The sequence below is a fragment of the Diabrotica undecimpunctata genome, chromosome 9 (genome assembly GCF_040954645.1).
Source record: "Diabrotica undecimpunctata isolate CICGRU chromosome 9, icDiaUnde3, whole genome shotgun sequence".
Taxonomy (NCBI): domain Eukaryota; kingdom Metazoa; phylum Arthropoda; class Insecta; order Coleoptera; family Chrysomelidae; genus Diabrotica; species Diabrotica undecimpunctata.
Genome location: NC_092811.1, coordinates 126,153,988 through 126,208,561, shown reverse-complemented (window position 1 = coordinate 126,208,561; position 54,574 = coordinate 126,153,988). Strand labels below are relative to the sequence as shown.

Sequence of the window (54,574 nt, the reverse complement as noted above, 5' to 3'; positions counted from 1 at the left end):
GCTGGACAACAGGAACGAAAGGGGTGAGATGTTGTACAACTACTTAAACAACGAAAATTTATTTTGTCTCAACACTTTCTTTAAAAAATCATAACATAAATGGACATGAATCAGCCCAGACGAGAAAACTAAGAAAGAAATGGACTACATACTCTCCAACAACAACAAAAACATATGCACCGACAGTACTTATAACTAAAATCATAACCAACCGCCAACACAAGCTCGATTTCTATCAACCTAGCGAGCAGGCTGGATTCAGAAAATATTTTAGTACCATAGACCACTTGTACACCGTACGAACACTGATAGAAAAATGCACCGAGTATAATGTTCCAATTCATATGACGTTCTTCGATTTCCATAAAGCATTCGATTTCATCGAATTATGAGCAGTGCTCGAATCTCTAGAAAATGCACGTATAGATTCAAGATACACTAACATAATTAAAAAAATATATGAAAATGTCACCATACAGATAAAGCTGGACGAAAGCACAAAAACTAATCCTCTAAGACTACAACGGGGAGTAAGTCAAGGAGACACCATCTCTCCCAAACTATTTACCCTTGCTCTAGAATACATTTTTAAGAAACTGGAATGGAACAACAAGGGTATCAACGTCGACGTATCATACTTAAACCACTTGAGATTCTAAGATGACATAGTTTTAATAGCCGATAATAGAATAGAATAGAATAGAATATTCTTTATTAATCCCATCAGATCACATTGTGATATAGGACAAGTCATATAGTACATAAAGCATGATCAACAAATTATATAGGACAATTACATAAAACAAAATCAATAAAATACAGATTAATATAAAACAAAAAAGATATGCGATATAGAGCGTCTCTGAACCCGTCGGTCCTCATTCCCTGTAGTCTTTTATTAAGTCAAAATAATAATTTAGGTACAAACAAAGAAGTCGGAAACTGGCGACCGTACGATGCGAAGAGACCAAGAGGAAGACCTCAAATGCGCTGGAGCGATGATATCAAAAGAGTCGCAGGACCAATGTGGAAACGCCTAGCACACAACAGGGATGAATGGCGAGAAATGGGAGAGGCCTTTATTCGACAATTCGGATAGAAAAAAGGGCTAAAAAAAAAAAAAAAAAAAAAATAATTTAGGTTGTAAACGCATAATTGGATCAAACATGCTTTTAATTTATTTTTGAATTTTTGAATATTATTTTCATTTCTTATATTAAGTGGCAAACAATTGTAAAATTTAGATCCTGCAAAATCAGGGCTAGTTTCCAAGGGAGTTGTGGAGTGTTTACACACGCTTATCAACCTCCCGTGTCTTGTCGGGTAATTATGAAAGTCAGAGTTGAGGGTAAAATTTTGAAATTTAGTTTTGACGTGAATAATACACTTATAAATATATAAAGCATGAAAAGTCAACAGTCTGTGTTCAATAAAATATTTTCGACATAATTGTCTATTATCAATATTGAATATCAATCTAAGAATTCTCTTTTGAGTTATAAAAACTCTAGAAGAGTTTCTAGAGTTTCCCCATAAGACAACATTATAGGCCATATATGAATAAACCAATGCATAATACACACTTATCAATTGATTGGTGTTAAATAGGGTTTTCAACTGAAGGATCGCATAGTAACCCTTATTCATTGTTTTGCAGACTTTAGTGACATTTTCATCCCATGTCATATTACTTTCTAGAATGCTACCAAGAAATAGTGTTGTATCACTAAAGGGTATTTCCTCAGAACTAACTGTGATTTTACAACCATGGGATGGCTTACAACGCGAGTAGAACTGCATACAAATAGTTTTCTTTGCATTTACCATTAAAGAGTTCCTTTTACACCAGGTTGTAAATTCCTGTGCTACTAAGTTCATTTTTGAAATGAGTTCGACTTCAGTTGACTCGTCAACTACAATTGTTGAATCATCTGCATAAAGAACTGTATGGTCTGCAGTTAAAGAATTTATCAAATCATTGACATATAAAAGAAATATTAAGGGTCCCAATACGGAGCCTTGCGGTACACCTTGATCAAGATTAAAAACAGATGACTTCTTATTATCGACTTTTACTAGGAATTTACGATGTTGTAAGTATGACCTTAACCAGTTCAAGAAATGACCCCGAAAACCAAGGGCTTCTAATTTATGCAGTATAATTTCAATGTCAATAGAGTCAAAAGCCTTAGTTAAGTCAAAAAAGAGTGCACCCACATACCTTTTTCGATCCAAAGCAGCGTGGATATAATTGAATAATGAAATAGAAGCACTCTCTGTAGATTTATTAGGAAGAAACCCATGCTGGCATTTATTTAAGATATCATATTTATTCAGAAAATTTAACATTTTACTGTAAATACACTTTTTGATAATCTTAGAGAGTACACTTGTTACGGTGATTGACCTGTAATTATCAACCAAAACATGGATCTCCCTTTTTGAAAATTGGACTAACTACTCCCGTTTTAAGGTCACTTGGAAACTTGCCATCCTTGACACATAGGTTGATGATGTGAGACAGAACAGGAGATATATATGAAGAAATGTATTTAATTAGTTTAGTGGGGATTTGATCAATACCTACTGAGCTGGTGTAGTTTAAGGAAGATATAGCATTCTCAATATCAAATGGTGAGACCTCAGAAAAAAAGAATGTGTTGTTAATTGTCATAGTTGTGAAATCGTTAAAGGTATAGTTATTGAAATGTTTTAATAATGTATGTTTGACTGATGTACAAAAATACTCACCAAATTTGTTTGCTATGTGTTCTGGATGTATCAATAATTTATTATTGTCAGTAATGCTCCACTCAAAATTGTTTTTATTTTTACCAGTTTGACGATTCACAGTTTTCCATATCTCCTTCCTTCTTTTATTATTATTTTGATTATGTAGATAACTTTGATATAAGGCTTTCTTTATATCCTTTACCTTAGGGATAAAGTTGGCCTTTTGTATTTTATAGTTTTAGATTAAATCTGGATTACTACTAACATTTGCTAGCCAAAATAAATCCTTCAGCTTTTTACTAAGCTGAAGAATTTCAGTATTGATCCATTTTCTGTTGGTATTAGAAGTTATGCGTTTTGATATTAAAGGACATGTTGTATCAATATGATAGGAGACAGTGTTCAAAAAAGCTCTATATGCATCATCTACATCATTTGAATATGTATAAACATTTTCGAAATTCTCAGAATCAAGACTCAATAAAAGATTAGACAAACAATTCTTTGATAAGTTTCTATAAGTAGCTATCTGGGATGTAGCAGTATTGTTACTCTCAGATATGTTTAAACTAAAATGAAGTCCTAGATGATCACCTAAATTGTAGTTCACGACAGCCTCATTGTATAATTGAGGAATATTGGTAAGAAAATAATCTAGTTTCGATCGTGAAATTACACCGTTTTTGTTTGTAAATATTCTAGTTGGTTCAGTATTTTTACAGTTAAGTCCAAAACTAATAATGAAATCCATCAATACAGATTTTTTCCTTGACTCTTTAAGATAATCGATGTTAAGATCACCACAAAGAATAACACAATCATATTTAACGTAACAAATATTAAATACATGATATAATTTATGTATAAAAATATCAATATCCCCATTAGGGGAGCGATACACATTGAGTAAACAAAATTTTTTTGAGTCCAAAATATCCAAGAACTAAATGGTATGTTACAACAATTAAATGCAGTTTCAGGAGCGGTAGGCTTAAAAATGAACTACAACAAAACAAAAATACTGAGCCGAGACCAGACAAATATAACAATACAAAATCATACCATAGAAAATGATAAAACATTACGTATATTTACGTAATCTAGCATATATCTTTCGGCAAACTAGCATATATCTTTAAAAACACCTCCATTCCTGTAAACTTAAAGAAAAAGGTGTATAACACATGCATACTACCAGTTTGTACCTACGGCTTGGAGACAGTAGCCCTTATCAAAAAATCTGCTAAAAAATTAGAAACAACGCAAAGAGCAATGGAAAGAATCATGCTTGGAACATCACTGAGAGACAAGATTAGAAACACCGAGATAAGACGTAGAACGAAGATTAGGGATATCAGATACCTGCAGAGCCTTCACCCTTAAAACCAACACAATCAATCAACTCAACTCAATCGATATGAACCATCCCCTCAGCCTTCACATACAAGACAACCGAACTAGACAACATAACCCATACAAATACTTTATAGAACACATCCCACCAAACATTTCCCAACAAAACATCTCAACAATATTTTAAAATCAAACCAACTTCATCCCAACAACATATCCCACTTAAAAGTCTATTCATCAGACGAATCAGCACTCTTTAACACATTCCAACACCTAAATATCCAAGAATTCAAGACAGATCGGTGATAAAATAATTACTATTGGCCCCAGATGTTTCAATAACAATCCAGAAAAGTCACCGAACTAAACATCCATCTCCTCATGACAAACGTTAACAAAAGTTTAACATAATGACGGTATTAGTATTGTTTTATTTCTTTAATCTTTTTGAAGTACCAGAAACTGAATTCACTACGAATTTTGACCATGAGGAACGGCAGGTGGAATGCATATTTTAGATTCCCTTGCCGAGTAATTCATCAAGCTAATATACAAAACAAATTTTTGCTTCATGGTATTATCAGTAAATTAACAGGTAGAGACAGGGAAGTTATATCTGTATATGGATGAGAAAATTGGGATGAAATAAAAAACGCATTAATTCAAAATTTTGGAGACTAGAGAGGCGAAAATTCGCTTACAAGGGAGCTAGTAAATTTAAGACAAGGCTCAACAGAATTTATTATGCATTTTTATGAAAAGATCATGGGACTTTTAAGCTGTATTAATAGTTACCTAGAATTACATACCGTAAATGATTAAAAGGAGCAAACAAGAATTTAAGCTTCTTAGCAGGCCTACGAGAACAAATGGGCTCTGTTATCAGAGCAATGAAACGAAGAAGTTTAGCCACGGCAATACAATACTTACAGGAAGAAAATAATGTTCGATACCTTCAAAAAAATCAAATAAGTCAACCTTCAACATCAGGAAGAAGAGAAAATTATCAAGAACGCCGACCTCAAAGACAGCAGATGCCTGTACGTATCCAGAAACCATTGTATAAACAGCCAAATTTTGCGCCTCCTCAATGGCAGCAACCAATGAGACAATTCTATCCGCAGAATCAGTTTCAGCAACCACATCGGCAACAAAACTTCAACCAATTGAGACAAAATTCAAACCCTCCAGCATTTAGGACCCAGAACCAGTCAAATGTATGGGCATCCTAACCCAGACAGTCAAAACAGCCTAGACCAACACATATGAGCGGAATAACAGAAACCACAACCAAAGGCTGTCAAATTTCGCGCGTAACTGAGATTCAAAATCGCCGATTGTTTCAAGCGTTATTAAAAAATTCTAATGAACATTTTTGTTCAAAATTATCTTAGCTACATTTTTTATTTAAAACATTTTTTTCTATGGCGTACAGATTCTTGGTATAAGTACCGATTTTTTTACGTTTCCCCTATCTACGAGGGGGGTTTTAGACAACAGCTTTAGGGTAAAAGTTGTAAACTTTTTTGCATATTTCTTGGCGTCCTAAAAATGACATTATTGGCAAAATTCAACTTGTTCGTAGGATTTTAAGAGGTTCAGTGGCATTTTCGTCTCTGACAATTGGAGATAATTTGTTTTTGTGAACAAAACCTTTAGTTTTATCTATTAGCCTTCTATCAATTCACGCATCTCTTTAAAATCAAGGTGCCGCCTGAAAAGTTGCAAATTTTAAGTAAGATAGTGGAAAGACAATTTAAAATTCAGATTTTTCGACTAATCTTTGCAAATAAAAACCATTCAAATCTCAAATGTACCTCATTAAGTTAAGCTCGTGCAATTCAAGGCTAAGGTTATTTAATAGTTAGTTTTTTACTAAAATGCGGAATTGATTTTCAATTTCTGTGATCAAACAGGCGTAAAATATATATAAATGATAAAGTCGGTGCATACGATTGAGTTATTATTTGAGAAGCAGCAAACAATAAGTTTTTATATCATGGTAAGTTAAACATAATTCGATTTGATACATTTCATTGTCAACTCTTTCAAAAACGTTGAAAATCTTTTAAAAATTCTTCTTTGAAAACAATTTCAAATATAGTTCTGAAGCTATTTTATTGTAACATTTTAATGTAATTTACTATTTTGATAGGGAATAAGCCACAATTTTACTTTAAAATAAATTTATTAGACGTTACCGTTTTTACTTCGGAAATCATTCTCAAAATACAAAACATTATTAAATTAAACAAATTTTGTTTTTGTTGCTTGATAAAAAATTATTCTAATAATTTAATTTTATCTGACTGATCCATATTGACAATTCAGACATAATATTATACATTTTAAAGCACTTTAAAAAAGGGCTTCCTTTGTACTGTCTTTTCATACTTGCCCAATATTTCTTCTGCTGCACTCTTTAAATATATTTTTTAATTTATTGATAACAGCATCAACCACTTTGGGTTATTAGCTGCTTCTTCTTTATGTGCCGTCTTCTACCGAAGGTTGGCGACCATCAAACGATAGGTTTCTCTGTTTTGTGCCGCATGTATTATGTTCGCAGCTTCTGGTATTTGAAACCATTCTCTCAAGTTTCTCAGCCAGGATTTCTTCTTTCTGCCCAAACCTCTTCTACCTTCAATCTTGCCTTTCACGATAAGCTGTAGCAGACTGTACTTATCATTACGGAACACATGGCCCAGGTATGACGCTTTCCTCCTTTTAACAGTTGTTAACAATTCCACCTCTTTACCCATTCGTCTTAATACCTTAATGTCTTATTAATTATTAGATGCACTATAGCTATAACATAGATACTTAAATCTAAACAGTATTTTTGATTAATTATTAGGTTCACAATTAGGTAAGAATGTCATATTTTACAATTTGTACATAGTTGTACATAGGGTTTACAAAACATTTATAGTTACAGGTTTTTTAAAAGAATAATATCTTTCAAGTAGGTAATTAAACATATTTGTAAATTTACAATGTCCTCCTGCGTTTATATTATTAGGTAGTGAGTGTTTTTGTCTTTCACTAATATATTTAGGACACTCTATTAAGATATGTGTTACATTAATGTCACAGTTATATAAGTCACAAATAGGGCGATTTGATTTGGAGATTAGGTAGCTAGTCTGAGTTAGTCTGCTATGATGACCTATACGTAAGCGAATTAGGTTAATAAACAGCTTGCGATTTAAATTTATCTTGCACCAAGATTCAGTTGATGATTCAGTTGATGATTCAGTTTATGATGTGTGGAGTTGATTGTGAAAGATTCCATTCGTTCTTGCATTCAGTTGTCACTTTTTCTTTAAGGAACGATTTGTAGTCAAAAACAGACACTAAGTTCACTACACGGAAGAAACACTGTGTATTGCTTCCCAATGTGTGATGGAACCCATATAAAGCGTAGCAAACGTAATTTTTTTATCAAATTACCTATGGGATTACTTGTATATAACTGTCCTATCGTACGTAATGCACTTAGAGAGTCGGTAATTTTTTTTTAATGGCATAGGCAAGTGCCATACAGCCAGTCATAACATGAAAATTTTCTACCCAGAAAGAATAAAAAGATAGCATAAATTTCAAACTTAAGTAGCATTACAAATAATTTAAAGCATTAAAATTATTATTAAGGATAGGATAGAGATAAAACATGGACACTCGTTTCTCGTCTAGGGACCCATCAAGGTTTTAAGACAAACTAGATTGGGCCACGGATAAAAGGTAATAACAAACGGGGTAAAACAGAGGTTAGGATTCTAATTGCAGTTAAATATTAAGCTTACTTTTGCAAATAAATTCCATCAAACATTCATTTACAACTCTTATATTTAGAGATAGCAGATAGCACATATTGTACGGAGGAAAAATTTTGATGTTGACTAAATTTTTTATTAGATCTTCAGTTTGTTTTGTGTATTTTTTACATTCGAAGAAAATGTGATCTAGATCACCTTCTTTTTGACAGTCTGGACATAAATTTGAATTTACGAGTTTTAGTTTGGACAGATGACTAGGATAGCAGGCGTGTCCAAATTATATTCTAATTATGGATGTTATATACCTTCGTGGAACAGAATAATTTTTAAAACAAAATAATCACTTGGGATTAAAGGCTGTATAGAAGCATATTGCGAGGAAGACTGCGTACTATATATATGCCAAGATTGTTTCCATTTACTATTGATATTATTTTTAATTATTGTTAATGCGTCTTGTCTACAGATTTGGTGATCAGCTTGCGTTCCGGTATCAATGGCCTTCTTAGCTAATAGGTCAACATGTTCGTTGTATTTAAGAAGAGTCGGTAATTATGACTTTTATTTTTTGGGTACGCATATATATGAGGGCTCGCAGAAATGAGTATAGTTCTCCAGAGTAAATACTGCAACTGGAAGATAATTTAAACTGTAATACAATGTTCGGAGTTATAACTACTAATCCCACACCATCAGTAGTTATGGATGAATCTCTATAGATATGACAATGATCTGGGAAAGAAGCAAGTATGTTGTAAAATGATTGCATAATTGTTGCATGGGGGGTCTTAAGCTTATTGTATTTATAAAGAGTTAGATCTCTTAGATATCTTAGATTTCTTACAATATCATTTCAAATAAATATTTCAAAACCAAAATAAGCCAAATCGATTCAATCGTTCTCGATTTATAATAAAAAAAGTTATAAAAACATAAAATGACTTTTATGTTAAACATCATTTTATGATATTTTATATCTCTTCTTCTTCCTCTTTATAAACAATTCTGCTTGTTCATTGGGGGATTAATACCTGTATGAAAGGTTGTCACTCCATCTTTTGCGGATACTTCTTCTGCCGATTGGTAATTTATCTCTTATTATTTTGATGATACGGGTCTCCACCATTCTGCCTTTGTGGTCATTCCATTTTTTTTTCTATTTTGTGTCCGTTTATTTATGCACTGTACGTTACATTTTCTTCTAATGTCTTCACTTTTCTTTCGATCTCTCAGCGTATTTCCTGTAATTCTTCTCGGTACTCTCATCCCTGCCGTTTTCAGTATCCTTTGCGTTGTCGCTGGGTCGGGTCTTGTTTCTGAGGCATATGTCATTATTGGTCACACTGGCTTTATAAATTCTTGATTTTATGTCAGTGTTAATATGCCTGTTTCGCCATAGAGTGTTATTAAGGCATCCTGCCAGTATATTTGCTTTTTTACTTGATCTCTCACTTCTTTGTCCAGGTCTCCGTAGCTAGACAGTGTAATTCACAGTTATTTTATTTCCATTACTTGTTCAATAATATATATATATATATATATATATATATATATATATATATATATATATATATATATATATATATATATATATATATATATATATATATATATATATATATATATATATATATATATATATATATATATATATCACCAGTATTTAGGCGCCACGCCCTTCCGGTAGGGATCTATGGAGGAGTATCACCGAGCCGCAAGCTATTATCTCTTGCCGTACTGCTCCACCATAGGCCGATCAGACACCAGCATATTCTAGTCTAAGCCGCAGATTCATCTAGAATTTTAAACTGCTGCGTTAGTCTTTTTTATTTTTCTTTACACCAAGCTGGGGCTCGAACCTACATCCACTGAACCATTCGATAGTGAAGCGAATGAGAATCGGCCGCCTAGCCCGCTTGGCTATCTGACCGACAGTCAGATTTTTGGCTTGGATAGTATCTATTGTGTCTGCGTCAATTTCCATTTCTCTCCTAATGTCTACGTTCCTCACCCTATCAAGTCTAGTACACCGGCAACATCGTCTCCAATAGTCCATTTCCATTTTCTAAGGCAACACGTTAATTTCAGCAAGAGCAAAACTATACATCTTCTTCTTATAGTGCCTATTCGTTACGGATATTGGACACTAACATGGCTATTTTGACTTTGTTGACTGCTGCCCTGAAAAGTCCGGTAGTGGTTAAGGTAAACCATTTTCGCAGGTTATGCAGCCAGGATATTCTTCGTTCTGGAACTCTTTTCTCATGCACTTTACCTTGAAGTATGGTCCGAAGTAGGTCATATCGTTGTTCATTGCGCATTATATGGCCCAGGTATTCTAGTTTGCGACGTTTTATGGTAACGACTAGATCGCGCTCTTTCTAGAACTATGTCTGTCCAGGAAATCCTCAACATGCGTCTATAGCACCACATCTCAAATACTTCGAGTCTCTTCAGTGATGCTTCGGTTAAGGTCCATGACTCCACGCCGTATAAAAGAACGGAGAATACGTAGCATTTTAGTAAACGAACGTTTATTTCCAATTTTATATCGTGGCTGTTAAAGATTTTTTTCATTTTGACCAAAGCTGATCTTGCCTTCTCGATCCTTATCTTAATTTCCGTCGATTGGTCCCACTGTTCATTTAAGTTTGCACCCAGATAACAAAAGTTGGTGATTTGTGTTATAGGTTGTTGTATAACTAGTAATTGACCAGGTGGTATCCTATTTTTGCTTATAACCATGTATTTGGTTTTCTTGATGTTAAAATCAAGCCCAAACCTGCTACTTACTTCTGTCACCTTGGAGACAAGTGTCTGCAGACCTTCAAGACTATCTGCAAAAACGACAGTATCATCAGCGTATCTTATGTTGTTCAATCGTTCTCCGTTTATAAGTATTCCCTCGTCTATGTCCGTTAGCGCTAGGTTTATAATGTGCTCTGAATATGTATTAACCAATAATGGGGACAATATACATCCCTGTCGCACACCTCTTTTTATCTTTATGATCGTCATGTTTTATTAAAAAGTATAGATAATCTATACTTATTGCAAGCACGTTTTTACACGATGGCCTCTAAACAAAGATGTAACTTGTCAATTCGCCAGGTTCTTCTAAATGTGCCTATCTTCTAGAGATGTTGGCGACACACATTGACCCATCTTATTCTATTCACAGCAGCTCGAAATAAATCAGTTGACGGTAGACCAGTCCACTTCCTAAGAAGTTAGAAGATAGCCAGCCATATTGATACTTAAAGATAAGTTGCAGAGAATCTTCCTAAGGTTGTTAAAAGAGCTTCTGGCTTTCAGTTTTTATTTCGTAGCTATGATCCCAAGTATCCTTAATATTGCAGCCCAAAAAGCATATTTTTTCCACTCTTTCTAAGGGTGTATCGCCTATTGTAATTTGGGCGTTTATGTTGGTGTTCTTACTAATGATCATTATTTTTGTCTTCTTGTAATTCGCCAGCAGAGAGTCGTATTTTTACGGGTAAAAGTTGAAAACGTATAGAAAAAATACCACTACCTCCTCAACCTTACCTTAATTTGCATTAATATGCTATAATCAACACATCACAGAAACGGCACCGCAATAATAGTTGCCCCACGTATTAATTCGGCAGTAAAATCTTTCACTCCCCATTCAGATAGAATAATGCTTTTACAAATTCAAGCAACACCGGTGAATATTAACATATTACAGGTATACGCGCCAACGGCAGATAAAGATGAGGTAACCAGCGAAGAATTCTATGAACAACTGGGAAGCCTGATGAAAATGACAAAAAAACATGAAGTAACAATAGTGATGGGAGATTTTAACGCAAAGGTTGGCAGAGGCAAGGTGAATGAGATCGTGGGTAACTTCGGCCTAGGAGAGAGAAACGATAGAGGTGATAGACTTATATGCTTCTGCCAGGAATATAACCTGCTATTAAGTAATACACTCTTCAAGCTCCCCAAACGTCGACTTTACACATGGAAATCCCCCGCTGACTCACCTGACAACATCATAAGGAATCAGATAGATTATATAGCAGTACCAACAAGATATAAAAACATGATAAAATCATCAAAAACGTACCCAGGTGCCGATGTTCCTACGGACCACAATCTGTTGGTATGCAGAATGGTCATGAGAGTAAAACGGCTCGAGAAAAGATCTAATTTAAACACAATTGACATTAAGAAACTCACTAACCCAAAAACCGAAATAAAAGTACGAGAACAACTAGGAAAGAAAATAAACGACATTAACGAGAACACGTCGGACATAATAGAGAGATGGGATAAATCGAGGGAAGCAATCCAAACAACATGCGCGACTCTATTAAAGCGTGACAGACGAAAGAAGAACGAATGGATGTCTGATGAGATAATGGATATGATGGATGAAAGACGTAAATTCAAGAATAAAAATGAAGAAAAATACCAGCAGATCCACAAAATCATAAGAACGAAAATTCGAGAAGCCAAAGAAAAATGGTTTTCCAACGAATGCAGGGAAATAGAACAATACGAACGAAAATACGACAGTTACAATATGCACAAAAAAATAAAATCAATGACAAACAAGAGGAAATTCAATAAGTCACCCAACAGCATAAAAGATGGCGATGGAAATCTTATCTCGGAGCCATCAGCGATCTTAGAAACATGGAAATCATACATAGAAAAATTATTTGCATCTGACAGGACTGATGATCACCTATATGGAGAAGGAGAAACAGGACCTTCAATCCTTAAATCGGAGATAGAAGATGCCATTGCAGCACTAAAAAACAATAAGTCAGCAGGTCCGGACAATGTACCCTGCGAAATATTAAAGATCCTATGTAAATCAGACAAACAGTTCCTTGATAATCTAGTTGAACTTTTTAACAACATATATAATAGCGGTAAAATCCCGGAGAACTGGCTGCAGTCAACATTTATTACAATCCCGAAGAAACCAAAGGCCCAGATCTGTGATGACTACCGGCTTATAAGCTTGATTAATCATGTCACTAAAGCGTTCACTAAGATCATTCATAGAAGAATATATGATAAATGTGAGTCAAATATTGATAGATCGCAGTTTGGCTTTCGGAAAGCACTTGGAACTAGAGAAGCAATTTTCGCTCTCCAGGTGCTTATACAGCGGTGTAGAGACGTTGATAAGGACGTGTATTTGTGCTTTGTGGATTTTAGAAAAGCATTTGACAATGTCAATCATGAACAATTGATAGATATTCTGCGAAAGACAGGTATTGACGACAAGGACATTCGAATTGTGGCAAACCTATACTGGGGTCAAACAGCAAGAGCAAAAATTGGCAACGAACTCACTAAAAGTGTGCAGATCAAAAGAGGTGTCCGTCAGGGTTGTATATTATCCCCACTCCTATTCAATATTTATTCCGAAGAAATATTTAATAAATGTATGGAAAATGCAAATGAGGGCATAAAAATAAACGGCGAGTTAACAAACAATATAAGATATGCCGACGACACGGTGATCCTTGCCAGTACCATAGACGAATTACAGCAGGTAATGGAAAGAGTTTATTCAGTTAGTGAGGAATACGGCCTGAGCCTCAACTTCAAGAAGACAAAGTGGATGCTGATAAGCAGGAAGCAACAGCCTGCTCGACAGTTACGGATAAGTAACATGCTAATTGACCATGTAGAATCTTATGTGTACCTTGGCACCAACGTAAATGCAAAATGGGAACAGGCCACAGAAATTAAGGCGAGAATAGAACGAGCTAGAGCAGCATTTAGCAATATGAAAAAGCTCCTCATAAGCAGGGATTTGTCTCTTCCCCTAAAACTACGTCTAGTTAAATGCTACATTTTTCCGATCTTACTGTATGGTGTGGAGGCCTGGACGCTGACGGAGACGCTCACGAGAAAACTAGAAGCATTCGAAATGTGGGTGTACCGACGCATTCTTCGTATATCCTGGACCGAACATGTCACCAACACAGAGGTAATCCAAAGAATCGGAAAGGAGAAAGAAATCGTGAATACAATTAAACAAAGAAAGCTTGAATATCTAGGCCACATATTGAGACACGATAAGTACCGTCTACTGCAATTGATTGTCCAGGGAAAAATAGACAGTAAGCGAGGGCCAGGCAGGAGAAGACACTCGTGGCTCCAAAATCTGAGAAAGTGGTTCGGGCTCACATCGGTCGAACTATTCAGAAGCGCCGCAAATAAGATCAGAATTGCCATGTTAATAGCCAACGTTCGCAACGGACAGGGCACTTGAAGAAGAAGAAGAAGATGCTATAAGAAAATAGCTTCAGGACAATGCAGTAAGTAGACGTACCGAAAGGAAAAAACAGTTTCCATCACGGGAAACAGATCTGAAAAGTTCGTCAGAACATATACTATTTCTTTAGAAATATAAAAATACTTGTAAATAAAATAAATAACAATAGCATTAAATTAAACAAAATTCCTTAAAATAAAGAACAGTCCGTATATCACGTTTAAAAATAATTAAATAGGACATTCAGAAAATTCTATGATTCGTTCTAATTTTTACGTGACATTCACCTAATTATTAATGATTGCGACTACCATATCGCATCATAATCATTATGTAACATTATTAGCTAATAATAATAATACATGTCGGTCATTTTACTTCAAAATCGGTACAACTTTCTCCGCGAAATCGCACATCTTCTGGTCATTGGTGTGTTGTTGATAGTATGCTGACAATCTACCAAACAGTGCACAAAGAAGTATACATTTGTGGAAGTCTGTAAATAATGGGCAAAGGCGGATTTTCATCGGAATGGGTATGTCGATTTGATATTTCTTGTGAAAGGTGCAGCAATTATATAATTATAATATATTTGTCCTTTTTCTACACGGAAATAATTAGATTTATAATTTTCGCCATTATAATTTCTTATTTTTATACATTAAATTTTATAAATTAAATACAAGGTGTTTCAAGTGGATAGCATATTAGAATTGATCACACAATGGGATTTAAAATCTGAATTTGCACTTCTGAACAATTACAGCAAACCTACTTATCAAATTGTTACGACTACGTGAAATCTTGCTGCATTTACTTGTTAGTTACAATAATTTAGGTAAAGTTTTATTGCGTTTATCGTGGATTTTAGATTGTTGTACACTTTCACCCCATCTTTATATCGTATTCTATTACATCCTGCTTTACTTGTTTCACTTACTTTAACTCACGACTGTAAATGGTTATTTTATTTTTACAACTCATTGTTTTGTTATGAATAAAATACTTGCTACTAATTTGACTCCTTACTCAGTTTTCTAGCTTAAAGTCTAGTTATATATCGTCGTCTGTATGCAATAGTGACACAACACAAAAACTGGTAGTTTTTCAAAACGGGGGTTTAAAGTGTATGTGCCAATAATTTTGTCTTATTTGTTTCATTACACCGATTGCGATTTTTGAAAAAAAAAAAAATTTTTTTGGTTTATTTGGGAGAACCTTATTTTGAATTGTGCCACTATTGCACATGAACAATAAAAACGTCTTTACTCGTTTCTGCGCGACTCACAGAAGCAGCTGGCATTTCCCCTTCTTAACCGGTAACGCCATGACATTCCCCCTTTTTCTCCTTTCCTTCTCCTAGGTATTTTATTATTCGTGTTATCTCATGATACAACCCAATTTTAACCAGTGCTATTTACGTACAGTGAAGTACAGAATATAACCTATCCAATGAATTATTAAAACAAAAAATTAAAATTTCTGACATTCTTCCTTTTTCCATATACCGTTCATATCGGTAGAAGTTCATTTGGGTACTTATTTTTTTGTTATTGTCCTTAAAAATGTTTAAGAGCTTATGTATTTCTTCATCTATGTACGAATATACGTACCGATTTCTCGACAATTGTTACCTTATAATTTCTTTTTATTTATGGTAACGGTTCTCTTGACATCATGTTTCTTATCGATATACAGGGTATTTCAAAAAAAAGGTAACCCCGTCTCTAGGGTAGGTAAAAAACTGAAAAATAATTGAGGTTTGCTTAGTAAAAAATTTTTGTAACGCCATCCGTTTTCAAGATACAGGGCGTTGAAGAAAAAAAAAATTACGCATTTTTTACGATTTTGCCGAAACTACTGGCAACATTGTAATGAAATTTTATACGAATATGTTTTGGAAGCTGATTCATTCCATGAATTTGTTTTTATATCTGATTCTCATAGAGGGCGCTAGTTACACGGATCGTACTAAGTATTAGTCAATATAACTTTTTTAAAAGTATAATTATTAAACAAAATTTCAAGTAAACTTATTCAATTTTACACGAAAAAGGTACTCTTCGTAAAACTCGATACTGTGTACCTTTTTCAGAATATTTTGATTTGAAAATTATGAAGTAATAATTGATGCTGGTATAAAATAGTTAGTAATTAAACAAAACTCACAAGAAGAAAATTCAATTAATGACTAAGAACATAAAATAAAATTCAATTATAGTAAGTGTTCAAAATGACCTCCGTTTTCGCGAATACACAAGTCTATTCTTTTTTCTAAAGATTCCATTGACCTTCTAAACGGTAGGGGATCAGCTATGATGTCATTAAATTGACGTTGAATTCTTTCTTCCAATTCTTGGCGTGAATTTACCTCTGTAGCATAGACTTTTTCCGTAATATACGATCAAACTGCGTAGTCCATAGGGTTAAAATCGCATGACCGAGGAGGCCAATGGATCGGAGCTTCTGCAACTCTACCAATCCATCGATTCGGAAAATGATTACTCAACCAATTACGACTCCTTCTATCAAAGTGTGGTAGAGCTCCATCGTGCATAAACAATAAAGATCTTCGCTCATTTAGCGTTAAATCTTCTAATATCTCGAATAAGGAATTGTTTAAAAAATCAAGATACATATCACCATTTAAATTTCCAGGTAGAATATGATAACCTATTAATTTGTTACCTAAAGTTGCTGCCCAAACATTAACTTTAAATGAGTGTTGGTAATGTGATACCCTTTTGACTCGTGGATTTTCATCACACCAGTAGTGTGCATTATGGGAGTTAAACATACCTTGTCGCGTAAAGGTGGCCTTGTCCGTAAAAAGAATGCATTTTAAAAAATTTGGATTGTGGGCTGTCCTCCTTTGTTGCAATGTTTCACAAAAATCCATTCTAACCGGTAGATCATCTGGCAAGAGCTCTTTATTTGTCTGTAATGATAAGGATGTAATTGCTGTTCTTTCAGTATGCGCCAAGTACTTGAAGAAGAAGTATTTGTTTGTCTTGCTATATTCCTTACGCTAACTGTTGGATCTTGATCAAGTATATTTAAAATATTATTTTCTTTATTAATTGTTCTTGTTGTTCTTGGTCTACCAGAATTTATTTTATTTGGTCTCACATTCCCAGTTTCTCGACAACGTCGTTCAACGGCTCTAAATGTTTTTTTACTTGATAAGTTTCTTCTAGGAAACTTTTCTGCATAACGTGTCACAGCTGCACTAGAACATCCTAAACATTCGCCCAAGGTTAATAGCATGTCAGTGTATTCAACATTTGAGTACATTTTGATTTAATTTTACAAATAACAAGGTTTAAAAACTCTAGTTATTGTTGATTTATCGTCATAACAATCAATAAATGTCAGATTTCCATGGCACATGGAGAAAATAGAGGTATACCTATTAGAACTTTATCATTACTACCAGCATCAATTATTACTTCATAATTTTCAAATCAAAATATTCCGAATACGGTACACAGTATCGAGTTTTACCAAGAATACCTTTTTCGTGTAAAATTGAATGATGTTTAAGTTTACTTGAAATTTTGATTAATAATTATACTCTTAAAAAAGTTATATTGACTAATACTTAGTACGATCCGTGTAACTAGCGCCCTCTATGAGAATCAGATATAAAAACAAATTCATGGGATGTATCAGCTTCCAAAACATATTCGTATAAAATTTCTTATTTCTGTATCTTGAAAACGGATGACGTTACAAAAATTTTTTACTAAGCAAACCCCAATTATTTTTCAGTTTTTTACCTACCCTAGAGACGGGGTTACCTTTTTTTGAAACACCCTGTATTTACTTATAATGTCGTTTTCTTTGACCATTGATTCTGTTTAATCTGTCTATAATTCGTTATTGCTTTTTGGTGTTTATTTCGTACCCAAAAGTTTTTATTTATTTTATCTAGTTTTTTTAATAAGTTTTCACTGTTCCAGTGTGTACTGTTCTACTGTTGTATGACCAACTCGGAGTACTATATTTATTATTCACAAATTTTCTGATTTCTCTATTAATAAAGCCTTAAAACAGCTTTATTGTTGCAAGTAATTATTTTTCCAGAATATACCGAAGGCAACCAACATCAAGCCCGAATCCCACCATGTAACAAGAGAAAAACGAAGTCAAATACTAGGGAGTACCGACGAGAAAAAGTTTAGAGGATGTACCATCTGGTTCACTGGTTTATCAGGAGCGGGTAAGACCAGCATTTCTTTTGCACTTGAAGAGCGACTAGTTTCCAGTGGAGTACCGTCTTACAGCTTGGATGGGGACAATATTAGATATGGTCTAAATAGAAACTTGGGATTTTCTGAGGAGGATAGGAAGGAAAATATAAGACGAGTTGCAGAGGTAAATAAGTATATTATTTCAGATAATAAGTTCGGGAGTTTTTGGGCCTTCTTCTTCCTTTAAGCTATATTTATTTTTAATTTTTATATTTACAATTTTTTTAGGTAGCAAGATTGTTCGCTGACGCAGGCCATATCTGCCTCTGCAGTTTCATTTCCCCTCAAACAGCCGACAGAAACATCGCTAGGCAAATTCATGAAAATAACAATTTACCATTTTTTGAGGTATTCGTCGATACACCACTGGAAATTTGCGAACAAAGAGATGTGAAAGGTCTTTATAAAAAGGCTCGGGCAGGCAAAATCAAAGGATTTACTGGCATTGATCAGACTTATGAAAAACCGGAAAATCCTGAATTGGTTCTGAAGACGGTCAATACGTCAGTTGAAACAGCTGTAGATACTGTGTGGGAGCTGTTACAAAAACATGTAAGTTTGTATGATAAATTAATTCTTTTCAAATGATAAGGATAACAAGCACAATGCTGCTCCTCCTAATTATATTTTGCGTAGTGTTTACTCGATACATTTTTTGGTTAAGCGATGTACACCGTCATAAAAACAAATTAGAACTGAAGTTGGACCGCTAGTTGCATAGCCAGTCGGAGCGTGAGTGGAGACGAATATCTAACTAGTAGTCCTACTAAGTGGGACCGCAAGTCTTAATGCCAAGCTTTAAGCAGGGCATTCACGTTCCGATATTTAGTCCGACTTGTGGTCCAACCTCCGAAGTTGGATCTGATATCGGACCGTGAGTGGGCTTGGTGGATTGTTAAAAATCTAGTTTTACAAGTCGGAACATTTAGAAGGACGATTCGAAGGTCCAACTTCCGACTGGCGCGGAGTGGCAGCGTCAATGGAGGAGTCGGAAGTCGGATCAAAACTTTCCTCAGTCAGCGCTTGATCTTGTATAAATATAATAATAAATAAATAGTAAAATGTAAAGTAGTTCGTTTCAGAACGAATCCTTGAAAAAATTGAAGCTTTGGTATGAAAATATGGATTAATGTCAAAAGTATCAGTTTAAATCCTGACCTCGCATTTATTATTATTTTCTCGAGATAAACCAGATTAAAAAAACATTAAAATTGACCCAGTACTTCCTTCAATTCAATGGGAGATATCGTAAAATTTTCAGAAGAATTCAATTTGAAGTTCCGATTTCCGAGTTCATTCTCCCCAACATTTTTCATATTTAGAATTCTTTGAAACTCTCACTTTTTAAATCGTTATTTATAATAAAAAATAAACTGTTTTTAATTTTTATAATAGTAATTCTCAAGTATAAGTATTGAATGGTATATTCGGACAGTTTTTTATTATTTAATAAAAAAAAAAATGGTTACCACGGTCACAAATGGTCCTAGATCAATTTTTTTTAAATATGCGAAAAATTGCAAGCTAAACAAGTATCGAAATCGCAACATTTCATATTTATTTCTAAAGATATTAACGAAAACTTTTTAAACAAATTAGGTCATTATTTAAACTTAATTTTAGGGGGTTCTAATTTTAAAAATGGTATTTCAATTTACATATCTTGAAAATATAGACAAAAAAGAACAAAATGAGATTTTAAAAACTAATCTAAGGTAACGAAAACAATCTCATTTTTCGTTATCAAATAAACAACGTTCTAATAAACAATTCGAATAAATTTAAAAAAATATTTTTCAACAAAAATGTATGTGTAAGTTAAGGGCGTTAAAGACTATTTTATGTAACTTTTGTTATTATTCATGCCTATTTTTTTATGTAGAGAATCTAACAATTAGTGAACAATGGCAAACGTGTAAAAATTACATTAAAGACGCAGCAAATAACATTCTAGGGCCGCAAAGACCACCACCACGCAATGAGTGGATCGATGCTGAGTGCGAGGACATTACAAGAAGAAAGAACAATGCATATAAACTGATGCAGCAAAGAAGAACCCGAGAAAAAGAACAAAAATATAAAGATCTCAGAAGAGAAGAGAAGTACATCCATCGGAGAAAAAAGCGAACTTATGAAAATAGAATATTGGAAGAACTTGAGGCATTAAAAAAGGGAAATCAAAGAAGAAAATTCTATAAAAATCTAAATAATGCAAGAAAAGAATTTAAACCAAGGATCGGACTATGTAAGGGATAAGGAGGGGCATATACTCAATACAAAAGAAAAAGTATTGAAAAGGTGGCTGGAACACTATAAAGAACTGCTTACTATCGAAGTAGAAGATCCAAATCAACCACCCCCAGGAGCAAACAACAATACACCATTGGAGCCTCCATCAATTCAGGAAATACGGGATGCAATAAAACACCTAAAAAATAATAAATCTCCAGGAAGTGATGGTATACCCGCGGAACTTATTAAATGTGGAGGTGCTACTATGACTAATCATATATATAAAATTATACTGAGAGCCTGGAATGAGGAATAAATCCCAGAAGAGTGGTGTATTGGGATCGTTTGCCCGCTACACAAAAAGGGCGATGAATTAAGAAACTATAGGGGAATAACCCTCCTTAATACAGCATACAAAATATTTTCGAGTATTTTATATGGTCACCTACGTGAATATTCAGAGGAGCTTCTTGGCGAATATCAAAGTGGTTTTAGGCCTGGTCGATCAACAACAGACCAGATCTTTGTGCTAAGGCAAATACTGGAAAAAACCAATGAATTCAATATCGACACATACCATCTTTTCGTAGATTTTAAATCGGCCTATGATAGTGTCCTAAGAAATAAATTGTATGAAGCCATGGATGAATTCCACATCTCCGAAAAACTGATAAGATTGGTTAAGGCTACAATGCGTAAAGTTGTTTGCAAAGTCGAAATACAGGGCGAACAATCACAGGCATATGAAACGCATGTTGGGCTGCGACAGGGAGATGCGCTGGCGTGTCTCCTTTTCAACATAGCTTTGGAAAAGGCGGTCAGGGATGCCCAAATAGACAGCAGCGAAATCAACAAAATGTTGATCTAGTTGCCCGCACAACACGCAAGCTAGAAGAAATGTATACCACCTTGTCAAACGCCTCAAAAAATATGGGCCTGCAAGTAAATGAAAATAAAACTAAGATAATGGCATCAACACCCAACAATAGAGCCAGAAACATCGGCCACCAATTCACGGTTGATAATTCTACCTTTGAAGTGGTGGACAAATTCACATAGGCTTCCTGATCACGAAGGAGAACGTCATGACGGAAGAAATCAAGCGAAGAGTAATCCTAGCAAACAAATGCTATTTTGGACTGAGTAGACATATGAGAAGCAGAAACTTAAGCCAAAAAACAAAAATAACCATATACAAAATCCTTATACAACCAGTGTTGACATATGGGTCGGAGACATGGACCATTTCCAAGGCAGATGAAAATCTCCTGCTTATATTTGAACGAAGGATCCTGAGAAGAATATTTGGTGGTATCTGTGAAAATGGTGTTTGGAGAAGAAGGTACAACTACGAGATATATCACAGATATAAACATATATTTGGTGGTAAAGACGTAGTATCCTTTATAAAAATAGGAAGACTAAGATGGGCAGGACATCTGGCAAGATCACAGCAGAACAACCCTCCTAGAAGAATCCTTATGTCACAACCTGTGGGAAGTAGAAATAGGGGTAGACCAAAACTCAGATGGAGGGATGGTGTAGATGAGGATGGTAGACAAATAGGCACAGCAAACTGGCAACAGTTCGCAATGGATAGAACTGACTGGCGTAATGGACTTGGGAAGGTCGAGGCTCTTTTATAGGGCTGTAGCACCAATGATGATGATGATTTTTTTATGTTTATTGCTCCAACAAGTTTTTGTAATAACCTTTAAGGAGTTAAATCCAATAAGTATTAACCACATTTTTGTTATAACCTTGGTCAAAATTTTAACTTTTACGTTTGCTTTAATTACAGTAGTTATACTTATATTAGGATAGCACTCATGATGGAATAGTTATTCCGTAAACGTTCTGTGATGTAGCCCGATAGGGTTTTTATAATAATATATCTTTTATAAAGGAAATATATATATATATATATATATATTTATATATATATATATATATATATATATATATATATATATCAATTTTTACACATTTTGGTTGTACTATACTTACAATTCCTTTACAGGGCACCTTACCTAAACTGGTAACCGACTCTCATCTACACTGCAACGGAAACGAAAATATATCAACAAACCAAAATGTCACTGTTCCAGAACTATTCGTACCTAAGCATAAGCTACAAGAAACTTTGGCTGAAGCAAAAAACTTACCTCGATTGGACATAGGAGTAGTAGATCTGCAATGGTTGCAGGTTCTAAGCGAAGGTTGGGCTTATCCGCTTAAAGGTTTTATGAAAGAGGATGAACTTTTGCAAGTTAGTATCAGTTTATTAACATAATGACCCATATATTAATGCAACTGATTGGTTTATTTCGTATTATGTATGCTGTAGTGTATTTTGAGTAATTGTCATGTTACTAAATAAAGTCGGCTTCATTGTCTATTCAAAGAATTATATATATGAACGAGAGCGGTTTCTCATGTAATTAGGAGTTACTTATGATAAATATAAAATTAAAAATTATGCAATTTGTTGTATGTAAAACTTATTGGGGTCGCTGGTTAAATGATTAGAATAATAACCAAAAAAAATGCAATATATTTGAATTGTGAACAAATTAGCAAATAATTTAAATATCACGAAAATACCTGGCGTAACTCATTAATGTGATCAGTAATAAGAAAAAGTACTTACCGTTTGAGTATGATGTAATTAATGCTAGAGGAGTAAAATAGTAAAATAATTTGTAAGCCTCTTTAAGGATAAAAATCCGTACCTAAAAATTCTAAGGGGTGTCCACAGTAAGCGAACCCTCATAAATCAAAGTTTTAAAACGGTCGCCCAGCCTTGATACGAAATTGCGTATACAATTCCGCAGAAATTTGTTAATTGATTCAGATATCGGATTCAGAAAAAGTACGTAATATTGTCAGATGAGGACGCCAAAGAAAACGAGAATGAAACCAACACATTAAAAAAATGGGAAGAGAGAGACTTGCCCGAATAGTAAGAGATGGAAAACCAGAAGGTAAAGGACCACAGGGAGACTTCCTAAAAGATGGAGAGATCGTAGGCAGTCAAAATCGCAAATACTGCTAAATCAGACCGGAAACAACAGGCCGTAAGGCCAAACATACGAATAAGAAGAAGAATTAATTAAATTAATATTCTATTCTAATATATCTCAAAATTTCTAGTTACTGACGCCAAATTTTAATTTTCTTGTTTACATGTTATCTCAGGGTTTTCTCTGGGTTCTAAAACACCTTTACCTTGTATTAGTGTTAAAATATGCAACGGGAGTACAAGAAAAATAAAAGAAATGTTAAATAAACATTATTCAAATATATTAGATCAAATACCTTGCAAAATTTCATTATATATAGAAAAAAATTAACCAAAAATGAATATCGCTACGCCCTAATCTGACAAATTAAAAAAAAAAAAGAAACTGCGCAGTACAAATGTAATCATTATCAGTTGGCGCTACAGCCCTTCGTGAGCCTTGGCCTGCTTCAAAATATTATTCCATCCTTCCCTATCGAGTACCTGTCTTCTCCAGCCCCTCACTCCAATCTCCCTCAGATCTTCCTGTACATCGTCCAGATATCTGAGTTTAGGTCGCCCCCTTCTTCTTCTTCCGACCGGCCTGTTTAGCATAGTTATTTTAGTGGGATCACTCTCATCCATCCGCATAACGTGGCCCACCCACCTTAGGCGGTTGATTTTGATGGTCTTCACAATATCTGCATCATCAAAAAGTCTATAGAGTTCAAAGTTATATCGCCTTCTCCACAGACCCTGTTCGTTTACTTCGCCATATATGGTCCTCAATACTTTTCTTTCAAAGACTCGCAGTAACTCTTCATCTCGGGTCGTCATTGCCCATGTTTCCGATCCGTATGTGAGCATTGGGCGTATTATTGTTTTATAAAGTTTGCACTTTGTTGCTATTAACATACTTCTCGCTCTTAGTTGAGGGCCCAGGCCAAAATAACAGCGATTAGCCACGCATATTCTTTTTTTTATCTCGTTGGATGTGTTATTTTTGTAGTCTACTAGTGATCCTAAGTAGCAGAATTCTTCTACTATTTCTATCGTTTCGTGTTGCACCTCTAAGTTATTTTGTTGAATTCTTGATATGGCCGGCATATATTTAGTTTTCTGGATGTTAATCAGAAGTCCGATGTTTTCTGCGGCATTTTTGATACGTGTGAAAGCCTCCACTGCTTCATTTTGGGTTCTTCTAATTATGACGATATCAGCAGCGTATGCCATTATTTGTATACAAATTTACCCTGAATTAATTTCCTATACGAACTTTATGAGCTTATAAACAATTAAAATTTTTTTATAAAATTTTGTGAACGATTCCGTTTCAAAAATCCTCTGTGTGTGATTATTCAAAATCACGCTCTGGATTTTCGTGTAGAACACGTTCGCTAACCGCCTCTCTTAGATCTGCCCCCAAAACCTAACATAGATCTCTCGTACCGAAACAAACTCCTTTACCCTCTGTATACTGAGATCTCCCAATCCAAGTATAAATTGGTTGTACTTACAGATGCTGTTGCTATCACACCTGCTACCCTAGTCTCAATCAGCGTACATAAAACCAAAACTGCTTCCACTTATCTTTTAAATTAAATACTTTCGAAAAATGAGAATATTTCTTTCTCAACACCTACTTAACATTTAAAAAAAAACCTTTCGATATATAAACTCATTCGACTTTGATCTTATTTGTTTGACGGCATAGGAACATATGATCTTTCCCTACTTTAAATAAGTTTCTAACCACAAAACCCCCTTTCCGACTTTCTCTCTTTCAATCAATCAGGATGTAGCATTTTAATTAAACTCAAAATTCTAGTTATTTATTTTTTATGAAATGCACAAATTATACATTTTGGGTTTTCCTCTTAAGCCTGCAACACATAACTTTGCATATTAACTATCTACCGCCCTTCATTGAACAAACAAACAGACAGAACAAATAAACAGAATTTGGTGAATATTTTAAGACATAAATATTCAAATTCAATTTAATGCAAATACAATGAGACGCTTTTGAGTATAATGTTCGAAGAGGTAGTCTTATGGACCAAATTGACGCCACTATAGGCGTTCCTGGGATTGGGAAATGTGGAGGAAAGATAAACCCGTGGTATTGTAACCTCGGAAACCTTTTTTTGATGGTGCTAGAAAGGTCACCAATAGAGACACTGCGGACGGCAGCCAGATGGTTGGTGGAGAGCGAGTCGTGGGTTCGAAACTAGCTTTTGGAACCAGGAATGGGTCCAACGGACGAAATAAGTAAAGATACGATAAGAGATATTGGAAAAGATACAGAAATAAACTAACAGATAGATGAGTAAAATTACCAAAGATAAGATAAGATAGGGAACAGGGCACCACTTAATTTTTTGGGGTTTAAGGAGAAAATTAAGAAACCTTAGAAAAGAAAAGAGATAAGGAAAGATATTTAGGTTCAGAGATCAAACCCACGAAAAGATATCACAGTTAATTATTGAATAAATTTGGTCAACACTCTACATAAACAAAAAATAAATATATAAGGTATTACACTTACTTACCTACGAAACTTAAGCCTGATCTTTCTACTGGTCAAAGGTATAGTTATATTTAAAGGTAAAAAGCAAATATATCAGAGAACTTTATTAGGAGTCGACAATTAAAATACATACATAAAACAATAACAATATATTAAACAACAACAAAATTACGACGCTGCTGAATGCAACACAAGTAATAAAAATACACAAACAACTATGAAATGGTGGTAGGTATACATATAAAAAAATAGCAGAAATATAATTAGAAAATACCTTTACAAAGATATAAGTATAACACAATCATGCAGAAATAAAGTTTGGGCGTATCTCGAGATATTACAGCAAAAAAATAAATAAAAAATTATAACAAACACAAAAGATAACAAAAATTAATAAAATCTAAATTTACAAAAATACAGAAAGATTACAGAAATGAAAACATAAAAATTTAACCAAACCGTACTTGGTTAAGTCGATTATTTGGTTCGTAACAAAAAAATATAGAATGTTCTTTAATTGACTGCAAAATTCAGTAGCTACTCTCAACTACATTTGAAGACATGTATGAATTTGAGATACGTCCAGATAATGGAAGATGATATGATTCCATACCATGTTACTTGCCCAGATAGGTGGAGATATTAAGATTATGTTAACTTACAGTAATTCCTGGCGACTGCTGCATTAAGTCACTGAAGTTAATACTGTACTGGTATTAAACACTGAATTTAATTACCCTTAAAGGTGCTTTACAACTATACTTAAACTAATATAGTGTAAGATGAAAAAAACTCTAATAAACAAGTGTGTACACACTTATAAAGAAAATGCACAGAGACGGTAAGGTAGCAGATAGGATAATGTGAGTTAGGCGTCTTAACTCGACGAATGCCCACCGATAAGTGTCTTGGTTCCTCTAAAATTTTACCAAGCTACCCAAGAAAAGGTGAGGGTATCTTCCTCCCAAAAATGATAGGCCAGCCTATATCTATTTCTAAGAAGGTAAAAAGTTCTCACTAACATTGAACATAACGGTATCCTTCTACCTACAAACGTGATGAAATATCAAATCTCCTAGATTAGGTTTTTCCCGAAAAACATTACAACGGGCGTTCGACGACAATTACCGAATTTATGACAAAGGACCCGGAAAAAGGATTAACTAAGGATTCGCCAGACCGGCGTCTTTAAATAAATACTAAGGTTGATTCTTCAGTCATATTTCGGTAGTTTTCCAATAAAAATTTCTGATCGTAAACACGACCATCAACGTATCATCCACATGGGTAAAAGGAATTAAAATTAATTTAATATATTAATTAAAAAAAATGTTACAGTATTATAATCCACGTAACAGATTAATGACAATTAAAAGTAGGGTCATCATCATCATCATCATCACCATCATCCAGCCTTTATTTATCACGTCCATTGTTGGACAATTTTTGGTGATACGCCTGACGTCGTCAGCCCAACGTGTAGGTGGTATTCCTCTACTACGTTTGTCTGCTATTGGTAATTTTGCTCGTCAATCGTGAGTCGTGCAATCCCACTACATAGCCTGCCCAGTTTCATTTCAGTTCCGCTGTGCATTCCACAACATTAGCAATACTCGTCCTTTTTCGTAGATCTTCGTTTCTTATTTGGTCCCCCAACGTTATTCACAGCATAAACCGTTCCATTCGTCTCTGTGTCACTCTCAATTTTGAAGATATAGTCTTGGTTAGAGTATTAGTTTCCACCCCATAGGTCAGGACCGATAATACGCATTGGTCAAATACTTTTCTTTTGAGACTAATTGATATGTTGGCCCTAAGTGCGTATATTTCTCCACCAGTTCTACCACTTTGTCTTGAATAGTTAAATGGTTTTTGGAGATCATATTTGTCATAAACTTTTCGCCGTCTATTGTTACTCCTCTGTGGTCCCAATTGACCAATTTAAAGGCATACTCTAATGCCGTTATGAATAATTTCGCTGACAATTTATGTCCTTGCCTTATCCCATCTTTTATTTTTATTGGCCGGGTTTTATCGAGTATCTTAACAGTCATAGTGGCATTTTTCTAAATATTGTAAAAAAGTTCACTATACCTATGGTCAATCCTGCTGTCATTTATTGCTTCCGTTCGGCTCGCGGAGATAAAAATACGGCCGAGGTCAGAAAGCCCTGCCTGTCGTAAGAGGCGACTAATGGATAGGAATCGAGAGGTGGAGAGCCGTCGCCTGAGGTATCGGGTTTGTAGAAACGCACACGGTCGCTTAGGCGACATGGTAACCGGTCTACATTCCTAGTATCCGAGACGAGACTCTCGTGGGACCACTCTACTCTCATTCCAAAAGAGGAGAGATCCTCGGCGGCGACCTGTCTACTTGCGAGGTGGAAATTCCTCTGCCTGCTTAGCCTATCCGCCCGTGGGTGGGATAACGGGTAGGTGAGGTAATAGCAACACAGGTACTACGGGGAAGGTGGAGCCCCATGAAACGTTTCTTGTATACGTGGCATGGCACCTTCACTTTGGTGTTGGACACATAGGGGCAGTGGATTCGTTAACGGTCGTATAGCCGACAGGCCAGGTAGACCAGGGTCCTGCCAAATTTTATTTGGAGGGCACAAATCATTGCAATGTCATTTATTGCTTCTATAAGGCTGTCTATTTCGATCGTGTCGAATGGGTCATCAAAATCTATGAAACTAAGGACAAGAGGTTTGTTGCATTCTTTAGATTTTTCAATGAGTGTCTTTACTGTATGAAGGTAATCATTGGTACCATAATTTGATCGGAATCCTGCTCTACTCTCTCGGTTGGTAGAAATCTAATTTTTTCTCCAATCTTGATGTCACTAACCTAGCGAAGAGCTTGTATATATAGTTCAACAGGTTAAGAGGTCTATAATTTTGTAGGTCCGTTCTATCTCCTTTTTTTATGCAGAAGGACGGTTATAGCATTGTTTCATCCTTTGGACACCTCTCTTTGCTAAAAACATAGATTAAACAGTTTCCTTAATATATTTAATAGCATATCTCCTCGATTTACGGTAGCCTCTAGTACAATTCCATCCTCTCCTGGGGCTTTGTTATTTTTCATTTTTCTTAATGTTTGAATCTCATCTACCTTTATCTCTGGCATTAGTTCGGAACCTTGATTAATATTCTTCTTTGAAATTGCTGTTTGTATTCCTGTTCTCGTCTACTTTCATATAATTCCTCATAAAACTCTTCGATGACCTGTATTAACTCGTCTCTACGTGATATTATTTTATTTTGCTTGTGCAAACAAGCAAAAAAGTAGGGTAGAATGAGAAGTATAAACAAAAATTTGATTTGCTTCTACGATCTGTACGTCTTGCCTGTTATTGTATGCAATCAACTCGTTCACAACTAAAATAAGCTAAGCATATGAATTTATTTCAAATGAGAGACTTTTTTAAATTTATTTTCAGACTTTGGACTTTTTTTACAGATTCTACGAATATAAGAGAATAAAGAACGGTACCACTTGCGATTAAGACTTTGATCATTTTGTACACATTTGTTGCAACATTTTCCGTGAAAATACAACTGTTCCACTTCAGAATATCCACAAAAATTATTCACTTCTGTATTCTTGGGTCTTTTTTTAAGTTGACAAGTTGCTGCGCGTTTATTTTCTTTGGAATTATTCTTCTTAAAGTACTTGAAAAAACTACTAGATTTACTTGTAGTATCTGATATATTTTCAGATATTTTCAATTGCATCTAAAAAAAAATTATTGAGTTCAGTTTAATTTTCTAGACGTATACATAATAGCATTATATGAAATACAGTAACATTCTTTCTAACAATGGTATTTAATCTAGCTTTAAAAATAATAAGTAAAAAAAAGTCAACATACATAAATGAAAAATTTAGAAACCGTCAGTGTCAGTGCTCAGGATTTGACAGCTATAGCGAAAACCAACATTAATCTAAATAGAGATGTAAGCAGAATAATGGAGGCGACAAAAAACTTTATATAATAGCCATATATCATGAAAATTTCTTCATTTGATGATTTCTTTAATTCCTATGACTTACAAATAAAACTAAAAGACCTCTGATTTTATTCATGTGAAACAGCTATCTCAAACAGAAAGCATTTGCCAAAATTACGTGAAGATAAGCAACTAAACATGGGTGAGTACGATAATCTTGCAAGTAGTGATGGAATAACTTTGAATAAAGGGAAAAATAGGAGGTCTGTTCATATTCTTTTTAATTTTCACGATCCCACCCAGACAACTTCTGTACAAAGAAGGCAAAAAAATGGATCTAAAATGTCTGTTCCATGACCTACGGCTTTGGTTGATTATAATCTTAACATAAATTTCGTAGATAGGTTTGACCAAATGAAGTCTTCATACCAGTTGGATAGGAAAAGCAAAAAATGGTGGATGAGAATTTTTTTTCACTTTCTAGACTGTTTTGTTGTAACCGCCTTCATATTACATAAGATACGCGGTCTACAAAAATTATCTCTAAAAGACTTTCGAAGAAGAGTGGTAGATGGATTATTGGCGGAGAAATATGTGGAATTAACTGCAGCTAATTCGGAAGAAAGTAGTGAGGTACCAATAAATAAACGACAAAAAAGATTGCCTGAAGAAGTAAGATTTACGTCTTCATACCACCAGCCAATACGGTCAACACGAAGAAGATGTGCCCGATGTAGTACTAAAGCACAGAAAATTCGTAATGAATAGACTTGTACCATTTGTAAGGTTCCTTTATGCCTCAGCAAAACAAAAGATCGTTTCCAACAATATCATAAAAAATGATAATTTTTTTATCTGAAAATAAAATTTTTCAAAACAATATTCATTATTTTTAATACACAAAGAAAATACTGGTACTGCACAGTGGTACAACTGTTGTACCACCCTCTACATGTCAAGTCACCAATAATTTATGACTTTCATGATCATTTGCATATTGCTTTAGTTATTGACACACGTTATCTATGATTGTTTTTATTTCTGATGCACATACATTTTATTTTTATGCTCGGCTCAGCTATTTATTGAGTATTGCTTGCTGTATTTGTGGTTTGTTATAGCATAAGTTTTCTTTATTCTTCTAATTCTAAGGTTTTCCCTAACATTCAGTGTTTATTCTTTTATTTTATGCGGTTTGCACCCTTTTTCCTTTAAATGTATCCCGCTTTTTATTTCAGTCCATGTTTTATCTGTGTCTTCCAAGATTTGTGATTTGCCCTGTTTAAAGTTTCATCTGGAATTCTTTCGCAATATTTACCCTTAGCTTTTTTGTCTGGTTGTCTATAATTTGAGCCTGCAGTTTATTTTCAGCAGCTTATGATCTGATTCATAGTATGCTTTAGGAATGGCTTTAACGTTTCTTTTTTTAACACGATTTAAGTCGATTTGATTTTTGTGTTATTTGTTTGGACTATTTATTTTATTTTTACGCACAACAGGCCGTTAAGGCCCTTGGGCATTTTTAAAAAAATATTCCTCATATTAACTAATTACAATTATTTTAAACAAAACTTTAACTTAAATATGTATATACAACATTCTTAACTGCTCTGAAGGACCTGATGGACAATATTTCTATTCTCCATTCGCTTCACGTGTTTAAGGTCTTCCTCCACTTTACTAATCCACCTCTTTTGGGTTTACCTCTTCTTTTGGGGCTGATTAGTTTTGTGGTTATTACTAGTTTGCTGTCATTCTTTCCACATGTTCCAACCATCTGATTCTTTATGACTTGACGAACTTAGTAATGGTAGGTTCTTTGTATAAAGCCATTAATTCATTGTTGGTTCTTCTCTTCCAACCATCTTCTGTCTTCCGTCCTCCGAATATGCGTCTCAATATTTTCCTTTCTTATCTTTCCAGAGTATCCTCTTCCTTCTTATTTAATGTCCATGTCTCACCGGCATATGTTACTGTGAGTCGAATTACTGTTTTATATCTTCTGAGTTTACCTTATCTAGAAACGTATTTTGAGTTCAGTAGGGCTCTTAAACTACCTAATTTTTTATTCCCTTTTGGCTTCGAGCTCCCTTTTCCATTTTCATCAAAAAATACACCCAAGTATTCAAATTTGTCCACCTTTTTAAAACTACAGCTTTTACCACTTATAGACCTCACACTAGAGTCTTCTTTTTCCCTTCTGTCCCTCCCATGATCATATATTTGGTTTTGTCTTCATTTAGTTCCAATCCGAATTTCTGTGCTTCTTCAATGATTTTCTTCACAACTCTTCTTAATTTTTTCTCGGTTTTTGCTAGGATCGTTAGATCGTCAGCAAATGCCAAGCACTGGTGCTTATTTTTCATGATCGTTTCTTCCACCTTCATGCTGAATTTTCTTTTCTGATTACAGTTTCTAACACTAAGTTGAATAATGTAGTGGATAGAGGATCTCCCTGTCTTAAGCATTTTGCAACCGTAAATTAATCTGATATGTGACCCTGCCAAGCAATTTCACACGTAAAGTTATTTAGCGTCATTTTAACTAGCCGGATCAGTTTCTTTGGTATACCCAAATGTTCCACTGCTCGATACATTTTAACTCTATCAACTCTATCATATGCTTGTCTAAAATCCACAAACAAAACATGCAGGGGAACTTTACCTTCATAACAAGTCGTTTGTATCTCATTTAATGAGAAGATTTGGTCTACAGTAGATCTGTCCTTTCTAAAGCCGGCCTGATGCTCATGTAGGATTATTTCCGTATAGCAATTTAGTTTATTTCTCAATATTCTCGCCACGATTTTGTATACCATGTCTAGTAAGGCTATACCTCTATAGTTGTTACACTTCAGTTTGTCTCCTTTTTTATGCAGAGGGCATATGCGGGCCTCATACCACTCCGATGGCATTATTTCCTTTTCCCATACTTGCACTAGTAGCTGGTATATTTTTCTTTGTAGTTGTTCTCCACCAAACTTGATCATTTCTTTGCATATGTCATTTTTACCAGGAGTTCTGTTATTTTTCATTTCTTGTATTGCTGTCACCACCTCCTCCTCTGTAGGCTGCCTTTCAACTATCGCATCTTCTCCAACCGTCCAGTTGTCTACTGCTTCATGCTCCACCTCACTATTTAATAAATCTTTAAAATGCTTTTTCCATTCCGTCATTATTTTTGTCGGATCGCTAATTAAATTTCAGTCTTAACCTTTCATATAACTACAGTGGCTTTGATAACCTTTTCCCATCGTTTTAACTTCTTGATAGAACGACCTATTTGTTTTAAACTTCTCTTCTATCTCTTTTAATTTCAACTCATTGTGGCATCTCTTTTTCCTTCTACACAGAAGAATTTAATTTTAATCTTCCTCGAATTTTTTTTTTGTTTGGACTGGACCACAAAAATACATGGTAATAAATTGAGCATAGGTTTGATCTGAAGCCATTTCTTGTAGTTGGCAAAGTTCATGCCATCATTAAAATTACCTTACTTTATTTTAAAGTTAAAAATAAGTGAAGCTTTTGGTATGAAACCTTTTTTCTACTTAGTTTGAGCTATGAATGATCATTGATCTTTTAACACTGGTTTTTATTTTTCTTCGCTGCTGCTATAAGACTCAATATAAGGTATGTTTTGTCCATTTAATTTAATCGACCATCTGCATCTGGTCATTTGCAGTTCTGTGAGAACTGACACAATTAATTAGACACTGTGGTATATTCTATGGTGGATTTGACCAATCAACTATATCCATGCAGATGAATTTTGAGCTACTGTTTACCATATTCTGAATACGAACTACCCAAAATCGTGGATCCAGCTACGACGTGATCCTCATCTATTAGTTTATTAATTAATAGCATTATTTACAATTGACTTACATACTTATATCAGAAAGAAGTAAATGGAGCTAAATAAGGAGGTGTCAATAAGACAGACGGTTGGAAAAGAAAACATAAAGATATAAAAGGAATATATAATGAACTTAATGAACTTACAGAAACAACATATAAAAAAATAAAAATATTAAGATACAATGAAATAGCAAAATAGTCTTTAATAGAAAACCTGTTGTAAAAAAGCGAAAAAACGCCACAAAATAGATGAGAAGTTTATAAATAAAGTAATGCAGATAAACATATATAATACTACATATACATACCTGTTTGTATTCAGCCAAATTGAAGTTAGAGCTATGCACATTGTTAGAAAAAGCAAACATAACTGTAGGATCATTTTTGGGCAAACCAAGACATTCTGGCGGAATGTCATCAGCTGGACAACAGCTACAATTTTTTCTAGGAGAATCTTTTTCTTCTTTTGTACATGTCTTGTATTTGATTCTACCAATAACCTCATAACTTCCCACTCTATCATCTATTAAATTGCGACTTTCGTTTTCCAGTTTCTTATATTCGCAATTAGAGTCATGTTTTTCTAAAACACAAACTTCTAAAGCACAACCTTGACCGTGATATCTCGGGGTCAATAGGGGAAGCTGCAACAAAGCAGTCGAAGGAGCGTTAACTGAAACGTCTTTACATTTTTCTTCTGAAACTGAAACATTTGTAGATTCGTTCTTAGTTGTGGATTCACCTGAAACCTATTAACGGTTGAATTAATGTAAGATTTTTATTTATACATAAATAGGCCACGAAACATAATTTAATCCACAAGGAAAATTAGATTCCTGTAGATGGCTGTGTATCATGAATCACAACAGTTTCATCTAAAAATCTTTTATAAAAGTTACATAATTAAAATACCCTTAAAAATAACGTGATTGAATAAAAAGGGTATGGCATGATAAGTCTGTGTCGGTTTTCTATAGATACTTAAGTTGAAAATGTAATGTAATCATCAAATCGTAACCATACAGAACTAATAATAATAGGCTCCTTTTATACTGCCAACGACGTGGGTTCGCCGTGGTCGACACCCAGGTACATATTTTATAAAGCCTTGACGTCACGATGTCTGTGGATTGATCTGGAGATTTCTAGAGGAATAGGAGGACTATAAATAAAGCACAATTTGGATTTTAGAATCAGTCAGAGCTACGAACAGACACGGAAGACTACTAAACAATTAAATAGATAACAACGAGGACATTATCAACATCAACCAACACACTTCCCAGGAAATGGACTTTACATCCAGATCAACATTGTAGTTGCTAGCAAACTAAGACTACAAATAGAAATTCGAACGTTAAATGAAGGAACAGCAGACCACAACTCCATACTACTGGAGTTAGAAACATGGGAGAAAAGTACCAATGAAAAACAGACAAAAAAGAAAACAAGATAGACCAACTACAAAAGACTTATCACTGAAATACATAACCTATATATATATATATATATATATATATATATATATATATATATATATATATATATATATATATATATATATATACCGGTATTTAGGCGCCATGCCCTTCCAGTAGGGATCTATGGAGGAGTATCACCGAGCCGCAAGCCCTTATCTCTTGCCGTGCTGCTTCACCATAGGCCGATCAGACACCAGCATATTCTAGTCTAAGCCGCAGATTCATCTAGAATTTTAAACTGCTGCGTTAGCCTTTTTTTATTTTTCTGTACACCGAGCTGGGGCTCGAACCCACATCCACTGAACCATTCGACAGTGAAGCGAATGCGAATAGGTCGCCTAGCCCGCTTGGCTATCTGACCGACAAATACACAACCTTCCAGTGATAAATAACCTACAAGAAATAAAAGCAAGAGAAAATAGAGTTTAAAACATCATACAGGAAGCACTCAGAAGCAGCACTACAGAAAATGAAACAGAAATAGATAGGGGAAGGTTTAAGGACATAAACCAAAACATAAAGAACAAGATAATGGAAAAGAACAGAGAGCCAAAAGAACAAGAAACCAGGTGGACAAAAACAAGGCAAACCGTCTAAACAGAGAAGTTAAAATGGCAGTACAAAAACACCGTAGCCGAAATTGGGACAATTACGTCCACGATACGGAGGAGCAAGGGCCAAATATGTAGAAAATTTAAAAGCTACAAAACATATAAAGACATGATGGATAACCCATTCCCCCAATAAAAGGCGAGAATGGAATTGTCTACTCCATTGAAGAAAAAACCGAGGTGATGAGGGTGACTCTCGAGAGAAAGTGAACACTAAATTATCACGCAGATGAAGACTTTCTAGAAGAAATCGAAGAATAACAAGAAAGACTCGAGGAACCAAACGAGATCATCCCTCCAACATCACCGGAGGGCATAAACGAACTAATTAAAAACAGTTCGCTATGGAAAGCACCTGGACTAGATCAAATACCAAATATGGCTTTGAAATACTTACAGGCGAGAGACATAGCAATTCTATCCAATATAGTAAATGAGATTCTAATATATAGGCTCTTCACAAATCGATGGAAGAAAGCCAATATCATCATGATTCCGCAGCCAGAAAAGGACAACAAGTTCCCGCAAAACTACAGGCCGATAAGCTAACCTTTAGCAATCAGTAAGATTGTGGAAAGAGTTATTCGTAGCAGACTCCAAGCAGAAACAGACAGGCTAGGAATAATTTCAGCATAGAAATGGAAAAGCAAAGCTAAATACCTGGGAGTAATAATGGACAAGACATTAATCTTTAAAAAACACGTAGACGCCACAGTACAAAAAGCCAACATGGCAAAAGCGTCAATAAGAGGACTCGCTGGTAGAAGAAGCAAACTAGAATGAAAACAAAGATGAGATTAATAGCATCATATTACAAATACTAATATAGCATGAAGAAGCGTCTGTAAAACAACTAAGAAAATGATTTAAGCGGATCACAATAGCAGCCTACGAGAAGCAGTCAATGTACCTAGATACGTCGCTGAACGTTTTCTATTTAGAGAACTGCAACAAGTCAGGGTGACCGATAAGATGACCGAAAACACCAGAACACAATTTGTGGAGCTTGAAAACCACAAAAGTCCCATACTGAGTCCCATTCCATCGATGGAAGCACACAGGTCCGAAGCAACACATACTGAATAAAAACATTAGTAAATTAAACAAATTTTGTTTTTTTGTATTAAAAACAAATGTATATCCCGGAGAGAAAACAAAAAGGAAAACCAGAGGATAGTTCGTAGCTCTATCAATACAGACAGTCTCAATCACGGTGTAGGCCCACTAATAAGATTTTTCTTTCAGGAGATCCTATAAAAAATATACAAAAATATCCTTCAGATTTACGGATAAGTCACAAAAAGATAGCAGGAATAAAGCGCCTGACTCTAGTCTGCATTAATCGGTTAGTAAATTATGTTTGAGTTGTACTACCCAGGACTCTCACATAAAGAGCATTTGGCTGAAAATTGTGCCCCTATGGCGCATCAGAGTGCTTCTTCTTCTTCAAGTGCCATCTTCGTTCCGAAGGTTGGCGATCATCAGGGCTATACGTATTTTCGAAACTGCTGACCGAAACAATTCGTTGCTGCTACAGCTATACCATTCCCGTAGATTCTTTAGCCAGGAGTTTCGTCTTCTTCCTATGGACCTTTTTCCTGCTATTTTCCCTTGCATAATTATTCGAAGCAGGTCATATCTTTCACCTCTTGTAATGTGTCCCAAGTATTGCAATTTTCGTTTTTTGATCGTAAATATGACTTCCTTTTCTTTATTCATTCTTCTCAAGACCTCGACATTTGTGACTCTCTCGGTCCATGATATTCTCAGGATTCCTGCGATACATCCACAGTTCAAATGCCTCTAATTTTTTGGTATCAATCTTTTTCAACGTCCATGACTCCATTCCGTAGAACAGCACAGAAAGTACGTAACATCTCATCAGGCGAAGTTTCATTTCAAGGCTCAAATCTCTTCCGCAGAACACTCTCTTCATTTTAGTGAATACGGATCTGGCTTTTTCTATTCTTATTTTGATTTCTGCTGAGCTATCGTTGTCTTCATTTATAAAAGTGCCTAAATATTTGTATTTGCTAACTCGATCGATAATTTCATTGTGTAAATATAAATTTTGGACATTTTGTGTTGATTTCGATATTACCATAAATTTAGTTTTCTTTATGTTCAAAGATAGTCCATATTCTTCGCTGCAGTCTGCTATCTTATTCACCAATGTCTGTAGCTCTTCAAGTGTTTCTGCGATCAGAACGGTGTCGTCGGCAAATCTCAGATTGTTTAATCTAACACCATTTATTTTAATACCTACGGATTGCTCAGAGAGTGTTCTATTCATTACGTCTTCGGAATAGAGATTAAACAGGGTTGGTGACAGTATACACCCTTGTCTCACACCTCGCTTTATTTCGATTTCTTCAGTGGTATTATTCTCTACTCTTACTACTGCTTTCTGATTGTAGTACATATTTGCTATTAGTCGGATGTCTCGTTTATCTAAATTCTTTTCTGTCAGGAGTCTGATTAGGTGATCATGCCGCACTTTATCAAAGGCCTTGTTGTAATCTATGAAATACATGAATACATCTTGATTTATGTCAAGACATCTTTGAGACATAACGTTCAGTGCAAACAACGCCTCTCTTGTTCCAAGTCCATTTCGGAATCCAAACTGGGTATTATTGATGTCCATTTCCAGTTTTCTGTGTACTCTAGAGTGTATAATTTTCAGAAATATTTTCAGTACATGGCTCATCAGACTGATTGTACGGTAATCACTGCATTGTTTGGCATTTATCTTTTTTGGTATAGTAACAAAGGTGGATAAAAGCCATTCTTGTGGTATTTTTCCTGATGTATAAATGCTATTGAAAAGTTTAACTAAAATGTGAATCGAGTCTTTTTCTATTAGTTTAAGGATTTCCGTTGGTATTTCATCTGGACCTGGGGCTTTACCATTTTTCATTCTTTTTAGTGTGTACATTACTTCTTCTTCCGTTATTTCTGGACCTTCGTCTCCTTGTCAGGAGATGGGGTAAAATCAGAGTGCTAGATGGGGTAAAAAAGATGGTCTGGAGCATTGGAGCGCAATGGATTTACTCCTATTTTACACCAATTAATCCTCGCTTCAATGAATTGTTACAACCGAACGTAATTCCAAACAAGTCTCTTATATTGGCAAACAACTCGTATCGTTAACTCATAGATAAATATATATAATGAATTAAGTAGTTGTATTGTTAGTATAAATAAATTAAAAGTAAGTGTTAGAAGACCGAAATACTGAAAAAAGACTGTACATAAAAAAAGACTATAAACAAAAGATAATAAATCAGTGTATTTGGTGTCAGCAAAAAGGGATTCTTCTTCTTAGGGTGCCTGTCCGCTCCGAGCGTTGGCGATCATTCTGGCTATGATGACTTTGTTGGTTGCTATACGAAATAGCTGTGTTGAGGTCTTTCTATACCATGCTCTCAGATTAACAAGCCAGGATATTCTTCTTCGTCCTGGGGCCCTTTTTCTTTCAATTTTACCTTGCAAAATGCATTGGAGTAACTCATATCTGCCTTGATTGTTCAATATAACTCCCAAGTACTGCAGGTTACGGCCCTGTACGATGTTGATCAGATCCGCAGTAGAAATAGGTATTTAAATAATCTTTGTAAACAATTGCTACGGTTAATGGTTTTTAAGAGCAACGGATTGGCGAAGAGTATTAGAAGATAGAGCATTTAACTCTGTTGCAAAAAACCGATTTAGTGCAACGTTTAAAGAAAGCCCCACTAGAAGATCCGGAAACTTGTTTCCAGAAATCCAGAACTGAGAAATTCTGGACTGAGACAGGGAGATCCGTTGTCCCCATTGCTGTTTAACCTGGCCTTAGAATATGTCATGCGAAAAATATATCCAAAAATCCAACCAGACATAACTTCTCGGGGAGCAAAAATCATACTCGCCTTTGCCGATGACGTAGACGCAGTAGCACAATCATCATTAGAAATTAAGGATATTTTCTCGAGTTTTAAAGAAACTGCATTAAACATCGGTCTAAAAATAAATGAAGACAAAACAAAATACATGGTCGTCTCAAAACAAGAACGACGGCGCATAAGGCAAAATATTACTATAAATGATCACAACTTTGAAGTGGTGAAAGAATTTAAATATCTAGGAGCAACAATTACAAGTGACAACAAATTAGAGCGAGAAGTTGAAACGAGAATAATGGCAGGAAACAAATCTTTCTTTGCAATGCAACATCTAATAAAGTCAAAACTTCTTTCACGAGACACAAAAATCCGGATATATAAGACCATGGACGCTAACAAAAAGAGAAATAAATAAATTGCTGGCGTGGGAACGTAAAATTCTTCGAATGATATATGGCCCTTGCAGAGACAGCGTGACAAACGAATGGAGGGGCAGATACAATAACGAGCTAGAGTCTCTATTTGGAAAAGAAAATCTAGTCAGATATATAAAGGCCAATAGACTCAGATGGGCTGAGCATGTGATACAGAGTAACGACAATCGCCTTATTAACAATGTGTTCTGGGAAAGGCCAGAGGGAAGAAGGTCTGTAGGCCGCCTAGAAAAAGGTGGAAAGATGCAGTCAAAGAAGATCTAGAGAAAATGGGAGTGCGACAATGGGAATTACTGGCACAGGACCGACAAACATGGAAGGCAATAGTAAACGCGGCAAAGACTCACGAGGAGTTGTAGCGCCATTGATGATGATGATGATGGTTTTAATCACGAGATAGAATTCTTATACTAAATCATAAACTATACTTACAATATCAGTACTTGTTATATCGAAAATCTTATCACTAGGCAGAGTATGGGACGAAATTTTGTTTTTAGAGGGTTCTGAAAGTTTTGGAGTAGAAATTGGTGTCACTTTTAGACATTTATCGCACGGTAGATCTTGATTGCTGTCAATTGTTGATAAAATTACCGTTTCCTACAAATAGTTTTTAGTTATTCTTGGGTTTAATCACACGATAAAATTTTTATAATTTTTATATTAATTCACATAATGTACTTACAACTTCAGTGCTTGTTGTAGTTAAAATTTTACCACTAGATAAAATTGGGGCCGAAATTTTACTTCTGGAGTGTTCTGACAGTTTTGGGGTTGAAATAGGTATCGTTTTTAGTCGTTTATCGTACGTCAATTCTCGCTCGCTGCTTATTGTTGATAAAATTACAGGGGCGAGTTTGGTAACATGTCGGTTCTTGCAGGCAGTGACAGTGATGACGATAGGTTTGTTTCTATGAGGTTTACCACAAATGCAAACATTGTTTGGCATGACACGTAAATTTTACAATTATTTGACATTTTCAATATTTTCACAACTGAGACGTTTGTCAAAAGTCTCTTGTCGACATTTTTTGAAACAAAGTTTATTTTCTATTTTTATATCATGTCAGTAAAACAAACAACGTGAGTCGTTTTTTAGGTGATTTTATGCAGCATTTGAGGCTAAAAAATTTTCATTGTCATCAAAATTTTATCTTCGTCCTCTTCTTCTTCTTCTTCTTCTTTAAAGGCAATTCTGCTTGTTCATTGGCGGGTTAATACCTCTATGGAAGGTTGTCACCCAATCTTCTGCGCGGTCGTCCGATACTTCTACCGATTGGTGACTTATCTCTAAGTGGTGGTGCTATTTTGACGACACAAGACCCGTGTTATTTACTCCGTTCTGGTTATTCCATTCTTTTTTTGTATTTTGTGTCCATTCATTTATATACTGTACGTGTAAGTTACATTTTCTTCTAATGTCTTTTCTTCTCTTTCGATTTCTCAGGGTATTTACTGTAACTCTTCTCGGTACTCTCATCTCTGCCGCTTCCAGTAGTCTTTGCTTTGTGGCTGTGTCGGGTCTTGTTTCTGAGGGATATGTCATTATTGATCTTACACTGGCTTTATAAATTCTTGACTTCATCCGAGTGTTAATCTGTCTGTTTCGCCGCCATATAGTGCTATTAAGGCATCCTGGCAGTCTGTTTGCTTTTTGTACTTGATCTCTCACTTCTTTGTCCAGGTCTCCATAGCTAGACAGTGTAATTCCCAGGTATTTTTTTCGATTAATTGTTCAATACTGATGCCATAAATTTCTATTTTACATCTGGTTGGTTCTTTGCTAACTACTATTGTTTTAGTTTTCTGAGATGAGATTGTCATATAAGATTCTTTTGCTCTTATGATAAATCTGTGGACCATCTTGCAGACTATCTTTATCTCGGGCTATCAATATTGGATCGTCTGTGTAACAGAGTATTTTTATTTCTTTGTTTCCCATTCTGTATCCTCTTCCTTTGTTAACGCTTTTGATGATTTCATCCATAATCAAATAGAAGAGCATGGTGCTCAATGAATCCCCTTGCCTTATTCCGCTGCCTATTTCTATAGGATGCGTAAGTTCTCCATCCATTTTGACTTTCATTTTGTTGTTTTGGTAGATATTTGCGATAGTTTTCATAATATTTAGCGAAACTTCTCTATTATACAGAAGATGGATTACATCTTTGAGTCTTACTCTGTCAAACGCTTTCTTTAGGCCAATCAGACACAGAAATGATGGTCTATTATACTCTAGTGACTTTTCAGTAATTTGCTTTCTAACGAATATTGCATCTGTACACGATCTTCCACTACGAAAACCCTGTTGTTCATCTGCTAAACTTATCCTCTGATTTATTAGCACTTGTAAAATTTAAGCTGTTAGTTTTAGCGTAGTATTTTACAAGTTTATACCTCTGTACTTTTCTGGCTGTTTTTTGTCTCCTGTTTTGAATACTAGAATTAGTTTCCTCGTTCCCCATTCTTTTGGAATTTTATTGTGTTTTATAATTTTATTAATTAATGTTGTTAATTGTTCTATTAATGTGTTTTGGTTTTATTAGTTTCTTTACCTCCGTTCTCTGACCTCTTATGAAGCGCCATATTTATTTTTTTAGACCGTAAAAATCATGTTCCATCACTTTCGAAAAGCGTTCCTAGTGATCATTTTTTATTTTTCTTACAAGTGCACGTGTTTCGTTTCTAATTGTATTGTAATTATGGTATGCCTCTTGTATTTTGGTTGACATGTATTTCAGGTAAGCTGTTTTCTTTTCTTCTGTTTCTTCTGTACAAAACCATGGAGTTCTTCGCCTTGGGAAAAATTTATGAATTATGAAATAAAAAAGTATTTAGCAAGATTTTAGTTGCTAAAAAAAGAGAAGAAATTTATATGCACTCCAAGTCAAAACCACTTAAAATTTTAATGAGTAACAGTGTATTTATAACAAATAGAATTTTAAAAGTAAAAAAAGGGCACAATATAAAGAGATTTCATACAAACTAACATTGTTCTGCATTGATAGGTCTTAAATCTTAGGTATAACGCTTGTCTTATACGCTTGCTTTAAACGATATCTGTAAGAAAGTTGAAATTGTCGAGTGACACTGAGGACTCAGTCCGTTTAACGGTTCTCGTATTTCTGGAGAACAAGATACTGATACGCCTCGAGTGAGGGGAGTAGGCAGATTGAGACCCTAATCTCGAACGGAATCATATCCCTCTTGATAATGGCTCCAAAATAGGTGCCAAAACGTCGAGTTTTAAATTCTCAATGCGGTTCTTCCCGATAACTTAGTAATTTTCATATATATAATAAAAAATTGGATAGTAATTTAAAATTTGTTTGAAAAAAAAAATCGAAATTATTGGATAAAAATATTTCGGATAAACGATAAAGTAAACGGGTTAAAAGATACTTTGAGAAAAACGCGCGAGAGAATTTAGTTTATTATAACATTAAATAAAAGCGATCTAATTGCTAACTTAAAATTATCATTATTGAATTTACAAAACAGTACAGAACAATTATCAGAATTTCAAAAATTAATACAAATGATATGTTTATAAAAATTTTGGTAACTCCCAACAAGCTATGAGGAGTCTTATTAATGGTAAAATACCTAAAAATAATAACACTGACAATTCTAAACTTAAGATAGCTTTAATAACCACTTCTGCTCTACTGCTGAGAAAGTAATAAATGAACTTAAGGTTTCTGAGCTCACTTTTGATAACTGTTTGAAGCGTATACCACAAAAAAATATCCTGTGTTTTAGTTTTCAGCCAGTGAACTTTAGTGACGTTGACTTTCAGAAATAAAAAATAATGACAGCATAAAGATCTTCATCGATTTAACACAACAAATTTTAAATCTATTAAAAATATAAGTGCCTAACCTCTAAAAACTTTAGTAAATTAATTAATATGTAATAATACTGTAACGAAATATTTTTCCTACCACATAGGGTATAATTATAGGGGTTTGAAAACTGGGGACAGAAACTACTGGGGGTAGAGATAGGGCAAGCAAAATAAACGAAACTGTTACGAACGGCACTCAGGGTTTATTTGGAGAGCTGGGTCGTGGATAAGTGAATGGCAAGGGGTCGGATTGGGGCAACTACAAAATGAAACAAATGGATACTTACATAAATCTCCTAGACAAAGGGGTTACAAAAACAACAAGAAAGACGTCCAGCAATTTAAAATGGACGTCGCTTCGAGGGTTCGAGGGATCTTAGTCTTGCTGGATAAAGGAAAAAAGGTTCTTCCTTACAGACTTCAGACTGGGCTTCTTAAAAACTCAACAATGGAACATGTTGTTATCATTCAAATTTGTCGTACTCGATATCGGTTGGGACCAGTTTTGCGTCTTACCTCTCCATCGTTCATACCACAGAACCAACCTAGAAATCTTGTTTTAAACAGGCTCCAACTATCTTGCAAAGCGACCTTGAAACAAACTACTCTTAAATTTGTAGAAATAACACTTATTATATTGATAATTTCAACGTGTTAGTTATAACTGGAATTTGGAAATCTTTTCTTTTACCTCACAATGTAAACAGAGAATTGGGGGATTTGAATGCAAATAAAGACAACAGGATTTATATATGGCCCAGAAGTTATTAGAAAATTTTAATACTTGCATATCGATATTTTAAGTAATTTCAACATGATTCAATACTTATCCTTAAGTTCTTAAAATTGCAAAGGTAATACGTCCGTTTAAAAATAAGAGCTTTATTGATGATTGCAACAATTATCAACCCATATCTTTGTTGCCCATCTTGTTAGTCTATAAACGAATTTTAAAAAATCAGAATAATCTGCATTTTAAATGTAATAAACTTTTGAATAAGCCAGTGTGGATTCCGAAAAATTAAAAAAATTAAACTTTAGCTGTTGATCATTTTACTAGTAATATTTTGGAAGAGTTTGAAAAATATCTTGACAATCTTGCGTGCTTTTTAGATTTCACTAAGGCTTTTGATTGTGTCAGACATAGTTTTCTGCTAAGAAAACTTTTTTAATATAATTTTCATAGTGATGCTATTCAATAAAGGAAAAATTAAGAGACACCTTATGAGATCTTTTATTGCTACTTTAATTTTTTTCAGGTTTTACATTTCAATACAGTTGAATTAAACGGAGACAAGATCAGTCAAAGTATTCCAATAGTACTAGCAATATCTACAGAGGACAAAAACAGACTACAATCTCACAAAGCAATTGCACTCTATTATAACAATGAAATATATGCTATTTTAAGAGATCCCGATATATATTTTCACAGAAAGGAAGAAAGAGCTGCCAGGCAATTTGGAACTGTTGAAAAACTACATCCGTACATCAAGGTGTGAATCTTTTTATAAAATTTATTGTAAATATACTTTTTGTGTCCACTTTATAGGGCAATATTTGACGTAAAACTTTATAAATCACTTTTACAGATGATTTACGAATCCGGTGATTGGTTAATTGGCGGAAATATTCAAGCATTGCGTCGAATAAAATGGAACGACGGTTTAGATGAGTACCGGTTAACTCCCAATGAACTAAGAAGAAAATTTCAGGAAATGAAAGCGGACACAGTGTTTGCTTTTCAATTACGTAATCCAGTACACAACGGTCATGCACTTTTGATGACCGACACCCATCGACAACTTAGAGAGAGAGGCTATAAGAAACCTGTGCTGCTGTTAAATCCTTTGGGAGGTTGGACCAAAGACGACGATGTACCGTTGAATATCAGAATACAACAACATAAAGCTGTGTTGGAGCAGAACATTTTAAATAAGGATTCCACTGTTTTGGCGATTTTTCCTAGTCCTATGATGTACGCAGGACCTACTGAGGTATGCAATGATGTTTATTATAATCTATAGCTAATCTTTCTCGAGCTAGATAATAGGTGGGTTCTTAAAAGGTACTTTACTTTACTTTTTCGAGTTTTGACTCGTCTTTTATTATCATTGAGATCCTCCGTTATGGTCGTAACGGGTCACATTGATTGATGTATCATTTGTCATCCATAGATCGTCGAGAGTACGAGTTGTGACAGGCGTAAAGTGTGATTGAAGGTATTTTATATATGGGTTTTTACAAGCTCCACAGATCATCATTAGTTATTTGTAGATTCTATTTCATTTGTGTGCATTTAGTAGGCCTACGCCGGTTCTAATACCGTTTAATGCTCTCCTGGTCTTCCAATCGCGACTACTACTAGAGGACTCTCTTTATGAGGTAATGGATTTTTTCTGCCTGGTCTACCGATTTTATTGCCAAAGACCAGTGTCAATAAGACATTTTTCTGGTGTTTTGTTGGCAATTTTGATCCATGCTGGCACCTATGCTAATTGTAATTTCTACTCTGCATCATTCCCTTAGGCTTTGCCAGGATGTGGTAACAGTCTAAATATTTTTAGATTGCTGTTTCATTGGCTACGATGCTCTGCTAGATGGGTACTATGCCACCAGAATCTTCATTTGGTTTGCTCATATGTCGAAAAAAGGAAAATGCAATACTTGGGTCATGTGTTGAGAGACGAAAGATACGAATTAATTCAAGTTATACTGGAAGGAAAAGTACAGGGCACAAGATCAGTAGGAAGACGCCAGAACTCGTGGCTGAAAGACCTGAGGAGATGGTTCGACCGCTCATCCGCAGAAATCTTTCGCGCAGCAGTTTCCAAAACTACAATTGCCATTTGGATCGCCAACCTTCGAAAGGAGACGGCTCCATGAGAAGAGTATGTTGAAGATCTTCTTCATAGATCCATACCTGTGATTTAGATATGATCGATTCGCTTTTTTAATATCTTTTAACAGTCTTTTCAGTTCTTTAATTGTCGCATTAAGTTGTCTAATTAAGTTCTTTCAGAAGTGAAAGGTTATTTCTGTGTTTTATCCAAAACATGCTTAGTATTCTCTAGACTCACATTTTGGAAGCTTCGAACTTACTTCTATCGATTTTTTTGAGAGTCTTTTTGAGTTCGGTTTATCCATATTTCAATGAATTTAGCTATTACGGTTCGGCCCACTGCTAGTCTATGCTTGATTTCTGAGGAGCAATCGCTTTTACGAAGTCCAAGTATATCCGCTTCGAAATTCGTCTCTTGGTGCATGTAGTGTGTCAAATAGATTATATCGCTGCACCAATCAGGTTTAGAAACTCCATCAAAGCCGTAAAAACTTACCCGGGTGCGGACGTAGCATCAGACCACAATCCGGTGGTATGTAAGTTTGAAGTAAAGTTAAAAAAGCCAAATGTAAAGAACAGGCCCGAACGCTAGATATTAGAAAGCTTTCCAACAATAATATTAAACAACAGATGCAAGAGAATTTAAATACCGAAATATCAAAAATCCTTAAAAATAACAATAAACCGCTGGAAAAGTGGAGTGAAATTAAAGAAGAGATTAAGACTTCAAGCACTAAGTTTTTGCTACCTGATAAGAGAAAAAAGAAAGACTGGATGACTGCAGAAATCCTTGACATGATGGAAGAGTGACGGATATATAAAACTAAAGATACTGCCAAATACCGCGAAACCCATAGACGAATTAGAGCTAAGATAAGAAAAACTAAAGAGAAATGGTTCTCGGAGAGATGCGAAGAAATCGAACAGTGCGAAAAGGTATACGACTATCACAATATGCATAAGAAGATAAAGGAACTCACAACAAAGAAAAGCTACAATATTTTATCGAAAGGGCTATGCGATGATAATGGAAATCTACAACTAGACCCCGACAAAATAGTTAGAATCTGGGAAACATATGTGGAACAACTGTTTAATGATGATCGTCCTAGTGGGTATACACTGAGCAATGATGATACTGGCCCTTCTATTCTAAAATCAGAAGTGGAGAATGCTATAAAGGGTCTTAAAAATAACAAAAGACCAGGCAACGATAACGTATACGAAGAAGTATTGAAAATGCTGTGCGAAACAAACAGTCAATTTCTAGACTCACTCGTCAGACTCTTTAACAATATTTATAACATCGGGGAGTTTCCTGAAGACTGGCTAGAGTCAACTTTTGTTGCCATACCGAAAAAACCAAAAGCAAAGTCTTGTGATCAACATCGGATGATAAGTCTAATTAACCACATTTCGAAGGCATACACCAAGGTTATTTACAACAGAATAAGCAAAAAATGCGAGGATAACATTGGAGATTCGCAGTTTGGGTTTCGGAATTCTCTTGGGACAAGAGAAGCACTTTTTAGTCTACAGGTACTCATCCAGCGCTGCAGAGATATGAACAAAGACGTGTACATATGCTTTATAGACTACGCAAAAGCATTCGATAACGTAAAGCACGAAAAGATAATTGAAGTTCTCCATAAGATCGGAGTCGACTACAGAGACATTCGAACAATAGCGAGTCTCTATTGGGGCCAAACAGCTAAAGTGAAAGTAGGATCGACATTGACCAATAAAATTGAGATCAAGAAAGGGGTACGACAGGGCTGTATCTTGTCTCCTATTGTCTTTAATATATACTCAGAAGAAGTATTTAAGACAGCGCTGGAGGAAAGCACAGAAGGCATAAAGATAAATGGAGAAATAATTAATAACATAAGGTATGCTGATGACACTGTGATTCTAGCAAGTAGCATGGAGGAACTGAGTTGCCTAATGAGTAAGATACAAAAAACAAGTGCACAATACGGACTCAGACTAAATATCACAAAAACCAAACCAACCAAATGGATGTTAGTAAGCAAAACCCAACAACCACCACAGCAACTGATATTAGACAATGAAAGAATTGAACACGTGGATTCGTACATCTACTTGGGAACAACAGTTAACTCAAATTGGGATCAAGCGAAGGAAATACGTATAAAAGTAGAAAAGGCAAGAGCATCGTTCACTAGCATGAAGCAAATTTTCACCTCTAAAAGCCTCACCCTACCTCTCAAAATTCGACTTCTGAAATGTTATGTATTCCCGGTTTTGTTATATGGAATGGAGGCGTGGACAATGACCGCAACATTGATGAAAAAAGTAGAGGCCTTCGAAATGTGGGCTTACCGACGTATATTACGTATATCCTGGACTGAGCACGTGACCAACGAAGAGGTACTACGCCGGATAGGTAAAGAGAGAGAGAGGTAGGAATAAGTATAAAGAAAAAAAAGTTGGAATACTTGGGTCACGTTATGAGACATAATAAATATAGAGTACTACAACTGATCATTCAAGGGAAAATAGACAGCAGAAGGGGTCCAGTGAGGAGAAGACACTCGTGGCTCCAAAACTTGCGGCAATGGTTCGGATTGTCATCTGCTGAACTATTCAGATCTGCCGTAAACAAAGTCAGAATAGCCATGTTGATTGCCAACGTTCGGAACGGACAAGGCATATGAAGAAGAAGAAGGTGTATGTACGTTAGATTATTATTTGCCGTCTCTTTGACCATTATTTTTGTTTTTTCGGTATTCTTTACTTATCAGGCTTAGCCGTTTAATGATGGTGTATTCAGCTTCCTAGGTTCTTTAATTTTCACCATAACATTCCACAATACGTCTCCGCTTACAGAATTATACGCTTGTTTAAAATCTACAAAGATTTTGATGTACGTGGCGGTTACGTTTTCCGTTCTTTTCCAAAATCTAGCGTAGGACAAAAACCTAATATATGATTGACATAAGCCACAATTTTATTTTTAGGATATTTTGATGTCTTGATTTCTATTTCGAAAATCGTTTTTAAAATATTTTAAAGTAAAATTGTGGCTTATTCCCAATATAAATAGTAAATTAAGATGCCACCAGAAAATAGCTTCAGAATCACTTTTTTTTGTTAAGAACTTTTAATGTTTAACATTTTTTATTATTAAAATCAGGTACAATGGCATGCAAAGGCCAGAATGATCGCTGGAGCTAACCATTATATAGTTGGTCGAGACCCAGCTGGGGTTCCCCACCCACGTGGAAAGGAAGCTACCCCAGATGGCAATTTATACGATGCAACGCATGGTGCTCGTATCCTTAAGAAAGCTCCAGGACTTGGATCATTAGAAATCATACCTTTTCGTGTAGCAGCTTATGATATGACCAAGAGGAAAATGGACTTTTTCGAACCAAATAGGAAAGATGAATTCGATTTTATATCTGGAACGAAAATGAGGAGTAAGTCACACTTTATTTAAGTCACATGATATGATGATCTTTATTAAGGTCGAGTTAGAACATTTTCCACTTAAAAAAATATATTAAAAGCTGTGGCTATGGTTCCAAATAATCTCCATGTCGTTATATTTCTATTATTTTATCAATATTTTCATATATGAAGTATAAAAACATGTAAAATTATAAATGAAATTATACTTTCTGTTTAAAGTTTAGCCTCTGTGACGAAATAAATATACAGTAGAGTTATTAGCAAAAAACGAGAATACTAACTACTCTTTTATATACTTAAATATTTTACTAACTCTAAATGTACTACTTGCAATAATTGCTATAATTGGTGCTGTATAAAAGATTGTCTTGTATAAGGTCGAGCGCCCACGGTGCAACTGTTTTAAAACTGCGGTCTGAAACCGATTGCACTCGCAACTATGCTCCAAAATTAACGAATAATTTTAAAAACCCTGGTAAATCAAATAACTTTCATGTTATGATTTTTGTGCTAATATAGTATTGTTACCCCCGGTATATTGTAAAATTTATCGAAACAACTGTAAAAAACGCTGATGTTTTTACCATTTTTTGCAAAAAATTTATATATATATATATATACATAGGTTTAGAACGTCTTTCGACGTTGTCCGATACCTAAACACCATCTCTTCCTATCTTCGCAGTCGTTTGTTGTTAAATTTCTTTCGCTCATGGACTTGTTTACGCCATGTTGCCATTCTAATCTGGGTCTGCCTCTTTTCCGTCGACCTATCGGTTGCCATTCTATTACTTTTTTGGGGAGTCTTGATGCTGGCATCCGTTGAACATGCCCATACCACCTTAATTGTTTCTTCTCTATATATTGAGTTATATTTCCTTCTATTCCCATACGTTGTTTTATTACATCATTTCTGATTCGGTCTCGTCTGGAAATACCTAAAGATCTTCTCATTGCATCCGTCTCTACTGCTTCTATTCGCTTTTTGTTCTTTTCACTAATTCTCCATGTTTCAGCCCCATAAAGAAGAGTAGTTTTAATCATGGTCTCATATATATTAAATTTCCTTCCTTTCGTTATCTCTTTACTCCACAGTATACTATTGAGACATCCTAAGACTTTCTTTGCTTGAGTGGTTCGTTTTTCTATTTCCCGTGTATCAGTTCCTGTATTGTCAAAGGCAACACCCAAGTAGTCATAGCTCTGACAGCAGGAAATATGTTGTCCGTTTTCGAGGTCTATGTTATCTGACTCGTTTCCAATACAAAGATATTTGGTTTTTGTTGTATTGACATTCATTCCCCAGTCGTTATATTCTATCAGTTTTCTTAGCATGTACTGCATGTCTTCCCTGTCGGTCGCTAGCACTACCTGGTCATCAGCAAACTGGAGTGTATATATACATTCATTGCTAAGCTCTATACCCATCCTATGTACCTTTCTTTTCCATCTTTCCAATGCCGCTGCAACATATATCTTGAATAAGGTTGGTGAGATACAGCATCCCTGTCGCAAGCCTTTTGTAACCAGGAATTCTTCCGTTAGATATTTTCCTGTTTTTATCTGTGCCTTAGAGTCTCTATATAGTTCTTGTACAGCATTTATCAATGTGTGGTTGATGTTAGATCTTTTCAACGTTATCCACAGTTTTGTTAAGAGGATGTTGTCATATGCTTTTTGCAGGTCTACAAAAGTAATATGAGTTTCTAGATTCTTAGCCGATCTTTTTTCTATTATTTGTTTAAGACAAAATACGTTATCGGTGCACGATCTTTCTGCACGGAACCCGCTTTGTTCTTCCTCTTCATTGTGCTTATATTCTTCCTCGATCATATTTCTCAAAATTCGTCCATACAGTCTGCTCAGGGTGCTGGTTACCGATATGCCTCTATAATTATTACAATTGCAAAAAATTTAAAAACATGCTAATCTCTTTCAAGGTCTTTCAGGGTCTTTCAAGTTTATTAAGTGTTTTTTCTTTGAAATGAACCACCAGCAGCAAGAAAATAGAAATTTGTCAGAAAGTGACTGTTTTAGAATCGCTACTCTTCGCGAAGAAGGATACACGCTAAACGTTTTAACGTCACCCAGACAACCATTTCAAGAGTGTTAACACGTGTTTCTTTTACTGGAAGTAACTCGAGAAGACCCGGTCAAGGCTGTAGAACGGTTACAACTCCTAATCGAGTCCGGTTTTTGACACTTCGTACACTGAGACAAAGGTTTGTTATCAGTACTTCTCTACAAAATTAATTTTTGGATCGTTATAACTTTAGAATCAGCGAAAATACGATTAGAAGAAGACTTGCATAAATCGACCTACATCCTGGAAGAGCACCAATTGGTCCATTATTGACCAGATACCATAGAAATCAAAGATTGCATTTTGCTCGTGAACATGTTGATTGGAATAATGACGATTGGGGAAGAATATTGTTCACCGATGAATTCAGGTACTGTCTTTTTTCTGATGACAGGAGAAACCGAGTGTATAGAAGGTCTGTGAAACGCTTCTGTAGGGACTGTACAGTATGGCGGCGGCTGGGTAATGGTGTAGGGTGGGATTAATTTAGAGGCTCGTACGGAATTAGTTAGAATAGATCGCGGTCGGCTTACATCGCAGAGGTATATAACAGACATTTTAGAAGAGCATGTCGTGCCATTTGCACCATTTACTGGAAATAATTTCATGCTTATGCAAGATATTGGCAGGCCACACACGGCAATAATTGTGCAGCAATATCGTCAGGAGGTTGGAATTCCTGCCATGGATTGACCTGCGAGAAGTCCTGACCTCAAACCAATAGAACATGTTTGGAACATCATAGACTGACGACTACGACAACTACCTAATGCACCAAACACATTAGATGAACTGTTTTTGCGGTTGGTTGAAATTTGGGATCAAATTGATCAAGAAGAAATCAGAACGATTATTCTCAGTATGAGAGATCGTTGTCAAGCAGTAAAAAATGCCAAAGGAGGCAATACTCGATACTAATACACGGTACTAGTATTTTCTTCAACTTTAAAAATTTCAATTTTGTCATTAATTTATAATGTTAGTTTGTTTAGATCAGTTGTCTGCTTAGATGTTTAGATTTATGATGTTATATAGTTAATTTCAATACATTTTTTGTAAAAAAAGAAAATTTTTTTATTTAAGATATTCTAAAACAACCATAAAGCAGTAAAGAACAAACAAAAATTTTTTCATTACAATTTTAAAAATATGCGTTAATTTTGGAACGCAGTATATTTTGATAGCATCGGCAGTGCAAAAGCACGGGGATTCTTCTACGAAGTAATACTTCTGAAAATAGTTTCCCACACGTTTTCAACCGTTATTTTAAAACAGTTGCGTTGTGGGCACTCGATCTTGATCTTACAAAATGAATTGAACCTGACTTATTTATTTGGTAACGACAATCTACGAACGAAACTATGAAATCCGTCATTACTGAAAACTGCTTTAGGACTCATTTTTTCGGTCATGCGCATTTCCAAGGTTAATAAAATTTTGAAATATCCCTTACTAATTTTTTAATAGTATCTAATAGTTTTAATAAAACTCATCAATTATGAATATTTTTTTCAGAGTTTGCAAGGACGGGTGAAAATCCACCTGATGGTTTTATGGCACCAAAAGCATGGAGCATTATAGCCAATTATTATCAATCTCTAGAAATGAAACAAATATAGAGCAAACAGTTACTTGCAGCTGTTAGGATTATTTTATAAAACATTGTATATTAATATATAACTCTAAATAAAATTTATTTTTTTTTAAAGTTTTCATATTTTTTATATTTTGTTTGTAATTATAAATTTTATGTTTATTTGAGAATAAGCTACAATTATTGATTATAATGAAAATTAAAATTTTAACTCGATTTTTTAGCATCGAGTTAGAATCTATGGAGTAGCTATGAGCATATTAACGTGTGTATTAAAAACGGCGTAGGTAGGCGTGGCTAACGATGATACCAATATGGCGGTGGGATCATGGCCGGACACAATAATATTAAAACTACTATAAAAATATGACTAGATATTCAGAAGATTTAATCATAATCTAA

General features: G+C 34.9%; 2 protein-coding genes across 3 annotated transcripts; one reads left to right on the top strand and one right to left on the bottom strand.

Moving 5' to 3' along the window:
• The first annotated feature begins 5,968 nt into the window (after positions 1 to 5,968).
• LOC140451414 (bifunctional 3'-phosphoadenosine 5'-phosphosulfate synthase-like) lies at positions 5,969 to 54,286 on the top strand. Of its 2 annotated transcripts, none has more exons than XM_072545203.1 (8): positions 5,969 to 6,088; positions 18,217 to 18,507; positions 18,612 to 18,935; positions 22,636 to 22,884; positions 45,478 to 45,714; positions 45,811 to 46,215; positions 50,218 to 50,503; positions 54,094 to 54,286. In XM_072545203.1, exons 1-8 carry the CDS (start codon positions 6,020 to 6,022, stop codon positions 54,195 to 54,197), a joined length of 1,965 nt encoding a protein of 654 aa, XP_072401304.1. In that variant the 5' UTR covers positions 5,969 to 6,019; the 3' UTR covers positions 54,198 to 54,286. The 2 variants fall into 2 exon arrangements, with proteins under 2 accessions (XP_072401304.1, XP_072401305.1); XM_072545204.1 differs by lacking the exon at positions 5,969 to 6,088 and adding an exon at positions 14,493 to 14,665.
• Positions 29,553 to 41,392, bottom strand: LOC140449949 (uncharacterized). Its single transcript, XM_072543367.1, has 4 exons — positions 41,057 to 41,392; positions 40,804 to 40,971; positions 34,270 to 34,710; positions 29,553 to 29,885 (listed from the first exon to the last, which is right to left on the bottom strand). Exons 1-4 carry the CDS (start codon positions 41,318 to 41,320, stop codon positions 29,553 to 29,555), a joined length of 1,206 nt encoding a protein of 401 aa, XP_072399468.1. The 5' UTR covers positions 41,321 to 41,392.
• Positions 54,287 to 54,574: the final 288 nt, after the last annotated feature.

Coding starts and splice junctions, on each gene's coding strand:
- LOC140451414 (XM_072545203.1), top strand. CDS start 6,020: ATGATAAAGTCGGTGCATACGATTGAGTTATTATTTGAGAAGCAGCAA. Junction 6,089..18,216: donor CAATAAGTTTTTATATCATG/GTAAGTTAAACA, acceptor TTATTTTTCCAG/AATATACCGAAGGCAACCAA. Junction 18,508..18,611: donor ATATAAGACGAGTTGCAGAG/GTAAATAAGTAT, acceptor CAATTTTTTTAG/GTAGCAAGATTGTTCGCTGA.
- LOC140449949 (XM_072543367.1), bottom strand. CDS start 41,320: ATGCCAAACAATGTTTGCATTTGTGGTAAACCTCATAGAAACAAACCT. Junction 34,711..40,803: donor ATATAACAAGTACTGATATT/GTAAGTATAGTT, acceptor AACCGTTAATAG/GTTTCAGGTGAATCCACAAC. Junction 29,886..34,269: donor ATTTGGCTGAATACAAACAG/GTATGTATATGT, acceptor ATTTTTTTTTAG/ATGCAATTGAAAATATCTGA.